The following is a 72,089-nucleotide window of genomic DNA, read 5'->3' on the forward strand; positions in this document are numbered from 1 at the left end:
GTGTTAGGTCTCAATATGTTTGTAGAAGGGGGGTTGAATACAAACAATACCGTTTAATCGAATAAAATGCGGAATAAAAAAGGTGAAACAAAATTCAAGTTAAATAAAACTATTATTAAACTTGAAAGGTGTTACAACAATGGTATCGTTTACAAGGGATTAATCTCAAATCAATTATTACAAATCTAGAATAAATTCGACATGAACTTTTTCTATTTTTGCAATAAAAAAATTAAATGCTAAATGCGATTTGAGATTAAGTTCTAGGGATTTCGATCCGCTAGTTAGTTACACAAGAACAAGAAAAGTATTTCTAGTGGATTGGATTTAACAATAAATACTAGAAATAAATGATCTGTGAAATTTGTAATAATTTCTCTGCAGGTTTCTTTTGTTCTGTGTTCTGCTGAATGATATATTCAATGCTCTACTTCTCTTGAAAAATAGCTGCTGTGTTTTATATTGAATTCTGTGATTTTAATTGGCAAGACAATCCATTTAGCTCAGCATGACAATCCTTTGAACTGGTAAGACTTTCGGTAGGACTATCAATTGAACTGATAGGACTTTCGGCAAGACAATCTAAATGAATTGGCATGACTTTCGGTATGACTATTGATTGTCATACCGATTGTCTTGCTAATACAAAAGAAAGTCTTGCTGAATTAATATAGAATATTAATTCAAAATCAATTCTGAAAATACATCATATTAATTCAGAATTAATTAATCAACTAATTCAATTAATCAATAAATTAATCTTTGCAGATATAATTTATTTTCTTAATTAAATTATACGACTTAATTAATTAATAGAGAACTAATACTACTGTTGAGCAGCAACCATTCTTCTGAAAATCTTCTGAAAATCACTGTCACTTATGAATCAATTCCACCACTTCAATGTTGATACTCGATGTACTGTCTGGTTCATGAGTGACTAACTTTCGTGACATTTCTTCATGCCTTGACCTTGATACTCTTGATTTTCTTCAGACTAAATCCTTGTAATTAATTGATACCCTGACGAGATCTCTGTCACTTGATTAAATCCACAATCTTGATTTATATCACTGAGGCTTGATCAATTTCTTGAGCTTCTTCCAGTGAATTAAGTCATCAAGTCTGTAGACGAACAATGTTACTTAATCCTTTGACATATGTTACTATGAGAGATCTCTGAGACGATAGAACCACTATTTACTTGTTACATCCTTATTTGAGTTGAGTTAAATCCTCGAATAAACAAATAGGCTATGACATATGCCTTTCAATCTCCCCCTATTTGTTTGTTAGACAATAACAACAAATACCTAGAGGATAACTCAACTAACAAATAAGAAAAAGATATAAACAGTAATGCAAAGTAAATAGCAAAAAAGTTCTGGATTATATTTAACATTTTCCAGATTCCAAAAGAAATTTACAAGTGAATACAAGATAGATGTTCCTTTAGCCTGAACAAATAACTACATTAGTCTATCTTGATTCATAAAGCTCTAATCATATTACATTGAGTTTTGAGCTAATTGAATTCAGTTATCTTCTCTTCCGACTTCACCTTCTTCCAAATCTTCAAGCAACTCCTTGTCAAAGACACGATCCTTTTCTGAAGTGAAGCTGTCTGCCCTGACTGGTTGAACTCCAACTGTCTTTAGCTTATTCTTGAGTTGATTGTACCTTTTAATATTCTTTTCACAATAAGCTTGAATCAGATCAGCTGCTTGAGTTTTCAACATGGATGAATATCCAGCAGTTCTTAAGTGATGTTCCATCCAGACCAGATGCTTAGCTGAGTAGTCTTTAAGGGATTGTGAATCGAGCTGGCAGATTTGAAGACAGTCAGACTTAAAGAATCTTACTTGATGAGGATTGTTGACCACTTGAGGACTAGCCCTGCTGGCAAACTCTTTGAGCCTTTCTCGAAGAACTTCATTCAATTTTGAGCTTCTTTTTACTTTGTTGAGAAGAACCCAAATCTCTGACAAAGAACGATTCTCAAACAGATGAAGTGACACCTTGAAAGATCCTTCGCTCTGACAATATACAAATATGCTCATCTCATTTAGGGATCTGTCAAAGGTAGCTGTGATCCTTGAGACTTCAGTCTTTATAGCATTCATGTACATGTCATTGTTTGGATTAGAGATCTCCAGCTTGTCCAGAAGATGTAGAAATTGCCTATCATTGTTTGTGCTCAGCTGAGGCATATCAAGTACTCTCCTAGCTTCATCCCATTTTTCACCAATCTTCAGTCTGACATCTCTTCTCCTTTCTTGAGCTTTAATGTCATGAAGACGTTGCTTTTGAAGAGCTTCTGTTCTTTGGATGTCTTTCCTCATGTCAATGATCTGGGATACCTTTTTTAGTTCAGCTTCTTTTCTTTTCATCTCTGACTGCTGCTGCTGAAACTCTTTCTCAAACAGAGGATCCACTGGAGCTTCTTCTTCCCATTCTCCAAAACCACTTACCTCCTCAGCTTCAAAGAAACCATCTTTATCTCCCAAGACTGGTTCAGTGGGAACGTCACATATATCAAAGTCATCCTGTTCTCCACTATAGTAGATATCATCAGGCTTCCCTGTGCCTCCAGCAGACGAATCTTTTTCTTTTCCCTTTTCACTTCTCCCTTTCTTCTCCCCCTTAGTTGAGGAATCCTCTACAGACTTTCCCTTAGATCCTCCATGACCTCCATCACCTCCCGAGCCTGAGCCTCCACCAGACGGCCCTTCAAAGAAAGTCCTTTGTTCTTCATTGGGACAGTGAGAATTTTTGATCATGAAGTACAAGTGCTTCATCCCTTCATTCAGATGTTCCATACCTGTCTCTATCTTCAGAAATCTGGAGGAATCCAGTGAATGATTCATTTCAACCAAATCTTCAAGAGAAGTCATTCTTGTATGTAGAGAGCAGAAGTTTGAAATGTCGTTAGCTGATAACGATGGTGATGCCTGGATTGAGTTTAGCTTTGGTACAACATATGTCTTCAAATCTGATATTTCAGTCCTGATGAGAGCCAACTGATTATTGACAGAGGTGGAAGAAGAAGATCGTTCAACCACTTGTGCTTTGAATGATTTAGCTTCAGCCTGACTTTTTGCAAGTTTTTCCTTGAGATCAGCAATTTGAGCTAACAGATTTTCAGTGTTTGTGTCTGTGTGTGCGCTCACCTGAATATCTCTCCTATTTGATTCACTCAACTCACGTGCTTGTGTATCTCTCAATATAATTGCTCGTGAGGAGTCTTCTTGATACTGATCTTCTGTACCTGCATTTAAAATCACCCTAGCCTCTTCAAGAGAGGTCAGTGGTGGTGCAATGGGAATTTGCGAGTCCCGATCCTCAGTCAAACCTATCATTTCATGTGAAATATATGTCTGAATTGCTTCAGGGATAGATTGACCGAGTTGCCCTCCACTTTCTCCAGATAAATCTGCGAGTGGAGAATCCCGTGAGGGAGCCAGAGGTGTTGGATCTGGGAGGGGAGAAAATGACTCTATTAAAGGTGGCTGAGAGTCAGATTTTCCCTCAGAAGCATGTGACTGCTCTTCTGCCGTAACTATGGCAGACAATGTAACCGACTCTATGTGCACTCCTCGCTCCGTGTCCTGAGTATCATCTACTGGTCTGTATGCTTCCATTGTGAGTAATGGAATTGTGCTTGACTTAGTACAGGATGCCATGGCCCTATGGCGAATTTCAATAGATTCATCCTGTTGAGAGAATGTTTCTAGTAACTGTTCAGTGGCCATTTCAAAGTCCATGTCCTGTTGGGAGGACAAGGATGGGCTTTCAGATGCCTCAGTAAATGTTCTCCTTTTCTTGGATGGAGGCAGAGCTGAGGGTTCATTCACATCCACTAACAAACTACTTCCTACTAACCTTCTAGGCAACATTTTAGACAGTGGGGGAGAGGTTGAGATATGTTGTGACTCTGTGTTTGGCTCTATGACCTGGGATTGAAGCTGTGGTTCTACAACTTCATGGTCAGTCCTATCAACCACTGGGGGTCTTTCAACAGAAGTAGGAATAGGTTGAGTTTGAGGAATTATTACCTGTAGAGGAAGAGCATCTGATGTTTGAGCCTGGGTGGTTTGAACCACTGGAGGTTGAGCTTGTTGTTCATGACCGGGAAGATTGAAGATAGGTAAAGGAATATAAGTGGCCATGAAAGCAGATATAAGTACTGGAACTTGCATGAATTTGAAGGTTGTGTCTTGGCGGGTGTCAATCTTTTTGCTTACTGGAGGGGGTTCGGTTACTGAGGAGTTAGCAAAAAGGGCTTTATGCTCAGGTGAGAGAATATGTTCTGCTATGAGCATGAGAAAACGAGCATAGTAACACGAGACCCTACGATTTGTAGAATGATCACGTAAAGCAGTAGTGAGACGTCTCAAGAGAATGGGTAAAAGTAGTTTGCCAAAATTGATCCTTTGATTGAAAACAACCGTAAGACCAATATACTGCAGAGTGGAAGTGATGTTGTGAAAGTAGGATTTAGTGCAGTTGGCAAACACTTTAGAAAGTGTATCGAAGAAAATGTCTCATTCAGAAACCAAATTGGATTTAGACAACTTGGTTAAATTAATCACCCCCTGATAGTGAATAGCATAGAAAAAGTTTGAAATATCATTTTCAGAGGGCAAATTACAGAAATTGTCCATAGGAAAATTTAACGCTCGATTGACGACTGTTTCATCAACTACATACTGTGTGTTTTCCACGGTGAATGAAAAAGATTTAAAATCATCGGCCGCAGTAGAGGTTGTGCAAATCAGTCTGAGCAGATCAATATTTAAAATCACATTTGATTTAATAGCAGAGCTAACAATCGAATGGTCATTTAAAAATCTAATCCATGGCTTAAATTTTTCTACATCACATTTATCTGGATTAAAATAACCAACAAGATTATGCGAAACAATTTGGAAATTAAGAGCCATTTAAAAATAATAATAAGACACACACTTTCAGAATTTTAAGAGTAATATTAAGAAAATTCGAATTAATTAAATTAATTTAATAATTTGAATTAAATCAATTATAATCGAAAAATTTAGAAAGAAATGTATCTCGTTAAAGTTCTTAACTCACAAAAGCAGATTTCAAAAACGCACAAGACACCAAACAAAATTAAATAGAAATACCCAAAATCAAACACACACAAACTGACTTTTTTTTTAACAAAAAATCGACAGCACTTCTGTATGAATATACGTGTATGTATATAACAGGAGTGATATTTTAGTTTGCTGAGTAAAAACTCGAGCAAGGAAGACAAAGAGAATAATGGCGGTTTTGATTTTGATCGAATAGAGAGAGAGAGAGAGAAAAAGACTGTTGGGATTTTGAAAGAGTACTGAGTGAATTAGAAAACAAAACAGAAACAAACATTAAGTAGACAACTGGTATGACAATTCGGGATAGTCTTACCGATTGTCATACCGATAGTCATACCAGGCAATATGAGAAGACAAAAACAAAAAAAACAAACAAAAAATAGAAATAATATATAACTGGTATGACAATCTGATAGTCATACCGATTGTCTTGCCAGTTATAAAATTAAACTGAATTAACAATAAACATGTATTTGTACTGGAATGACTTTCAGCAAGACAATTTCAATTGTCTTGCCGATTGTCATTCTAGTATAAAATAAATTAAGTATTTATAAATATACTGAATAATTAAAATAAAAACTGTTAATCTGGAATGACTTTCAGCAAGATAATTGTAATAGTCTTGCCGATTGTCATTTCAGTTAAAAACACATAAAAACACAGAATATAGAAAATATTACAATTACAGAAAACTGAAATGAATATGGCAGAAAATATTTACATAAATAAAATATTTCAGAGATAATAATATTTTCAGTCCAAAAATAAATTTCTTTTGAATTTTAGCAAGTAAAATTCATAGAAAAATATTTTTAGAGAAAATAAAATATTCTGAGACATTAAAATTAACAAGTTGAGTAAATAAATAAGATAAGATAATAAAAATTACATAGAAATAAGCAAGAAATTTTGGAAAATGATAAAATAAATTTGTAAATGAATTTTTCATTTATGAAAAATTCATTTGTAAATTCACTCAAGAACAGATTTCAGATATTCACAGGTTTAATCACTAAAGCTATTCAACATACCCAATTTACCAACTAATTTGGTAAATGTGGATTCATCAAGAGGTTTAGTGAAAATATCTGCTATTTGTTCTTCTGTTGGAACAAAAAATAGTTCAACAGTACCATTCATGACGTGCTCTCTAATAAAGTGACACCTGATGTCGATGTGATTTGTCCTCGAGTGCTGCACAGGGTTGTTGGTGATGGCTATTGCACTTGTATTGCCACATAAAATAGGAATTTTGTTCAATACAGAGCCATAGTCTCGTAGCTGGTTCCTAATCCACAAGATCTGAGCACAGCAGCTTCCAGCAGCAATATATTCAGCCTCGGCCGTTGAGTTGGAAACTGTTTGTTGTTTCTTGCTGTACCATGAGACTGGCCTGCTACCTAGGAATTGACAACTCCCTGAGGTGCTTTTCCTATCAACAACACTTCCTGCGTAATCTGAATCTGTATATCCAACAAGGTTAAACCCAGATTCTTTAGGGTACCAAATACCTAGATTTGGTGTTCCCTTAAGATATCTTAAGATTCGTTTAACAGCAACGAGATGAATATCTCTAGGATCCGTTTGGAACCTTACACATAAGCATGTCGCATACATAATATCTGGTCTACTTGCAGTAAGATAGAGTAACGAGCCAATCATACCTCTGTAGCTTGTGACATCTACCTTAATGGAGTTTTCACATGGTCCAAGCTTGACAGCTGTAGTTGACGGAGTCCTTGCTGATGCAGAATCCTCTAGATTGTACTTTTTGAGGAGTTCCTTGAGATACTTGGATTGACAAATAAAAGTTCCATCTAACCTTTGATTTACTTGTAATCCAAGAAAGAACTTTAGCTCTCCCATCATGCTAATTTCAAATTTGCTGTGCATTAACTTAGCAAATTTCTTATAGAGATTATCATTAGTAGACCCAAATATTATATCATCCACATAGACTTGGACTAATATAGTATCATTCTTATGATTTTTAAAAAATAGAGTTTTGTTTATGACACCTCTAATAAAGCTAATTTCAATAAGAAATTCAGAGAGAGTGTCATACCATTTTCTCGGAGACTGTTTGAGACCATAGATTGCCTTGAAAAGAAAGTAGACAAAATCCAAATGATCTGGATCTTCAGAACCAGGAGGTTGCTCTACATACACCTCTTCATCCAGCTTTCCATTCAGAAAGGCACTTTTAACATCCATTTGATAAACTTTAAAGTTTGAGAATGCTGCGAATGCCAGAAATATCCTGATGGCCTCAAGTCTAGCCACTGGAGCATAGGTTTCATCATAATCAATGCCTTCAGCTTGAGAATACCCTTTAGCTACCAGTCTTGCTTTGTTTCTTGTAACCACACCATCTTCATCTAGTTTATTCCTGAATACCCACCGAGTACCAACAACTCTCTTGTGTGTAGGTCTAGGTACCAGTTTCCAGACTTGTTGACTTTCAAACCGATTGAGTTCATCCTGCATAGCAATCACCCAATCTGGATCAGTCAGTGCTTCCTCAATCTTCTTAGGTTCCATCTCAGAAAGAAATCCTGAGAACAGACACTAATTTTGAGTAGCACGTCTAGTTCTGACTCCAACATCTGGATCACCGATAATCAACTCAAAAGGATGAGCTTTATTTAAGACAGTCTGTCTTGGAAGATTTGATCTTGATGATTCGCCTTGAAATTCATTGGGATGTTGTGGCCTACTAGTTGATCCTTCAGCATCTCCCTCTGAGTTGTTGCCATGTTGACTTGAAGATTCTCCGTCAGTAGCAGTGGTATCTCCATTGTTGCCAAAGTTTCCATCACCATTACCTTGAGTATCATCATGATTAACAGGTTCTTCACCAGCAACAACCTCAGGTTCTTGACCATGTTCTGATTCTGAATCTGACATATCATCAAACTTCAGTTTCTCAGAAGGATCTTCAGTTTGGATACTAGGGAGTTTAGTGTCATCAAATGTAACATTGACACTTTCAGTTACTTTGTGTTGATCAATGATATACACTCTGTATGATCTTCTTCCATATCCAACAAAAATACCCTCATATGCCTTTGCCTCGAATTTACCACGACGATCATCTCCATCCTTAAGCACGAAGCATCTGGAACCAAATGCATGAAAGTATTTAATAGAAGGTTTCTGTTCATTCAAAATCTCATAAGGAGTTTTCATGAAGTCTTTGTTGATTAGAGTTCGATTCTGAGTATAACATGCAGTATTGACAGCTTCAGCCCAAAAGTACATTGGAAGACCTGATTCACTTAACATCGTTCTTGCAGCTTCAATCAATGTACGATTCTTCCTTTCTACCACTCCATTTTGCTGAGGGGTTCTAGGAGCTGAAAATTGTTTGGTAATCCCTTTGTCTGTACAGAATCCGTTGAGAAGTGAATTCTTGAATTCTGTTCCATTATCTGACCTTATTGCTCTAACAGGGACATTAGAATCTAACTCAATCAAATTGATATGATCAATCACAACTTGTGGTGTTTCATCCTTAGAGTGAAGAAATAAAACCCACGTATACTTGGAATAGTCATCAACTATCACAAGACAGTAACAATTCTTTGACATCGAAAGGACATTAACTAGTCCAAATAAATTCATGTGTAATAATTGCAGAACACTAGTTATGGAGGATGTGTCAGTGCCTTTGTGACTTGCTTTCTTTGACTTTCCTTTTTGGCAAGCCTCACATAGTCCTTCTGGGGAGAACTCCAGCTGAGGCAGACCTCTGACCAATTCTCTTTTGACAAGAGAATTCATTGTTTTGAAATTGAGATGAGAAAGTCTCTTGTGCCATAGCCAACTCTCATCTGACGATGCCTTTGCATAGAAACAATTGACTTCAGGATTGCTTCCAGAGTTCATGTCAGCTATGAACAGATTTCCTTTCCGGATTCCCATCAAGGAGGGTTTTTCACTTTTCTTGTGCAGAATCTGACACTTCAGCTTGTCGAATAAAACATTGTAGCCGTTGTCACAGAACTGACTAATGCTAAGCAGATTATGTTCAAGTCCTTGCACAACATACACATTTTCAATGATAACATTTCCAGCTATCAAACAACCATATCCCTCAGTTAAACCTTTGCTGTTATCTCCAAAGGTAACCACTGGGCCAGCTTTCTCAACTACATTTGATAGGAGGGCTCTATCTCCGGTCATATGTCTTGACGATCCGCTGTCAAGAATCCACACTACCGGTTGTACCTGTTTAATGCCCTGCAATACAAATGGATTAGACCTTCTTCGGAACCCAAGCTTGGCTGGGTCCGGCATACTTGTAAAATTGGCCTTTATCAGGCAAAACAACATTCTTAACTTTAATATTCTCAACTTTCTCAATGACTGAACATTTGACCTTATAAACAGCCTTGACAAATTTCTGTTTAGGCTTAGGCACAAATTTCTCCTTTCTAGCTTTAGGAGGACTAGCAGTCTTAGACCTATCATGCTTCCTATTATTCACATGCTGACGAGGAGTAGTCTTATCATTAGAAACATGCTTACCATTAAAATAAGCATACATCAAATTAAAAGCACAAGACATACAATCAGGAACACCACATGCTTTATGAGAGGGATTAACAATAGGCAACTTATGCATGGTAGACATGGCATTTGTGTTATCCAACTCATGTGTGTCTGAGTTAGTCTCAGTTGCTTTCACAACTTTGACTGGAACCTTTGACACACTTGACTTGGAAACAGCTTTCTCATTAGCATGATCTTTAGCACGGATTTCTTCTTGAATAATAAATGAGGTCTCATCAAATGGTTCAGCAATTGATTCTTTATAGAGGGGTTCATCAACACCCTTAAGCACATGTGGTACTTCCCTGCCTTTAGCACAGACATGAGGAGGGGAGTTTATGCCTAATTTTCCAATAGCAACATTGTAATCATAACCTACTCCAGATGTTTGATTAACATCTTGCTTATTGTAAAATTCTTTGGACTTCGAACAAGAATTAAAGTAAGCTTTAACCTTAGCCTCAAGACCGGTGATCTTGTCTTTGAGAATAGTTTCAAGTTGTCTATAACAGTCAACTCTATTCTCTAGAAAAGATACTTGTTCTTTTAATTTATCTTGATTAATGTGCTCAAGTCTTAATTCATTGACCTCTTTCTCAAGGTCTTTGATTTGTTGATTTAACATTTCATTATCACGACGAGCACAATCTAAGGAACCTCCTAGATGATAAACTAATTCAGCATCAGTAAATTTTACCTCCTTTCTTGATGATGAGGTGTTTGCATCACTAGCCATGAGAGCAAGATTCCCAACTTCTTCATCTTCACTGTCAGTATCATCCCAGCTTCTTCCCTTTGCCAGGTAAGCCCTTTCAGATTTACTCTTCTAATTAAAATCATAAGAGTTCTTCCTAACTTGTTTTGGCTTTCTGCATTCTGTGGCAAAGTGTCCCAACTCATTGCATTTGAAGCATCGAATGGTGCTTCGATCAACCATCCATGTTTTGTACCCACCACTGCTGGTGTTAGAGGATGAAGATCCACCTTTCTGGAATCTGTTGTAGTTGGACTTGTACTTGAACTTGGGATTCCTCTTGAATCTGACATTTGAGAATCTCTTGACAATCAGGGCCATTGACTCATCCTCCAATTGCTCCAGTTCTTCCAAGGAATAAAAATCATCTCCTGATTGATTTGTAGTAGGAGGATCAAATTCTGCTACTATCACATTTTCTTCAACCTTGGAAGACTGTACCATTCTTTCTGACTGTTGAGATTGTTGTTGTTGTTGTGGTTGTTGTTGTTGTTCTTCAGCTACTAGAGCAGTAGACGTGCTGACCACTCTTCCTTTCCCGTAAACTTCCTTCTGCTGAATCTGCTCCAACTCATAAGTCTTTAACACACCATAGAGCCTTTCCAAAGAAATCTCACTCAGATCTCTTGCTTCTCTTATGACAGTGATTCTATGTTCGAGATGAGTTGGCAGTGTTAAAAGGAACTTTTTGTTGACCTCCCTGATGGAATAGTATTTACCATTAATGTTCAGGTTGTTGATCAATGCATTGTACCTCTCAAACACTTCAGTGATTCCTTCTCCTAGATTATATTTAAAGTATTCATACTCAGAGGTTAGGATTTCTAACTTGTTCTCCCTAACTTCCTCTGTGCCTTCATTAATAACCTCAATAGTTTCCCATATATGTTTGGAATCTTTAGAGTTCATCACATGTCTATTCATCAAGGGATCAAAGGAATCTACTAAAATTAATTGAAGGCTAGCATCCAGGGAGGCTTCTTCTTTTTCAGCAGGAGAAAAATCCTCAGGATCTTTCACATAAGTTCTTGCTTTGGTAATCACCACATCATTTTCTATTACCTCTGGTTCAATAACCATCGGAATTTTAGGACCCTTCTTTAACACTTCCAGATATTTGGAATTAGCAACATGTAAAAACAATAGCATCTTCTTCTTCCACATAACATAATTTTCTTTATCGAATAGTGGAATTTTAACGGTTCCAACTTTTTGTGTAGTCATTATGAATTTTTGAGTAAATAAAAATTCAAAGAGTGAAAGAATCACAGAAGTCTAGGATCTTGATTTGTTCGTTAATCAGAAGGCTCTGATACCAATTGTTAGGTCTCAATATGTTTGTAGAAGGGGGGTTGAATACAAACAATACCGTTTAATCGAATAAAATGCGGAATAAAAAAGGTGAAACAAAATTCAAGTTAAATAAAACTATTATTAAACTTGAAAGGTGTTACAACAATGGTATCGTATACAAGGGATTAATCTCAAATCAATTATTACAAATCTAGAATAAATTCGACATGAACTTTTTCTATTTTTGTAATAAAAAGATCAAATGCTAAATGCGATTTGAGATTAAGTTCTAGGGATTTCGATCCGCTAGTTAGTTACACAAGAACAAGAAAAGTATTTCTAGTGGATAGGATTTAACAATAAATAATAGAAATAAATGATCTGTGAAATTTGCAATAATTTCTCCGCAAGTTTCTTTTGTTATGTGTTCTGCTGAATGATATATTCAATGTTCTACTTCTCTTGAAAAACAGCTGCTGTGTTTTATATTGAATCCTGTGATTTTAATTGGCAAGACAATCCATTTAGCTCAGCATGACAATCCTTTGAACTGGTAAGACTTTCGGTAGGACTATCAATTGAACTGATAGGACTTTCGGCAAGACAATCTAAATGAACTGGCATGACTTTCGGTATGACTATTGATTTTCATACTGATTGTCTTGCTAATACAAAAGAAAGTCTTGCTGAATTAATATAGAATATTAATTCAAAATCAATTCTGAAAATACATAATATTAATTCAGAATTAATTAATCAATTAATTCAATTAATCAATAAATTAATCTTTGCAGATATAATTTATTTTCTTAATTAAATTATACGACTTAATTAATTAATAGAGAATTAATACTACTGTTGAGCAGCAACCATTCTTCTGAAAATCTTCTGAAAATCACTGTCACTTATGAATCAATTCCACCACTTCAATGTTGACACTCGATGTACTGTTTGGTTCATGAGTGACTAACTTTCATGACGTTTCTTCATGCCTTGACCTTGATACTCTTGATTTTCTTCAGACTAAATCCTTGTAATTAATTGATACCCTGACGAGATCTCTGTCACTTGATTAAATCCACAATCTTGATTTATATCACCGAGACTTGATCAATTTCTTGAGCTTCTTCCAGTGAATTAAGTCATCAAGTCTGTAGACGAACAATGTTACTTAATCCTTTGACATATGTTACTATGAGAGATCTCTCTGACGATAGAACCACTATTTACTTGTTACATCCTTATTTGAGTTAAGTTAAATCCTCGAATAAACAAATAGGCTATGACATATTCCTTTCAAGAAGGTCATAGAGAATAATTGAGTCATAATTTAAAGATCCAATTATATTCGATGAAGAGGCACAAGTGAAGTGTATTACAGATAATTAAAAAAGTAAAACAAAATAGAACCATAATTGTGAGGAACTTACATCTTCATTAAAGTCACTATCAAAAACATGTACAGCTTCTCCTTCTTCTTGATAGTTTATGTCTTCAGCTTCTTGAGGAGAATAAATATTTAAAAAAGACCAGTCTCAGTTATAAAGTATCTAGCTCTTTAAATAATCTCCCCACAAAAACAGATTGAGATGAACCTCCCCACAAAAATAGACTAGATTAATTATTGAAAGAAATAATAATTTTGGGTTAGGCCACAGTTACAAAGAAAGGACGTGACATTGATAAAAAAACACCTAAATAAGCACCTCAAAGTCAATACAAAGTTTAATTACAAAGAATAGCAAAACCTAACATAACACATTTCCATTTCCCTTGCGGCGTCAATGTCGGGTTCATTTCCGGTATCCCTTGACAACATTCGCTTGTACATTCGCTTGTACATGGAGGGAGAAGTGTGCGGTTGAGGCATCATCACGGTAGAGCTCCTACCCTAATGGTATCCCAACTAAGAGTTAGATCGATTCAAAATGGAAAAAACAGAATTTGAAGTAATTGAAATAGATATTAATTATCACAATTTGCAGTAATATTTAATAAATTTCACAGAAGGAATGTTACATAAACAAATTGTATTTCACAGAAGGAATGTTACCTCAACTAAAAAACACTAAAACCCTATTATTAACACTAAACACAATGGCTTCATTCATTATTTGAGCCTAAATTTCAAAATACAATGGCTTCGTGCATAACAGCTGCAGCTGCTGCTACAACAACAATATATGTTTGCTCTAACCCTAAAGCAGGTCTCAACATTTCCCCCAAATTTAATAAACAAACCCTTTCTGCTCTCGGCAAGTCCTTCCATTCTCTATCCGTTTCGTTTCGCTCCAGGCTCTGCTAAGATGCGCCTGTATACTAGAATACAATAATCGAGATAGGCGATTCATTAGGTGAGAGTTTAGGGATTTGAGTTGAGAAGATGAATGATTCAGTTTAATTGAGTCGATGAATGAGTAAGATCTGATTAAGATTATGGTGATGATCAATTGGAGAAGTGTATTTTTATATATAGAGAGAGAGAAATGGTTAGTGTAAGAAATGGTTTAGTGTATATCAAATGGGTTCAATTCCCACCAAAGCTAATTTCGCCATTCACTTTGTCCAAAATTTTCATTTGCTTTCTTGTCCAAATTTTAGTCGGCCAAATGTAAGAAGTCTAACAATTTTTTTAACTTTTTTATATTTTTTATAAATTATTATTATAATAATATGAAATTATACACATTAATATTATTATATAAAAATTTTAGAATTAATTTCTTCTTTCAATTTTAGAAATATTGCCTTATTTTAATTCTAAATATTACAATTTATTACAATAAATATTTTATTAATTACTTAAACATTCGTAATTATTAGAGGTTGTTATGTTATATAATAAATATTTTAGTGATTAAGTAAAATTTAATTACTAGTTTTGCTACTAATTTAAATATATTCATCTTAAATTTATTTAAAATTTTAAAATATTTATAAAATATAAATATTTTACTTATTTGGAGGACCGTGACTTTTGAAGAAAATTTTATTAAATATTAGTTTAAAATGAATTAGTTTTAACGAATTATTTTATTATGAAGTTAAAATTAAAATTTGTTTTTTAAGAGAAATAAAAGATTAGATATTTAATTTAGAGAAATAAAACCAAAAATAAAGTAATACATAAATTGAGAATATATATAACCACGGAGACATACACAACCTAATAACTTCCATAATGACGGAAAAACTTCAAATATCTCACAGGACTTCACAAATGAACAATAACACCTCCGATAATTCTTTTGAAACAATACAAACAAACAGGACATGCATCAATTCTTCAATAGCAACACAACACCAATACTAGGTACAAACTCAAAAAACACGTCAATGCACAACTTCTATGTATAATGTTGTACTTCAAAAAATCCACCACAATATATAATAGAACTACACATTTATGAAAAAATGATTCAGAAATAACAGATTTGTGACAAGTATTTTATAACACCATCATAGATCAAGAAACGCAGAAGAACGAGTGAATTGATTTGTGTAAATGGTAGTTTCAAAGAGAACAGGTATCAAACACATCGTGTGCAACAAAACAAGAATGAGATGAACATATAGAGTCGCAGGAGTATTACAAGAATCAGCAATACCACTACGCAAACATGGATAAGAAATTGCAACGAAGAACCAAAGCAAAATTCAACGCAAACATCATTATAACAGATCAATGAAGAATTGTTAATAAAATGGATAAATAGACTCAGATAAAATAAAACAAATAGAGATCAAAGCACACATCGAGTGAGAAGATGTGACAAACATTTAATGCGCACATATATAATTGTTTAGAAGAAGATGAAATAAGTAAAAATTGGAGAAAAAAACAAAAGAAACTAGGTTAAGCAATTAATCAAGCAGTTGATATACGAACTTAGCTTTGATATGTACGCCGTGAAACTTAATTCTGTTAACCAGCAAGCTGAAGCAGAATCGAGAAATGAAAACTCGAAACCATTGGAGATTAATCAGCGATCAGAGATAGAGATAACGATCCAAAATCACAACGCAAAGTTCGCAGTAGCACTACTTAAACAGAATAGATCGAAGTTCTGATAAAAAAACGAACAAGCAGAGTGAAATCAAGCGCAAATACGGAAGAATCGAGCTCGTGGCTCCAATACATGTTAGAATATGAAGATATGCAAAAAAGACTACAAAGATGTAAACTAAAGAAAATAAAGAACGCTGTATTTACAAAATGATTACATTGCGTAAAGTTAGTTAGTTACAAGAAATGAGTAATGAGTTCACATAGAGTACACAGAGCTAGTTAATTAATTCACATATTGACTAAAGTACCCTTAATATATCTAACATGCTCACAAGCGAGTTCCACAATAAGTAACCTAGATGTGTGTCCATAAATTTGAAGATGAATGAATGAGAAATAACTTAAAAAGAGTGGATGCTTGTTAAGCAAAAGTAATCAATGTCTCTCCTTACATAAATTCTCAAAATCACACCTTCTAAAAATCAAATCAAGTCAAAGAATGTGAAATCCGTCGTCAATGGAAATATTTACTAAAGAAAAAGATATATTATTAAGCATGTATATTCAAAATTATACATAGACTAAATTGATAAGCCATGAAAAAGATCAGATTACAAAGTGGGGTCTTGGTTAAGCCCCTGCAGCAGCTAGATCTGAATTGCATAGGCAATGATTATAAAAATATGAATTGAAAAAATCACCGAAAATCAGAATTTATATACATGCATAACTGATATAATGTTAATTTTAGAATTTAAAAGGCCTTGTTAAGCCTCGATTTTGTTTTCAAAAGAAAAAAGAGTAACTGCAAATAAGAAACTACATTTCAATTAAGCAGTATTGATTTCTTCATGTTCGCTAGTATTTCTTAGCTTCCATCCTTTTCATTCATACATGATATCAAATAAGTAGTGTAAAGCTTGATCGAATGAACAAAATCAAACAATATATATGCATAATAAATCATATATACACTTATATAAGCTGTAAAAGAATATGTAAAATCACAAAACTGTGAACGATGGATAATTATCAGAGATCTGTTATTTGATTCTGTGACTGGCTTTTTTCAAATATTTTACAGTCTAAGTAGAATTACATTCATACCCCTTTATAATATTTTATTTAAAAATTGAGCTATCTTAAGAAAGGTATTACTGGTAGATCAATGTAAAAAGTATTCAAATTTATAATATACATAGATTTGAACAGACGGGAAGGAAACTTGTAGAGTTGTGAATTGTGATGTGGCTAGATGGGGTATTGGGTAGTAGGCAGTTTGATTCCCTAATTTTACTCCTTAATGTTGGCATGTATATCATCAAAGTCGTTACTTGGGATGATATTTTTTGAACTAATGACAAATCTAAACCACTAATGAAAAGGTCATTTGAAATAGTTTTTATATCCTGCGTCTAGATTTTTTTGTAGTGTCATACAATTTTATTAGCAACATTTTTAGTTGTTTCGTTATTGATAAATATTCTGTAATGTATAACATATATCAAATATATGTTGAGTTTTTATCAATATGTATGATTTTCATGTAAAATATTAATCATGTACATAACATTTATAATATAGCTCATTAGTCAAATTATATATTTTTTATTTACCTCGTGTAATTTATATATACTGAATGAATAAAAGTAGAGTAGTCAATGTTTAACTGAAAAGGATTTAAACTAAAATTAAACTAAAAAGTAACATATATGTTTAATGCAGAGTTGAATAAACTAATAAGATATTTTATTAATAAAGTTAGTACTAATTTATAACAAAAATAGAATTTATACTATCATTAATATAAGTTGATTTTTGATGAAAAATATTATTTTTTTAGATTTAAGATCTATGTTGATGTTATATTATTACTAATGTATTAATTCATTAACTAAAGTTGACACGACCCAGTTTTAAATTTATTGTACAATGTTAATTTATAAGATGTGATTATTGTCAATATCATAATTTATCCATTCAAAATTGGCATAATTCAACAAGCTTTCAACACATTGAAAGAAAACAAAGATTATGTTATTTCTAGAGAACTAACAATGAGATTTACAGAAGGGGGGTTGAATGTAAATCTCAAAACTTTTTCAAGTTTTGAGCAGTTTATAAGACTGTGTGTTCAAGATGAACAAGTGTGTGAATTGCTTTAAGCTGATACAGACAGATATATATTCAAACACAAATGTAAAGAACACAATAAACCTTTAAAAACTTTTCTGGTGGATTTGTTGTTCCACCAGAGATGGTATTTCAGAAATTCTGTGATCTAAGAATTTGATCACAGCTGCATCCTAGTACAAACTAGATAATTTTTCTCTCAAGATTTTTCTAAACAGCTCTGGAAAAATTCTTATCTAATTACTAGCTACTACTTGGTTTATATATTACCAAGTTTACAAGTGAAGACAAGGATATAATAAAATAATAAAGTAAGATCTCCACTTGTTTCTTCTCCAGTTCACTCCAGTACTTTGTTGACTTAATGTCTCTTTATACTAGAGTAGAACGGATGCTTTTTCTGATGTTCCTGAAATTAGGCTGCCACATTTCAGTTATCTCTGTTCACCCACGTGCCTCTGTTTGTAGGTACAACTACCACTTATCAACGGTTAATCAACAGAACATCCGTTGAAGCTTTCATCCGTTGATGCACTCATCCGTTGAAGGATGTTATCCGTTGAAGCTTTAGAGACATCCGTTGAAGCTTAGCTTCTCATCCGTTGAAGGTCTTTAAGTCATCCGTTGATACCACTTCATTTATACAAAATTACAAGGCATGAAATATTTACAATTGGCCTTCCTATCTGCATATCTTCTAGTAGTCAACATGACTCATAGTTTCTCTCAACTTCTAAGAATTACATCTTAAATACAGAGACTGAAATATGCTACAACACTAGACTTATTTCTAAGTAAAGCTACACCATCAACGGATAGCCAAAGTGGTCTTATCCGTTGAGGCTACAGACACTGAATTTCTACTTAAGTGTTTTGTTAAACATATCATCAAACTAATGCACATATATTCCTAACAATCTCCCCCTATTTATGTCTATAAGAATTGTAGGCATAAATTCAGGGTTAACTTGATGATAACAAAACACTTAATAGATATATGAATTGAAACTAAGTAGAAATTTGAAAATGCTGCAAAAATGTATGTACTAGGAGGAAATTGAAGATTTACAGTATTTCCAAGGATACTCCTTTAGCCTGAGCATATCATCTTTTTCTTCTTTGTTCCCTGGTTTTCTTTCCTAGCCCTTTGTCATTTTCCTCAATTTGGAGTTGGAGTTGTCTGAAGAATTTAGCTTCATCTTCAACACTGATATCCAACTTAGATTGCATTTCCTTGAGAGTTTCATTGCTGGCAATCTTGAGTTGGTCTTCAAGTCTGAAAAATCTTCTGACTCCTTTATCATCTCTAAATTCCATCAACCAATGAGGTGATTTGTGAATTGTAATTCCCCTTTCTTGAATGAGTAAAGTCCTGGGTAAAGCATTGGGCTCCCTCCAAGTTTTCCTTATATTGGCAATCTTGTTGAGAATTTCAGTCTTGGCAGTTCTGGTAAAGCCAGAATCCTTTTGTATAGCTGAAAAGACTCTAATCAAGGTAGAGTAGCCTTCATTCAGAATCCTGTGGAGAGGCCATGTTCTTTCCCCAGCTCCTTTGTATCTAAACACTAATCTCTCTGGTAGCTGTCTGTAAGCAGCTATTCCTCTTACATCCTCCAGCTCATCCAGATAGAGTTCAATGTCTGAAATTTCTTTTATGTCACAGATGTGAACATAATCATCTTTAGAAATGGATGGCTTAGGCTTAGGCTTTTGTTTTTGAGTGAATTTCTTAGAGGTTATGGGAGGTGTAGATTTGGGTTTTCTTTTCTGTTTCTTTGGTAGTGGAAGAGTGGTTAGAAAGGTAGGCAATTTGATGGTGTCCCAATCAATAGGTTCCTCTTTTGGAATGATTGGTTCACCATGGATGTTTATAGTGGGATTAACAACAAGAGGTTCAGGTATGGAAGGTAGTGGTTTAGATATAGATTTGGTTACTTCAGTATTATCTTCACTCCTTCTATGTGCCTTGGCCTTTCTTCTGTTTCCCTTCTGCCATTCCTCTCTTTCTTCCATACTCTCACCAAATATACTCCCAAAAACCTCATCTAGGTTTGCAATCTTGTCTTCACCCCTGACTTCAATTCCTTTCTCTTCTTCAACTTGACTTGACTTTAGCTGTTGTTCAAGCTTTGCTTGTGCTCTTTTGTCAGCCTTTAGTTGCTTGACTTCTTCCTTCTTGGCTATTGAGAATTTGGGATGTCCTTGCATCACACATATGTTCTTTCCCTCTCTAGAGATAATAGCCCTATTTCTCCTTACAGCCTCATCCATGGTCTCTTTGAGATAAGCAATACTCCTACCTAAAAGCTTGTTCTCATCAGCTTTTGGAGGAGGAAAGTCCACTTCTTTTAAAGGATTCTTTGTAGAGTCCTTATTGGATCTTTTATTGGGCTTGAGAATTATAGCTTGTAGTTCTTTGGAAGAAGCTTCTCCATCCTTATGTCTCCCTACTGGCTTGAGCTCCATGTTGATTGGTTCAATCTTTGTGCTATATTTCACAGATGTTGATTTATCTTGTGTAGAGCCAAACAACAGTTGCAACCTTTCATCAATTCTCCTCCTTTGCTCTTTCACTTGAATTTCAGCTGCTGCTAGCTGAATCAAATCAATTCCATCAGGCTTTCCTTTCATTTGAATGATTGGAGAAGTAGTGATGGCAGGAACTAGCACTTTAGATATTTTGATTTTTGTAGATGGCTCTCCTTCCCCTTCCCTTTTACTCTCCCCCTTTTTGTTATCATCAAGGAGAGGGGTCAAGCCTTGTGCTTTTGCCAGCTGCATTAGGAGACTGGTTTGAGATTGTTGGTTGTGAAGAATGGTGGCCACAGAATCTTCAATAACTTGAACTCTGTCTTCCAACTTGGCCAGCCTTTTCTCAGTAACTGATTCCTTTTTCAATCTCAAAACCAAGTCCTGCAATGTACCATAGGGCATGACTGAATCCAATTTTTCAGAACTGTAGGATTTCAAGTCAGCAATATCCTTCCTGAGATCATCCATACTCAGATTCTGCTTTACTTGCTGCAACTTCATGAGATGCAGTGAGTCCAGGTGAGCTTGAAGGATAGCCTTGATACTTGCATGTGAAGTGTTCTGAATGGCCTGTTGAATAGTGTTGATTTGTTTGACTAAGGAGACATGGAATTCCCCTGATCTATACTCCTTTGTCAAAGCCCATTCAGGTAGATTTGGAATTGAACTAGGGCCTTCATCTCCCCCTAAGTTCATGCTTCCATCAAAAGAAACAGAGTCATCATCATCAGAATTTACTCCAAATTCCTCAGATGGCTCACCAGCTGTAGAAGGCATTTTGGTAATATCAGCTTTATCCCTTTGAAGAGATTCTGTTGTGTGTACTAGATGTAGTGTCTTTTCTGCCTCCTCGTTGCCCTGAGCAGCCAACATTTGATAGGCTGACACAGGATGAGTAAAAGTGTCAGCATCCAAGGAAATGTTATCAATTACAGCTTTGTAATGTTGCTGAAATTGTCTTTCCTTTTCAGCATCATCCACAATCATTGACTCACTAGCAATGGCTGGTTCCACCCTTATATCTACTGTACCTGCCTTTCTCTCTTTTTCTCTATTTTCTTGCATCAGGGGCTCCCCCTGGCTCACACAACTCACTCCCTCACCTTCACCTACTAAGGTGGTACTCCTCTCACTTACTTTTGCCATGCTGGAAGAAATAGCATGCATTTTTGAGCTCTCAATATCTCCTTTTGCCTGGGAGCAACCCAGCCTCTCACTCAAATTTTTACTCCCTTCCCTCAATCCTAAGAGTGATTGCATAGTATTCATGTCTTCTACACTTGGAATTGATTCAGTTATGTGTGGAGAGACTATCAACGGATGTGGAATATCCGTTGAAGGTGAAACTGATGTTATCAACGGATAACTGCTGTTAAGCTTATCCGTTGAAGAGCAACCACTTGTCAACGGATGAGTGATATCCGTTGAAGAAGGAAAAGAAGTTGAAATTGAAAGTGATATAACTGTTGAATCTGTGTAGATTGATTTGAGATGTGGTGACACAGATCCTTCAATTATATCTGAAAGAATTTGCGGGTGATCCAACAAATCATCTAAGAGATGATGATCACCTGTATTTGAGTGGGGCTCCTCCCTGAGTTGTAAAGAGGGAGAATCAGGAATTGATGGGAATAACATATCCACATCCAGAGATGGTGATGAAGTGTTTGGTGATTGATGTGTGATTATTGTGAGAGAATGGGGCTGTGACTCCACATTTATTGGAGCCACATCAAACTGAGTTTGAGAAGGCATAGATACAGATGGATGTATCTGTGCAGTGTGTGCACCCTGTGTAGATGATTGGGTTCTAGCCTTCTTTCTTCTAATAAAAGCTTTTGTTGGTGAGTGTTTGGCTTCAGTGTCCCTCCCTCGTTTGTTCTGTGTTCCTGGTTGGGAACTATTTTCAATAGTAACATCCTTTTGGGAGGATGCAACTAGGGATGTGCTAGTTACCTTTTCAACCACCACAGCTTTTTGAGAAACTGTGGCTTGGCTAGCTTGGGAAGCACTTAACTCTCCTTCCTTATCCTGGGGGTTTCTTTGATGTTCACCCCTCCCCTCACCACTCACACCCTGTTCACTCCCCTCAGGGTTAATGGTTGGTGTTACAACTGTTGTCTTTTGAGAAACAACAGAGGTGGTTTTCTTTGTCTTTGATTTTGAAAGTTTAGTTTTGGTGACCTTGGTAGAAATCTGTTGGGGCATTGTCACAGATTTCATGGCCACACTAGAAGATAAAGAAATAGAGGGGTTGGAAGAAGTAGGAGTTGTAGAAGCAATTACCTCACCTACCTGAGGTGCATTCATGATTGGTAAATATACCAATGGCACACTGCTGTTGAGATCCATTCTCAATAAATCTGCAAGAACTCTTTTCTCTTGTGCCCAGCACTTGAGTTTATTATTCTCATTGATTATGACCAAACCTTCAGCAACATGGTTAGCCAATAACATAAAGAATCTAGCATAATAGATGTTATTAGGTCTATTAGCTTTGTTACCTAATCTAGTACCCAATTCTAGCATCACATAGTTGCTAAAGTTAAAATACCTATCAGAAACAAGCATATAGAGCATATTAACAAGAGATGAAGTTATGGCATCAAAATTACTAATTTTCCCAGAGAAAACCTTTATAAAGGCATCCCCAAGAAAACTCCATTCTTTCCTAAGGCCTTTTCTTCTAATACTCCCTAAACTAGCAGAGTTAAGAGAATAACCTATGGAATCTAACATGCTGGATACATCATTATCAGTGTGTGGTGTCATGGCATTGTTCTCAGGTAATTTAAAACATGCTTGTAAATCATCATAGTTAATACAGTGATTTTTACCTTTGAGAGTGAAGGAGATAGTCATATCTATGGAGTTGAACTCAGCAGTTGTCCAAATCTCCTCAACTACTTCACAGTAAATCGTTGGGGCTTCCAGCATTGCATAGCTAAGTTTACAGTTTTTGATGAAGTCCATCATTTTGTGATAGTCTGAATGGGCTTCATTCTTTTCTACCAAAGCTATGAAATTGTTCTTCTCATAGATGAACCCAGATTGAGACATAATTTTCACGACTGGTGCCATTGTTGTGAGTAGAAATTGCAGAGAATAACTTGAAGGTTTTGCAGAGAGAAAATGGTAAATGCTTGAAATTTTAAGAAAGCGTAAAGTAAAAATGAAAAATCAGAAGGGCTTATATGCTTTCAAAAAAAAATTAGTAAAAGATTAATCAATAAGTATATGTTAGTTAATTTCAGCCGTTTAAGAATAAACTGTAAGTATTCTAACAACTACCTTTAAAACCAATACATACAGATGTATGTATGAGTATTAACGGTTAAGAAAATAGAATCAACGGCTGTGAAACACCTGAATCGACTGATGTGACATTTCAACGGATAAGGCAAATTGTCATCCGTTGAAAGGTACTTCAGTTTTATCCGTTGACGGATAAAAATTCCAGAAATGTATTTGTCTTTCAACGGATAATTAATATCCGTTGATAGAGCAATTTTGACTTTCAACGGATAGGAAACATCCGTTGATGGTATAAACTTTGTTAAAAGTCAAATTTGTTCTAGCAACTAATATATTTCAGGCTTCAATTCAAATTGCAATAAGGGCATGAATTTTAAGAGTAATTAAGCATACCTAGCTCACTTACTAATCTTGTGAATGTTGATTCATCAAGTGGCTTGGTAAATATGTCTGCAATTTGTTGTTCACTTGGAACAAAATGTAGTTCCACTGTACCATTCATGACATGCTCCCTAATGAAGTGGTACTTGATATCAATGTGCTTGGTTCTTGAGTGCTGTACAGGATTCTCTGTTATGGCTATGGCACTTGTGTTGTCACAAAAGATAGGAATTCTATCAACATGAAGTCCATAGTCAAGGAGTTGATTTCTCATCCATAACACTTGAGAGCAGCAACTTCCAGCAGCAATGTATTCAGCCTCAGCTGTAGAAGTAGAGACTGAATTTTGCTTTTTGCTAAACCATGATACAAGCTTGTTTCCCAGGAATTGGCAGGAGCCTGTTGTACTTTTCCTGTCTATTTTGCAACCTGCATAGTCTGCATCTGAATAACCAATTAGATCAAAGCCAGATTCTCTAGGATACTAAATACCTAAATTTGGTGTACCCTTGAGATATCTGAAAATCCTTTTGATAGCTATTAAGTGAGACTCCCTAGGATCAGCTTGAAATCTAGCACACAGACATGTAGCAAACATTATATCTGGTCTGCTAGCAGTTAAATATAAAAGTGAACCAACCATGCATCTATAACTTGTAATGTCCACAGACCTTTCAGTCTTATTTAATTCAAGTTTGGTGGCAGTGGCCATGGGAGTTTTTGCAGATGAACATTCCATTAAGTCAAACTTCTTTAAAAGATCATGAATATATTTAGTTTGACTAATGAAAATTCCATTACTAACTTGTTTAATTTGTAAACCAAGAAAATAGGTTAGTTCTCCCATAAGGCTCATTTCATAATTACTTTGCATTAGCTTAGCAAACTTTTTACAAAGTTTATCATCTTTAGAACCAAATATTATGTCATCTACATAAATTTGAACAAGTATACTAGAGCCATTAACATTTCTAAAGAAGAGAGTTTTATCAACAGTACCTCTAGTGAAGTGATTCTCCAAAAGAAATTTTGATAAGGTTTCATACCAGGCTCTAGGTGCTTGCTTCAGTCCATAGAGTGCTTTCAACAGATAATACACATAGTCTGGAAAATTTGGATCTTCAAATCCTGGAGGTTGACTTACATAGACTTCTTCCTCTAATTTCCCATTTAGAAATGCACTCTTGACATCCATTTGATAGACTTTGAAATTGGCATGAGCTGCATAGGCTAGAAAAATTCTGATGGCTTCAAGTCTTGCAACAGGAGCATATGTCTCATCAAAATCTATTCCCTCTTGCTGAGAATAGCCTTTAGCAACCAATCTGGCTTTATTCCTTATGATAATGCCATTTTCATCCATCTTGTTTCTGAATACCCATTTTGTGTCAATAGGACTCTTGTTCTTTGGTTTGGGTACCAGCTTCCAAACTTGGTTTCTCTCAAATTGGTTTAGCTCTTCCTGCATAGCTAATATCCAATCTGGATCCAATAAGGCTTCTTCCACTTTCTTAGGTTCCTCCTGAGATAGAAAACTACTATACAGACATTCATCTTGAGTAGCTCTTCTTGTTTGCACTTTAGATGATGCATCACCAATGATCAGTTCAAAGGGATGATTCTTGGTCCATTTCCTTTGAAGTGGAAGATGTGCTCTAGATGAGGTGGCCTCAGTATTGTCATGATGTGAGACAGAGTGTTGACTAGTTGAAACTCCCCCTGAGTTGTTGGTCCTTTGCAGGGAACTTGGAGTTCTATCAACTGATGATGTAAATCGATTATCCGTTGATAAACTATGATCAACGGATGCTTCATTTAGTACTTCAACGGATGATACACCATGTCTTTCAACGGATACTGCATTGCCTCTATCAACGGATGTAGAATTCTGACTTTCAACGGATGCAGTATTTTGTGCATTATCCAAGGGCATGTTTTGAATCCCTTTTGAAGTGTTATCTCCATCAGTCTCCTCTTCACTATCATCACAATATATCTCAATGTTGTCAAATTTGAGTCTCTCATATTGTCCTTCATCTGTTAGTCCATCAATCTTTTTATCATCAAACACAACATGCACAGATTCCATAACAATGTTGGTTCTTAGATTGTAGACCCTATAAGATTTTCCAGCTGAATAACCAACAAATATCCCTTCATCAGCCTTTGCATCAAACTTCCCTTTATGGTCAGATTGATTCCTTAGTATAAAGCATTTACATCCAAAGACATGAAGAAAGTTTAGAGTTGGTTTTCTTCTCTTGAACAACTGATAAGGAGTCATGCCTTTAGCTTGATTGATCAAAGAGATATTTTGAGTGAAACAGGCACAATTAACAGCTTCAGCCCAGAAATATGTTGGTAACTTTGATTCTTCAAGCATTGTTCTGGCAGCCTCAATTAAAGATCTGTTCTTTCTTTCAACTACCCCATTTTGCTGAGGTGTTCTTGGAGCTGAGAACTCATGCATGATTCCATTTTCTTCACAGAACAGCCTCATTGATAAATTCTTGAACTCAGTTCCATTGTCACTCCTGATATTCCTAACCTTCAGGTCAGGATGATTATTGACTTGCCTGATGTGATTGATAATGATTTCACTTGCTTCATTCTTTGATCCAAGAAAATAGACCCATGAAAACTTTGAGAAATCATCTACAATCACTAAGCAATATCTTTTTCTTGCAATTGACAATACATTGACTGGTCCAAACAAATCCATATGTAGCAGCTGTAATGGTTCATCAATTGTTGTTTCAAGCTTCTTTTTGAATGATGCTTTCCTTTGTTTGCCTTTCTGACAAGCATCACACAAACCATCCCTTGAGAATTCAACAAGAGGAATTCCTCTTACTAGGTCCTTTTTGACTAGATCATTCATTGTCTTGAAATTCAAATGGGATAGCTTCTTGTGCCATAGCCAACTCTCAACTGAACTTGCTTTGCTGAAGAGACAAGTAATAGATTCTGCATTTGCAGAGTTGAAGTCAGCTAAGTACACATTTCCTTTTCTAACTCCAGTTAGAACCACTTTGTTGTCTTTCTTACTAGTGACAACACAGGCTTCAGAATTGAAGGAAACTGTATTCCCTTTATCACATAGTTGACTGATGCTCAGTAAGTTATGTTTGAGACCATCAACTAATGCAACTTCATCAATGATGACATTCCTTGTTGAAATCAAGCCATATCCCATAGTAAACCCTTTGCTGTCATCTCCAAAGGTTATGCTAGGGCCAGCTCTTTCCTTAAACTCTGTGAGCAGGGAGAAATCTCCTGTCATGTGTCTTGAACAGCCACTGTCCAAGTACCATAGATTCCTTCTATTTCCCTGCACACCATAAAATCAATCAATTTGATTTTGGTACCCAAGTTTCCTTGGGTCCATTCTTGTTAGCCTTTCTCCTAGACTTCATTCCTCCTGCATCTCTAGACTTAGGTAACTTTGAGTCAACCTTGGTCTTGGATGTAGTTGGTTGAGGTGTAGGGTTAGTCACAGAATCATTTAGCACATTTGGAATATGATAAGGCATGGATTGTGCATACATGTTATTCCACATAGGCATATTGTATGGCATTTGAGGCATACTAAATGCAGCAAGATAAGGATTGTTAAAATATGGCATGTTTGCAAAATGTGCATAAGGATTCTGTTGAGACATAGTAGGCATAGCATGTAGAGATGATGCAGACATGTTAGGCATGGAAGAGGGTACAGTTATGGGGGTTTTCTTAATAGATTTGCAATTAGCAGATAGATGATTAACACTACTACAATGCACACAGCTTTTTCTAGGAGCATACCTATCAGGTGTGTAATTGTTATGTTTGTTAACACCTACCTTCCCATTTCTGTTAGATTTTCTTTTAGTTTCCTTTTTATCCTCAACCATCTTGAGCCTATTATTTAACTGTTCTAAGGTCATGTGCCCTATATTCACCTTACTGACATCTTTGGATGTTCTTGCTTCTTCTTTAACAAAGTTCTTGGAAGTTGAACCAAACTTTTTGTTGAGTTTCTTTAGATTTTCACTATTAGAAACATCTGCCTGTTTTAATTGAGGAACCTTCAACGGATGCTCATTTTCTTCCTTCAACGGATAACCTTCATCATCCGTTGATTCCACATCCGTTGACAGCCCATCAATTAATTCCAGTTTCTTTTTGTTTTTATCCCAGGCAGTTTCACAGAATGATTCAATTCCTTGGACCTTGGCAATTTGAGCACTAACATCCCTAGATGTTTTCCAGGCTTTAATCACCTCTTGCTCTCTCTTTAATTGATTAGAAAGTATTTCTACTTTCTTAATAGATTCAGCTAGTTCATTCTCAACAGATATACAATGCAGCTTGGTTTTCTCTAGGTCAATCAACTTATCTTCTAACATAGCATTTCTATTACTTAAAAACAGATTGTTCTCTTTAATCCTACTATTTTCTTTAGCAAGAGATTTAAGAGACACACGCAAATGATACAATTCAGTAGACATGTCATTAAAAGCATCATTGCACTCTTCTTTAGTAAGTTGTGTTACATCAGTAGTGATTACCTGAGTTGTTACCTGATTGCTTGATGAACTAACTTCATTTTCCTCAGAATCAGCCATGAGAGCTAAGTTGACATACTCCACATCTTCATTCTCTTCCTCTCCATCAGCTGCCCAATCTTTTTCTTGAGTAATGAAAGCCCTTTCCTTTTGCTTGAGCAGATCAAAATATTTCTTCTTGTAATCTACTTGGTCAAATTTCTTCTTTTCAGAGGTTGGCTTTCTGCACTCACTTGCAAAGTGTCCACTTATACCACAATTGAAACACTTGAACTTTGATTTGTCCACCATGTTCTTATGAGGTTTAGTGGCTCTAGTGTTTTTCTTAAACTTCATCTTTGCAAATCTCCTGGACAGAAATGCAAGATGCTCATCAACACTATCAGAGTCATCTTGACTGGAGTTGTCTTCATTCTCAGCAACTTGCTCTTTTCCTTTGCTTGATTCCTGATATCTTGTACCATCTTTGGAGTTTGATGTAGATCTCACAGTTTCTTGTCTGCATTCCCTCTCATTTTCAGCTACCAATGCAACTGAACTTCCTTTCTTTCTCCCCTTCTCCAATACCTCATCCTGTTCCAACTCTAGTTCATAAGTCTTCAAGATTCCATATAATCTTTCAAGAGTGAAGTCCTTATAATCCTGAGAGTTTCTTAAGGAGACAGTCATGGGTTTCCATTCCTTTGGCAAGGATCTTAAGAATTTAAGATTTGAATCCTTCACCTGGTACACTCTACCATACAGCTTCAATCCATTCAACAGCTTTTGGAATCTGTTAAATGTATCATTTAAAGATTCATTTTCTTCAAAATGAAAATACTCATACTGTTGAATGAGAAGCTGCATCTTGTTCTCTTTTACTTGTTCTGTACCTTCACACAGCAGCTGAACTGTGTCCCAAACCTCTTTGGCAGTTGAGCAATTTATCACATTATCAAACATATCCTTGTCAAGACCATTAAACAAAATGTTCATAGCCTTCTTATCCTTATGGACTTCTTCTGTGTCTTCCATTGTCCATTCTGCTCTAGGTTTTGGAATGGATTGACCAACAGCAATTGTGGCCGTAGCAACTGTGGCTACTTTGTGGGGAATGTGAGGACCATTCTCAATACAGTTTACATAACCTTCATCTTGGGAGAGTAGATGAAGGTGCATTTTCACCTTCCAGTGGTGATAACTGTCTCTGTCAAGAACTGGGATTTTTACTCCAATATCCTTCTTACTCATTTTTGTTAGATTCCAAGATCTTTAAACTCTTTGTTTGTCAAGAGCCTGCTCTGATACCAATTGTTATTTCTAGAGAACTAACAATGAGATTTATAGAAGGGGGGTTGAATGTAAATCTCAAAACTTTTTCAAGTTTTGAGCAGTTTATAAGACTGTGTGTTCAAGATGAACAAGTGTGTGAATTGCTTTAAGCTGATACAGACAGATATATATTCAAACACAAATGTAAAGAACACAATAAACCTTTAAAAACTTTTCTGGTGGATTTGTTGTTCCACCAGAGATGGTATTTCAGAAATTCTGTGATCTAAGAATTTGATCACAGCTGCATCCTAGTACAAACTAGATAATTTTTCTCTCAAGATTTTTCTAAACAGCTCTGGAAAAATTCTTATCTAATTACTAGCTACTACTTGGTTTATATATTACCAAGTTTACAAGTGAAGACAAGGATATAATAAAATAATAAAGTAAGATCTCCACTTGTTTCTTCTCCAGTTCACTCCAGTACTTTGTTGACTTAATGTCTCTTTATACTAGAGTAGAACGGCTGCTTTTTCTGATGTTCCTGAAATTAGGCTGCCACATTTCAGTTATCTCTGTTCACCCACGTGCCTCTGTTTGTAGGTACAACTACCACTTATCAACGGTTAATCAACAGAACATCCGTTGAAGCTTTCATCCGTTGATGCACTCATCCGTTGAAGGATGTTATCCGTTGAAGCTTTAGAGACATCCGTTGAAGCTTAGCTTCTCATCCGTTGAAGGTCTTTAAGTCATCCGTTGATACCACTTCATTTATACAAAATTACAAGGCATGAAATATTTACAATTGGCCTTCCTATCTGCATATCTTCTAGTAGTCAACATGACTCATAGTTTCTCTCAACTTCTAAGAATTACATCTTAAATACAGAGACTGAAATATGCTACAACACTAGACTTATTTCTAAGTAAAGCTACACCATCAACGGATAGCCAAAGTGGTCTTATCCGTTGAGGCTACAGACACTGAATTTCTACTTAAGTGTTTTGTTAAACATATCATCAAACTAATGCACATATATTCCTAACAGATTAACTGATCATTCTCATTTTCACAACATAAAATACTTCTGTTATTCTCTTCAAGTGTAACAACATTAACATTGAATCTTCTAAATTTAGTAAAGATAAAATCATATGTTCGTGTGTATATATGTAAATTATTGTTTGTTATATTTTTGAGTAGATTATGCTACCTCGACGGATGTTTCTCATCCGTTAAACATCACTGCACCACTTCAATTTTCAACAATAATTATAAGTGCAAATGATCTAGTAGTTGTACAATCACTCTTAGGATTGAGGGAAGGGAGTAAACAGAGTGAGAGGCTGAGTTGCTCTCAGGCAAAAGGAGAGGAAAAGAGTGAAAATATACAAGCTATTTCTTCCATCTTGGAAAAAGTGAGTGAGTGGAGTCCCACCTTAGTAGGTGAAAGTGAGGGTGTGAGGGTGGGAAGCCAAGGTAGCCCTTGATGCAAAAATAGAGAGATAATGAGAGAAAAACAGGTACTAAAGAATGGGAAGAGCCCATTGTTAGTGAGTTAAGGGATGTCAATGAGGCTAAAAAGAAACAGTTATTACAGCAAGAATATCAAGTTGTCTTAGACTCTGTTTCTTATGAAGCTGAGGCATTTACTCACCCTGTTTCAGCTTATCAAGTTTTGGCTGAACAGGACAATGTGGCTGCTGAAAGAATATTCAACTTAGTGCACACTACTGCCTCTATGCAACGGGCCAAGGATGCCATCACAGCCATGCCACCCACAGTTGGTGATGATGTTGATTATGAAACTGGTGGTTCTGGGGATATATTTGGGGATGAAGATTATGATTAAGGAGAATTCATGGATATAGGGGGAAAAGTAGGCCCTAGCTCAAGGTCAAACATTTCATCTTGGGTGTTTTCCAAAGCATGTGATGAGCACCATTTCAAATACACTCTTTCTCACATCATTCAACAAACTCAGAAAGCCCCTCAAACTACTACAAATGCCAACACCAAGAGACTTCTACAAGCACAATTGAACTCTCTCCAGCTACATCAAATTCAATCTCTCAAACAAAATCTAGATGTCACTGAGCTGAACACAGAAATTGATCAAGTCAAGAAGGATGTTACTGAGAGATTGGAGGCTAAGTTTCATAACACAACCATACTAGACATCAATAGACAACTTAGGAAAAATTTTGATCTAGCCAGCAAGGTGGACTCCTTAGATAAAAGGCTCAAAACCTGGAAACATCAATTACTAAAATCCATCTATATCAAGCCCAACAAACTCTGCTACTTCAGAAACTGGTGACTGCATAAACTTCAACCTCCACTAAACTTGATGCTAACAAAAAGGGGGAGAAAGACTCAATTGTTTCAGTTAGCCAGGGGGAGTCAACAAGTGAGGGGGAGAAAGTGCTAAATATACAAGTTAGCAAGGTGATTGTTCCAGCAATTGCTTTCACTAAGCCAACAGCCTTGGCCAGTGTGGTCTTTCAACCAAAAAGGTGAGGCTTAAATAACAACAAAAGCAAGTTGCTTTAGAAGCCAAGAACCTAGCCACGAAGCCTGCAACCACATAAGTTACATTGCCTGCTGTGATAGCTAAAAATCTGGATGAATGAAAGAAGGAAGAACCAAAGCAGACAAAGAGGAAGTTTAGATACAAAATCCATGCAAAGAGGAAGATAGATTTCAATAAAGATAAAGAAGACTACATGCCAACCCAATCTACAAGTTCAAGTCAATCAGCTATATCTACTGTGAGGGAGGCTGAATTCATGGTTGATCCTAACATCACCTTTCATGGTGAACATATTGTTCTTAAGGATGAATCTATAGATTGGGACAACTTGCCTCTTCCTGATCTAAATCTTCCAATCTTTGCCAAACAAAGGAAGACAAAGGAAAGAGTAGTTAAAATAGTCAAGCCTGTCAAGCTTCAATCCAAGCAAGTGGCCAGACCCAATCCTAATGTCAACAAGGGAGATCAACTCTGGATATGTGACATCAAAGAATTTTTAGAAATAAACCTCTATCTGGATGAGCTAGAAGAAGTCAGATCTATTGATGCCTACAAACACCTTCTATAGAGACTAGTATTCAGGTACAAGGGTGGTAAAGAGATTACATGGCCACTTCACAGAATTCTCAATGAAGGTTATTCCACTTTGGTGACCATCTTCTCTACAATCAAGAAAAAAATTGGATTTAATATAGTTGCCAAGAAAATGGTACTAAACAAGATTGAGGAGATAAGGAATAGCTGGAGAGGATCAAAAGCACTCCCAAGAGTATTGACAATTCCTTTCACTGGAGATAGGGTGCATTTGAGGCCATACTGAATTATGGAGTTCAAGGATGAAAAATACATTAGAAGATTCTTCAGATTGGAAGAACAACTAATGATTGCAAGCAATGAAACTCTCAAGGAGATGTAAGAAAAGTTGGATCTAACAAATGAGGATGAATCAGAATTTTTCAAACAACTCCAATATCAGATTAAAGAGAATGATGTGAAGCTGGGAAAGAAGTCAAGGCCATCAAGGAAATGATATAAATTTGCTTATTCTAGAGGAGCACCTTGAAAATGATCTGTAAGACACTTTACAAATCTTTCTTTGTGAGATTTTTCAATAAACTGCAGCACTTGTAAATTTTAATCTACTTTATCTCATTCTGTATTCATAGAGTGTTTTGTTATCATCAAGTTTTTCTTAATTTATGGCTACAATTCCAGTAGACATAAATTGAGGGAGATTGTTAGAAATATGTTGTGTACTTGATGATAACTTGAACAAAACACTTAGTAGATTTCATTTAAGTAAAATTGTAGCTTTCAACGGATGATCAATTTAACATCCGTTGAAAGAGTAGTGATATGGATAGAAAATACATCCTAAAGACACATTAAATGTTACATTAATTACACTTAGGCTTCTTGTCCGAAAAGTCCAACACAGAACTATCTCGTCCAAGCTTCATAGCAGGCCTGTCTAGTCCGAAGCTTCGTAACAGGCCCATGACGGCCAAACAGCCAAGGCCTACCAGCGGAGATCGTCCAAGTCCACGAACACGAGCTGATCACGGACTAGACCCAATACGGCTGGAAGAGCAGAGACATTTGTTCTAAACGGACTAAAAGTCCTACACAGAAGGTTCTGGAACTCCTTCCTAAATAGGAATCCTAATCACCATCTAAGTTGGAGAGTTGTCCACCAAGTCTCCCAACAGAAGTCTAACCCTAGGCTCAACTCTATATAAAGGGCTCTACCCCTCAACCTAGAACTACATTTTTGGCTTGATTCTTTACAACACAGAGATACGTAGGCATCTTGCAGGGATCGATAGTCCTGAACGCAAGAGCAACTATAAAAGCTCAAAGCTCACCAACCCTAGCATTAAATACTAAAGTACTCAGGTTTTTATTCCACAACATTTGGTGCCGTCTGTGGGAAACTTACAACAACCATGGTGAACACACGAAGCAGAAACAATAGTGGGACATACACTCTTGTCCCATCGTGAACAATCACATCAATGGTGAACATACCACCACACTCAACTTATGCCTCCACCTAAGGAGGAACCCTAGTAGGGGAAACTGAGGCTCAGCCACAAGGGACGAATCCCCTGGCTCCTCAAGGGACGAATCCCCAACTTCAGCAGCTACATGCACCTATGAACTCTCAACCCCTTGGGTATGAGTACTCAACAATTTTGACTACTAACCCCAATTACGGGATGCTTCTATACCCCGAAGTTAGAGGGAGTGGACACTATGGTAGGAGTGAAGCACAATGGTAGACCCCAATATATATGTGGCTTGCCTTCTATGCTAGAGGATCAAGAATTCTCTGGACCATATACAGAAAGAGACTCTGAGTCATCGGATGATGATGTTGCTCCAAGAAGGAAGCGTGCTGGCAAAGAGCCGATGGCTGACACTGAACAATGCCCCAGGAGCACTCAAGGGATGAATCCCCAAAATGTTCAAGGGAGGATCAGGGCTCATGAAGCAGAGATCCAAAGGCTGAAACGATACCTGGAGACACATCTGGCCCCAAGACCCCCACTCGCTCCAAGGTGGAGAAATCCTCCTCCAATCATAGACCTGGATGGTTCAATACCAAGAAGGACAGTTGCCCCAAGGGCTGATCCAAGTGATCTTATGCCCCTAGGAGATCCTGATGATCCAAACCCACCATTCACTGATGAGATAATGAATGCTCACATCTCAAGGAAGTTCAAGATGCCCACCATCAAAGCATATGATGGTACTGGCAACCCCGCTAATCATGTTAGGATGTTCTCTAACGCCCTGTTGTCACATCCCGTGAATGGCGCTATTAAGTGTCGGGCCTTCCCTCAAACCCTATCAGGCATGGCTCAAAGGTGGTACAACCCTCTGCCCCCAAACTCTATTGGATCCTTTAAGGACTTGAGTCAAGCTTTTATTAAGCAGTTCATAAGTGGTAGAGTGCACGAGAAGAGTCTAGCATCTCTCATGGGTATAGTCCAAGGAGCAAAGGAGTCCCTGAGAGAGTATCTGAATCGATTTATGAAGGAGGATTTGAAGGTGGAGGAGACGAGTTCTTTAAGATGTCCTTGGCTAAGCGTCCTCTCGAAAGCATGCTGTAACTCCAGGATAGAGCCTTGAAATATATTAAGGTGGAGGAGAGTATGAAGAAGATAGCTGTGAACAATGAACCTACTGGGAACAAGAAGCGGAATACGGATCAGGAGTACGATGCCAAGAACAAGTATCCACGAATTGGCAAAAACTCTGACTCCTCCTCTTCTAAGAAGAATCAACAACCAAGGTTCGCTGAATATGCAAGGTTGAATGCTCCCAGGAGCCAAATCCTTATGGAAACTGAAAAGGACAAAGACTTCAAATGACCGAAGCCACTAAGGGGAGATCCCAAAAAAAAGACAAGAGTCGATACTACAGATTTCACAAAGATGTTGGTCATGACACCGACGATTGTAGGAAACTCAAGGATGAGATTGATTATCTGATCTGAAGGGGAAAGTTTGGACGTTTCACCAAGGGTGAAGAGGCTGGAGGCTAAAAGAGAGATAATGATCGAAGAGATAACGATCAAAGGGGTAACGACAGAGATCGCAACCCGCAGCCTCGAGGGCCAGTAATCAATATGATCTCAGGATGACCTACAACAGCTGGTACTACAAGGAACTCCCAAAAAGCTTATGCAAGAGAAGTGATGAGCATAGTTGGGGAGCCATCTAAGCGTTCCAAGTAAGAAATGACGCTTGAATTTGGTGACCCAGACCTTGAAGGTTTGAAATTTCCTCAGGATGATCCTCTGGTTATCACTCCGATAATTGGAAATTGTCCTGTTATTAGGGTCTTAGTGGACAGTGGAGCTTCCGTGGACATTCTGTTTCATGACACATTCATAAGGATGGGCTACAATGATTCTCAGCTAACTCTATTCAACGCACCCATCTACGGGTTTAACCATGTAGAATGCAAAGTCGAAGGAGAAATACAACTTCCCGTAACTATCGGGGAAGAGCCCAGGGAAGCCACGCGGATGTTGAACTTTCAGGTTGTCAAGGCAGCCTCTACTTACAATGCTATCATGAGTAGAACAGGGATCCATGCTTTTAAGGCTGCGCCCTCAACCTACCACATGGTACCGAAGTTCCTAATTAGAAATAGTGTTGGAGAAGCAAGGGGAGATCAGAAGATAGCCCGCAGTTGCTATGTTGCAGCACTTAGGCCTGATGGAACAGGGGGGGAAGGTCCTCCCCATAGAAGACATGGATGTCTGAGAAAATGGCGAACTACGAGGGAAGCCAGCCGAGGACCTGGTCCCAATTCCTTTAAACCCTTTAGACCCGGAGAAGGTCACGTACATTGGGGCATCTCTGGACAAGCCCTTGAAGGGCCGAACGACAACTTTCCTCCAAGAAAACAATGATGTATTTTCTTGGACAGCAGCTGATATGCCTGGGATTGACCCGAACCTTATAACTCATAAGTTGAATGTTGATCCAACTCGGAAGACTGTAAAGGAAAAGAAGAGAACTTATTCCCCTGATACGCTGGAAGCCATTAAGCAAGAGGTCGAGAAGCTTTTAGAAGCTAGATTTATTAAGGAAGTGCAATTCCCTGAATGGTTGGCCAACCCCGTAATGGTTAAGAAGGCCAATGGAAAGTGGAGAATATGCATTGACTTCACTGACTTGAATGATGCTTGTCCCAAGGACTGTTACCCCTATCAAAGATTGATACCCTGATCGATGCCACTGCTGGACACGAGATACTAAGCTTCAGTGGTTACAATCAGATTTGAATGCATAAGGATGACACCCCAAAGGTTTCTTTCATAACTGACTTTGGTGTATTCTGTTATCTTGTTATGGCTTTTGGACTTAGGAATGCAGGAGCTACTTACCAAAGACTGGTAAACAAGATATTTTCCCATCTAATTGGGAAGACCATGGAGGTCTATATTGATGACATGTTAGTCAAAATCCTAAGCAAGGCTGATCATATTAGTCACCTCAGAGAGGCATTTAAAGTGCTGAGGCACCACAAGATGATGTTAAACCCAGGTAAGTGTGCTTTTGGCGTTAGGTCTGGAAATTTTTTGGGTCATATGGTCTCTAAGAGGGGAATAGAGGCCAACCCCAACAAGATCAAAGCCATCCTAGACATGGAGCCACCACACTCCATCAAGGATGTTCAGAAGCTGATGGGAAGAATCGTAGCTCTAGGGAGGTTCATCTCCAAGTCAGGAGACAAATGCCTGCCCTTTTTCAAAACCCTTAAGAATGTGAAGAACTTTGAATGGACAGCTGAGAGCCAAGACGCCTTTGAACAGCTGAATAAGTACATGAATGAAGCCCCGTTTTTGGCTAAACCAAGTCCGGAGGACACTCTTTATTTGTACCTCGCGGTATATGAACAAGCCGTGAGTGCAGTCCTCGTGAAGGAAGAGCAGAAGCTCCAGAAGCTTGTATATTATGTAAGCAAGGTGCTCCATGGAGTAGAATGGAATTACTCCACCACAGAGAAGTTCGCATTTTCTCTCATCACAGCCTCGAGGAAGTTGAGACCATACTTCCAGGCTCACAAGATTGAAGTCCTGACGAACCAACCTTTGAGGAACATTCTTTACAGCCCGAAGGCCAGTGGAAGGCTCATCAAGTGGGTGATTGAGTTAGGAGAATTTGATATCAAATACAAGCCTCGAACGGTCATCAAAGTTTAGGCTTTAGCAGACTTCATGGTTGAATGCACCATTAACGACCAAGAAGTCAGGGGGGCAAGAGATAGTAACCCCAGAAGGAGGAGAGAATGAGAAGGATGAAGAAATAACCTTGAAAGAGTATTGGGTTCGCCATTTTGACGGAGCGTCCAAAATAAAATATAGTGGTGCAGGCCTAGTCTTGCAAAGCCCTGATGGGTTTATGATTAAATATGCTTTGGAGTTGGACTTCCCGACCACGAACAACGAAGCGGAATATGAAGCATTAATAGCTGGCTTAGGCTTTGCTAGAGCCGTGAGGGCCAAAAACCTGAAGGTCTACGGAGACTCAAGACTTGTAGTTGCTCAAATTAATGGGGAGTTTGAGGCCAAGGATGATACTGTGGCCAAGTACCTGAGAGTCGTAAAGGGAATACTGACTCAGTTTGATGAATGGTACGTAGAACATATTCCGAGAGAGGAGACCACTACGGTGGATGCCTTGTCTCAGTTCGCCTCATCTGAAATTGAGAATTATCCGAGAACTATTTACTTCCAGGTCTTGAAGACCCATACTGTTCATGTCATAAATCTGATAGCACCGGTTGGTGTGGCAAGCTGTCGGATAGACCCGATCAAGACCCACTTTGAAACTGGGTGGCTCCCCGACAATGCCCAGGAGGCACGCAAGCTGTCAGTTAGAGCATTGAGATATTCATTAATTGAAGGCCTTCTTTACAAAAGATCCTTTGTTATTCCGTACTTGAAGTGCTTAAGACCTCTTGAAGCAGAGGAGGCACTTAAAGAAGCCCATTAAGGGATTTATGGACAACACTTGGGGGGGCAGGGCCCTTGCTCACAAGATAACTCGGTTGGGATTCTACTAACCAACTATGCTAACCGATGAAAAGGCTTATGTGAAGAAATGTGACAGATGCCATAGGCACACTCCAATAGTACGACAGCCCCAGAGAGGCTTACATCGATCAACACACCCATCCCTTTCGCAATGTGGGGAATGGACATACTTGGACCATTTCCTGTAGCATATGGACAAAGGAAGTTCAGTGTGGTAGTCATAGACTACTTTACAAAGGGATTGAGGCTAAGGCACTAGCCAAGATAACCACCAAGCAAATTGCCCAATTCCTCTGGGAGAATGTGATATGCTGATATGGAATCCCACGCATCCTTCTCACGGATTATGGGAAACAATTTTATAATGCAGAGTTCAGAGAGTACTGCGACGATAACAGCATAGAACTTCGCTTCACCTCGATTGCACATCCTTAGGCAAACGGGCAAGCGGAAGTTGCTAACAGAATCATCCTTGATGGAATTAAAAAGAGGGTTGAACGCTCGAGAAACACTTGGCTGGATGATTGCTGCCTATATTATGGGCATATCGTACCACCTGCAAAGTGACAACTGAAGCTACCCTATTCATGATGGCTTACGGAGCCGAGGCAGTGGTGCCCCTTCAAATCACACATGGATCCCCTAGGATCGAAGATTATGAATCGAAAACCAATGAAGAAATCATGAGGCTCGCTCTTGATCCCATTGATGAGGTCAGAGATGAGTCCAGCGCCCGCAATGGAGAGCATCAATGAAGAGCCTCCCTCTATTTTAATTAAAACTTTAAAGAAAGGTTCTTTTTACCAAGGAGGCTTGATCCTAAGAAAGATTGAGGCTTCAGGAGTTGAAGAGAAAGAAAAGCTGACCCCTAACTGGGAAAGACCGTATAAGGTCAAGAAAACATGAGGACGAGGATCCTACAAGTCGGAAACCCTGAGCGGTGACAAAGTGCCTCATACCTGGCGTGTTTCGAAGCTGAAGGTTTAATACGTTTAGGACATGAAAGACATGTTCCTAGTACTTAGTAGTAAATGGATAAATAAGGTCGACCAGTGTACGAGCATCCAATGAATAAAATTCTCGAAGGACCAAAGTACCGAAAATAAAAGACGAATATGAAATCAAACTACAAATGCATGAGATCCTGAAGGATCAGAAATCAAGTCATGATGAACAATTAGGTTACACACTTAAGATGTTCAAGTTCATGAAGGACCACAAATAGATAAAAGCCACACACGACAAACAAAGCCATGCAAGGCCTAAACACTGAAGGACAATCTATAGTCCAAAATCAGATAATTGGCCAATAATGGCAACTCAGAAGTAACCTAAAGGCTAGGAAAGCCCCACAAATTTACCATATCCAGGTAAGAGCTATGAACATAGCCAATGGACATATTAACGGAGCGCGCCTCATCATCATGGGTGTCCATCATTTTGAATAAGTCTTCCGACTGTTGATAAACGCTAAGAGAGCTCTAGAATCCCAGTCCTGAAACTTTCTCTCAAGTTTCTTCATCAATGCCTCCAAGGCCATGTGCTCACTCCTTCATTTTGCACTCTTAGTGAAAGAAGTTGCGAAGTAGGCGTTGGCCTAATAAGAAAAAAGATATTAGAAAGCTAACTTCACGAAATGTATATGGTCGACTAAAGTCTATATTACAAACTCCGGCCTACCAAAGAAGGCTGATCAGTCTCAAGAGAAAGCCTTTGACCAACTGGAGATCCCTCGGAAAGGGCTCCAGTAGACCGGCCTCCAAGGGATGCCTTAAGCCAGCCAGACTCCTCCTTTAATTTGAAGTATCGAAAGTTCTAAAAAGAAGAGATGTACCAAATACAAGGCATGAGCCCCGCACATCCCCGCCTCAGGAAGTTGTTCGCCTAATTGGAACAAATTTAACCAATGGAAAAATTGGAGGGGTTAGTCCAACTTTAACAAGCTTCCTTTGAATTATGAGGACCCATCAAGAACACGAACATGATAGTTTATGTTCGAGGCCCATCGAGACATGTTGTCCAAGAACGCAAAAATGTTTCCCCTTGACCGACCAAAGAAGGCCGAGTAGCCATTTATGAAGATCTTTGACCATCTAAAGGGTCCTTGGATGAGGTCCCCACCCGACAAGGCACTCCCTTGAATAAAAAAGGGAGAAGTCTAATCCACAAATTGATATTGAGAAGATTGAAGTTCAAGAACTTCCACGAAATAAGATCCCGAAAGGCCAAGAAGCTCTAGACATTAAGGTTATGGCCGACCAGGGTCTCAAGGGCCTGGTCTCTATGGCCGACCAAGAGTCCTTGAAGCTGACTCCTCCACATGGAGGGGTTAGGCCGACTAGGACGTCCTCGAAGGAACATCTACAAATGACCAAAACTAATAGGGATGGCCCCTAAGAGAAGGTTCCAAGAAAACCATAAACTAGAGCCAAGTGATGCTCCTGGTGAAGACAAGAACTTCCACGGAAACAAGTTTTGTAAAGAATAGAACGTTCACGAGAACAAGTTTCATGAAGAGTAACGCTCACGAAGGAGAGATTCTGGCCAACCAAGAGTCAGTGACTCCTAGTCCTCCACAAGGAATGATTAGGCCGACTAGAACCCTCACGGAGGGAAATAAGTTTCATGAAGAGTAAGACGCTCACGGAGGTGAGATTCTGGCCTACCAAGAGTCAGTAACGCCTAGTCCTCCACAAGGAAGGATTAGGCCGACTAGAACCCTCATGGAGGGAAATAAGTTTCGTGAAGAGTAGAATGTTCATGAGAACAAGTACATAATGCTCACTAGAAAAAGGGCCAAACGTTCAAAAAGAGCAGAATTGGTCGACCAGGCCACATGAAGGCCTTATAGCAGACAGGAACCCATGTAGGGTTGATCCAGACCCTCCTAAAGGTTTTTTGGTGGAACTCCTGTGAAATTCCTTGAGAATTCTTGAAAAATTAGGCGCCCAACGAGAACAAATTTCATGAAGATTAGAACGTCCATGAGAACAAGTTTCACGAAGGCTAAAGAGTCCATGAGAATAAATTTCGTGAAGACTAGGACATCCACGAAAACAAGTTTCATGGAGAATAGAACGTTCACAAGAAAACGATCAGAAAAGCCTGGCTGAGGCTAAACATAAGTCGTTAGTCTTAACTAAGGGACGATTATGTTAATCACCATGATAAGAAAAACTAGTGAAGATTAAGACAAGTGTGACGACTGAGAATTTTGCGGTATAATTAAGTGAATAAAGTGAGATTTATGTGAAGTGATTATAATTATGTGATTAAGTGTTGATTAATTGTCTTTACTATATATTAGAATCTAGGAGCGTAAATAGAAGTGTTCCAATTTAAAGAGTCAGCTTAGGAGTTAAGCTGTGTTGTCGGGCCTTCAGGTAGAACGGAACCCGTCCTAAAAAGGGGGTAAGATATTTAAAATGTGAACTATGTGTTATTATGTGAAATGAAATGTTTAAGTAAAATATTGTGTCCTAGTGACGTGTTGGTCGATAATGAGAAGCGTAATTGAAATGCTGAGCGGCGGGCCGTCATGATGAACGTGACCCGGTACGCATAGAAAATAATAAAGTTTAAAGAAGGACAAATTTTCTGAGCAGACATAAGTTGTGATGTGTTTGTATATGTGTTTTCTTGTCCATGTGCATGATTACGTGATCTGTTGACATTTATATGAATTTAAGGGAATTATTTGATTTAAATAAGGATTATATTACCTTCGCGCATTTTTATAAAATTATCTGAGTAAGATAAAGGCATGAGATTTGTTCTGTTATCGTCACAATATTCCTAGAGACTTTCTAAAAATGATAGACGGATTTATTTCATAATCGTTGTTTTTAAAATGATTTGTATGTGATTAAATGCTATTATTAGCACAAACTTGTAAAAATCGTATAAAATTAACCGTACGCTCAAAAGTCTATTGTGTGTAATGGTTGGAAAGTTAATTTCGAGATCTACATTTTAAAATTTTCAATCGCTATAATTTTCAACTTTTTGAGAGAGATGTATTTATTATTCCACCAATATACTATGGGAGTAAAAAGAGAAAGGAAAATCAATTTAAAAAGGGAATTAGTAGATTACTAAATTGCCCTTGTCCTTATCATTTATAAAATCATTTCTCCCCCTTCCTTTTCTTTCTTTCTCCCGTGAACACTTTTCTCTCTTTCTCTCTCTTTCTTCCTCACTCTCTCTCGGTTACTCTCTCTCTCTCTCTCTCTCGGCTCTCTTCTCTCTCTCGGTATACCTCTTGTTCCTTTGATAAATCTCACTAATTCTTCCCAAAATCTCTTGATAAACACATATATGTAGGTAGAAGAGTGTGCATGTATGTATATCCACTTGCATGTAGAGGTGTATGCTCAATGTGTGTGTGTTTACCCGAGAGCTTCTCGGTTCTTGTTGTTCTTGTTGATATCATCTTATTTAAGCATGATTCTTTGCAAACGATTGGTATATGAGATGTGCATGTTAGTTGTTTTGAGGAATTAATGGAAAAAACGAAGGTTTCGTGGTTGGACACCCTCGAATGAGGGCACCAGCGTGAAGCCACCGCCACCGGTGATGAACTCCGGTAAACTGGTGGTGAGTGATGATGCTATAACTGAGCTCTAGCATACTTAAATCTTATCTTTGGTGATTGCATGTAGTGATTTGTTTAGAACCCGAATGGGTTTTTGATTTCTAAAAGTTAATGAGTTGATTATTGTTGATTTAAATGGTTGTAGATGTTTATTCTTGGATGTCGATGATGGATTAGAATGATTAATGATTTAAGGATTGAGAAAACCGTTTGCATGTGTTATTTCTTGAAAAACCCGAATAGAATCTTGATTTTTAGAATATCAAAATGATTTTTAGTAATGGAAATGACTTGTTGATGTTTATCCTTGGAAATTATTGGATAATTAGAGTGTTTGATAGATAAATTACTTAAATGGTTGCATGCATGTCTTGATTGTTGGAAATTCGAATAAGGGTTTGTGTTCCTTTTGAGATTTAAGTATGTTGATTGATAAAAATGATTTTTATGATTGTTTTAAAGATATTTGGACTTGTATAGTTGATTGGATGCTTGAAAAATCAAAATTGAGGATTGCATGTTGAAGATTTTGGTTCGACATTGTACTAATAAAAGGGAAAATTGATTTTTGTGACTTGATCTTGGTATAATCTAAGTTTAACTAGGAAGAAATAAGATTGCATGTTGATTTAAAAGAGGAACTGATGATGCATGTCATTGTTTGGTTGTCGAATTATGATTTGTGGTTAAGGCCGAATGGATTATAGCATTTAAAAAGGTCATATTCTAATTTAAGTGCTTGAATGGATCATGAAGATTAATTAGGGATTGTATGTGAGATTTTTGCCTAATTTGCTGTGTTTGGTTCGAATTTAAGTATAAAAGAAAGGGAATGATTGATTTGTGTTATATGTGGTTGCCGTGTTGGTTTAAAGATAACTTTAGGGTCGTTATTATAAGTTTTGTCGTTCGTTTATTCATATAAGGATTTCAAGTATAAAGAGTTATGTGTACTAATATAAAGTATGATTTGACTTCGAGTTGAGATAAGGATGTTTATAAGTCAAATGTCGAGTTTATATAAAGGTGTAAAGGTTAAGAATAAAGTATATGATGTGTGATGTGCTATGTGCTTATGTGTATAAGATAAACTCGTATATTTGAGTCAAGGGTATAATCGAGCCATTGTAATGAGTGATCATTCCGGGAACGAGAGTTAAGAAACTGATTAAGGTTGTGGTTTTTATTGTAGATTCGGAGCGTGAGGGCATTCAAGCTACGAAAGGAAAGGGTATACTAGGTGGCAGTAGTTCAACCTTCAGGAAAGCGAATTTAGGCAAGTAACTCTCATTACTTGTGAAAATGGTTATAGAGAGGTTATTGTTCATACCATGTAGAGTATGGAACTGTTAATGACTTGAGATACTCTGTCTTTGATCTTGATAAACTGTTATTGATAAGCTTATTGATTCAACCCTTTGGTAACCTGTCTTTTCTGTTCAAGTTATTTGTTAAGCCATGAACTGTTATAAACTCTATAATTACCTTTACGAACCCTTTGTAATGATACCTATTTCTTGATCACCATATTGATCCTTGAAATAGATATTGATCCTTCTAATTTAAGTATCTTGTTATCCCTGATTCAAAAGCCTTAGAGTTGTTCCTTGCTTGTCTTTGAATCATTTCCTTAACTTTGTTTTCTTGAAATTTGACTTAAGAATGAGTTTCGACTCGAAAGAGTCTGAATGATTTCATATTCTTGGTAATGATAAAATGAATTTAGAAAAACCTACTTTTTCCAACTCAAGGTTTTCCAAATGAATTCCTGATGGATTGGATTGGGATGTAAGAGGCTAGTGGGACTAGTCCAGTCATGGTAAGAGGCTAGCGGGGCTAGTCCAATTTAAGGCTGAAATTATGCCGATTGGTACCTTAAAGACCGGATGGAGGTCGGTACGGGCTGATCACCTGTATTATAATGAAATGAAAAGATAAAGTGATCCAATCAAGGGTTCTATATTGATTATTTAAAATGGAACTAAAACATCCTGTTCAGTAATTGGTTCTTGAAAAATAGAAATGGTTTATATTGCTTTGAAAAGAGTTGATTGTGATATTGTGAAGCTTAAAGCTCTTGAACCCTGATTTTAATCTGTTGATCATATAATTGGTTTCATATAGTGAAATATTGTTGCTTTCCTTTCCGAAAGATCTGTTCTGATCCTTTGACGATTTGTGATGAATGTCGGCTTTCACCCTGCTTCGAGCCTTGTTCCTCGAAAGCCCCACATTTTTCCTTCACAACCCTTCCTTAACCCAAAAGATGGAAATCTACCACCTAGAAAAAATAAAGTAGAATGCCCTGAGATTGGTAAAGTAAATTGTGGATTTCATATCATAGAACTGCTTTATAGTTACTTGCTGAGTTTTATACTCTTATGTTTTGTTTTAATCTAACCAGAGTAGTTAAGCAAGAAGATGACCAGGCTTAGGCGCACTGCTCGTAAGAGCGTACCTGGTGGTCCCTATCGTATTGAGGGCTTCCGGTTTCCAGAGCAGGTAGTGGTATTTCTGAGTGAGCAAGCTCTTAGAAGGAAAATTGTAAAGATACAATGGGTTATCTGTCGGTTCCAAGCCGGGATCGACTATGTATATTTAAAATTATTTTGGGGTTGTAAGTTATATTTTATGATTGGTAGTTGTAATCTTGTCTCATACTTTATCCTGTTTGATCCTGTTGGTAGCTAATCAGGGTTTATGCTTATTTACTTATTAGATTAAAGGTGTGTGGGTCCTTATTTCCTAACCCCGAGATTGAGGGCGTCACAACAAGATTAGCTTTTCAGCTGAACTCAAGAATATGAGAACAGAGCATTCTCCTCCTAACAGATCAGACTATCCTGCAGGAGACTCTCAAGGTCCATTAGGAACCACTCCCGGCCGACCATCCCACACATGGGGGCATATAGCCGACCAGGAGCCTCCGTATCAGAGCCATGACGGCCACAATTTCCATGCGGAGTAGCTCCGGCCGACCAGGCAACAAATTGAGGCCTTTTGGCCTACCAGGAGCCTCCGTATCAGAGCCATGACGGCCAGAATTTTCATGCGGGGAAGCTCCAGCCGACCAGGCAACAAGTGGAGGCCTTTAGGCCTACTAGGAGCCTTCGTATCAGAGCCATGACGGCCACAACTTCCATGCGGGGAAACTCCGGCCGACCAGGCAACAAATGGAGGCCTTTTGGCCTACCAGGAGCCTCCGTATTAGAGCCATGACGGCCACAACTTCCATGCGGGGAAGCTCCGACTGACCAGGCAACAAAAGGAGGCTTTTTGTCCTACCAGAAGCCTCCGTATCAGAGCCATGACGGCCACAACTTCCATGTGGGAAAGCTCCGGCCGACTAGGCAATAAATGGAGGCATTTTGGCCTACCAGGAGCCTCCGTATCAGTGCCATGACGGCCACAACTTCCATGCGGTGAAGCTCCAGCTGACCAGGCAACAAATGGAGGCCTTTTGTCCTACTAGGAGCCTCCGTATCACAGCCATAACGGCCACAACTTCCATATGGGGAAGCTCCGGCCAACAAGGAAATAAATTAAGGCCTTTTGGCCTACCATGAGCCTTCGTATCAAAGCCATGACAGCCACAATTTCCATGCGGGGAAGCTCCGGCCAACCAGGAAATAAGTTGAGACCTTTTGGCCTACCAAGAGCCTCCGTGTCAGAGCCGTGACGGCCACAACTTCCATGCGGGGAAGCCCCGACCGACCAGCCCACAAGTTGGGGCCTTTTGGACTACCAGGAGCAGGAGGGTCTCCTCCAAAGTTGCCTAGCGGCCCACAATTGGGGGCATGAGGCCGAGCAGAGCCTTCTACCCCAGGAGATTCTACTCAACCCTGATGACCCCCTTCGAAAATTTCGAATTTTTTTTAAATTTTCAGGATTTTAAGATTAAGCCCAGATTAGGGACGATTAGTGAAATTAAACCCCGATTAAGGCTGATTAATGTATATTAGGCGTAATTAACCTAAATTAGGGATAATTAGTGATTTATATGATGAAATTAGCCCAGATTAGGGCCATTTAACCCATTTTCTCTTATAATTAGTGTGAATTAAGGATAATTAATGTCTTATGCATACTGATTAGTCTTAATTAGCCTCCGATTAGGGCAGACTAGCCTTGATTAAGGCCAAATAGTGCATTATAGCTTAAAATTAGGCTATTTTAAGCCTAATTAGCAACTTGTACATGGAAATTAGCCCCGATTAGGGTTGATTAGCCCCGATTAGGGCCAATTAGCAGCTTTCACTCTATAATTAACCTTGACGAAGGTTAAGGGGTGATAAACGCTCGCTTTATAGTCCCGATTAGGACCATTTAGTGTTGAACACCATTCAAATAGCGCCTATGAGGGCCTTAAGTGTGTATGCTCGCACTAATAAGCTGTTGTAAACGTGTAGGTCACTCCACACTTTACGATAATGCGGCGATAACCATTAAGGGCCGATACCCATGAAGGGCCGATATCCATGAAGGGTCGATACCCGAGAAGGGCCAAAAGTACCCCGAGTCGCGAATAGACCATTATAACTTCCACGAAAACTCGAGCAGTATTCACGGACGTTTGGGGCAAATGATATGGAAATAAAATACATCTTAAGGACACATTAAATGTCACATTAATTACACTTGGGCTTCTTGTCCAAAAAGTCCAACACAGACCTATCTGGTCCAAGCTTCATAGCAGGCCTGTCTGGTCCGAAGCTTCGTAACAGGCCCATGACGGCCCAAACAGCCAAGGCCTGCCAGCGGAGGTCGTCCAAGTCCAAGAACACGAGCTGATCATGGACTAGACCCAATACGGCTGGAAGAGCATAGACATGTGTTCTAAACGGACTAAAAGTCCTACACAGAAGGTTCTGGAACTCCGTCCTCAATTGGACTCCTAATCACCATCTAAGTTGGAGACTTGTCCACCAAGTCTCCTAACAGAAGTCTAACCCTAGACTCAACTCTATATAAAGGGCTCTATCACTCAACCTAGAGCTAAGTTTTTGGCTTGATTCTCTACAACACAGAGATACGTAGGCATCTTGCAAGGATCGATAGTCCCGAACACAAGAGCAGCCATTAAAGCTCGAAGCTCACCAACCCTAGAATTAAATACTAAAGTACTCATGTTTTTATTCCACAACAAGTAGTTTATGTAACAATAAGATTAGTAGCACATTTCTTTATACTTAAGTAACTTAGTGAACTAGATGTTGTAGAATTTTCAAGTCATATTGACTACTAGATTGATATGCAAGATAGGATGGTTAATTGTAAATATTAGATGCCTTGTAATCTTGTATAAATGAAATGTAGTCAAATGTCAAGAAGACAGTCTAAACGGATGATTCATAAAGTTTTAACGGATGATCAACATAAGTCTCGACGGATGATTCATAAAGTTTCAACGGATGATCAATCTGAGTTTCAACGGATGATCAGATTCAAAAGAGCAGTTGATAGTGACTTGACAGTCACATGCATTGGTTGTATGCAAATGGAATATGGCAGCCTAATTCAGGTTTTAGAGAACAAAGAAGCATTTCCACTTTCATGCTAAACTGGAGATATTCAAAGATGCTGGAAAGAGAAGTGTAGCAGCATGAAATTAGACTAGAAATAATTTGTCTTATTATCTTGTCTTTTTATCATGTAACTTGGTGATATATAAACCAAGGGGTGGCAAGTTGAATAGTATCCAAGTGAGTAAGCATTTACTAGAGAAATAGATAAGGCAAGATCTGTAAAGAATTTCTCTATTCTTGTTGTATAACTTGTAAACAGCTATGTACACTTTTGTAACACAGAGTTCTCTACTTAATATATATCTCTTGTGGAAAAGTTCAATCCACCAGAAAGTTTTTAAGTAATTGTATTTAAATACTTTGTGTTTTGATTTCTACACTACTTTCATTCCGCACAATTGCTAAATCAAACACAGTTATTTATTTGTAGAAGAATTGTTCTTGAAATCTAAAAAGTAGCCAGAATTACATTCACCCCCCCTTCTGTACTTCTTTGTTAGATTGTTAGGGAATAACACATTGTTATAGGTAGCTGTTGTGCACAAATTCTTCGGATGAAGAATCGGTTACTGGATTATGGGTTAGAGTATTCTAAAATTTTTATATATTGTGATAATAAAAGTGTTATTGTAATGAGAGAAAATCCAGTACATCATTCAATGATAAAACACATCATCATAAGGTACCATTTCATTAAGGAACATGTGATGAAAGGTACAGTAGAATTGCACTTTGTGCCTACAAATCAGCAATTAACAGATATCTTCACCAAACCACCCTGTGAAGCTACATTTACAAGATTGGTGAATGAATTGGGAATGATATCATGACAATTCTCAAATAATGATGAAAAAGTTGTGCTTTGAAACATGCATAAGAGTTCAGAGTTTGGTATCTTTTTCTATGTATCAGTATTTCTTAAATTCTGATAATCTTGTTAAACACTGATACCATGTATTGATGCTATTTATCACTTGAAATTTATATAGAGTATTAAACCATGATAGTTTACTCTCTACACTAGTTGCATGATAAACTCTGATGATATGACTAAGTACTGTTGTCAGTCAAACAAGTGCATTGACTGATAAACTCTGACAATAGTAATCTAATACTTATAATGGTCAAACTCTGATTGACTATTAAATACCGATGATTTTTAAATTATTACAAAAAATATCTAAGTCAGTATTTTAATTAAAATAATAATTGTGACTTAGTGGGTGATTTGATGCAAATGATTAAAAGTGTGTAGTTTATGGCGTGGGTTCAGGAAAAATGTTTCAGTAATTACAGAACATTATTTTGTGTAACCGTGCACATCTTTACTGCTCCAAATAATCTATTCCATGATTATTTTACTGAGCAATAACATCTTGCCACGTGTCCCACTAATGTGAATCATTTGTCAGTAATAGAGTACAGAGTTATACAACATCAACTTTTGATTTTAAAATTATCACTTTATCTCTAATCAAACTCTTTTCACTCTCTTACCTCTTCTTCTCTTTCATTTAAACTCTGATACCCTAATCAGTTTTAAGCTTTTTCTCACATAGTTCAAGATGACTTCATCAGTTGCAAGCAAAGATTTCTTCTATAATAGAGCCAAATTTGTGACTAATAACTATGCTGATTTTCTTGAGCAAGCTGGTGTAAATCCTGATTTTCACATTTCTTAGGATTTGTTAGATACGAGTAAAGTACGATATTCTCTAACAAATCCTACAGTCATTTTTGGTACTCAAGTTCTTGCTTTTTGGAAAACTGGGGTGTTTTATGATTGTGGCCCAAATATTGGAACTCCCATCATTACTTTCGAGTACAATGGGGAGACAAAGGTTGTCACTCCTGAAACTGTTTGGAATGTTCTTCATATTCTAGCCCATACCAATTATCCAGGCTCAGTGGCTGCTGGGAAAATGAGGATATTTCTCACGCAAATTCGGTATGACAATGAGTTGAAAAATTTGGGACAATTAAAAAGGCATGGGCTAAGAAATGAGTGGAATTTTTTCTTTGATACTATCACAAGGGCATTTAATAACAAATGCACCAATTTTGATGCTTTACACATGATGTCTCAATAAATTGGGTATTCTCTAATTCATTCTAGAAACTATGATTTTGGTAGAATTCTATTATGTTTCATAGGTGATAGGATAAAAGCTGATCCTAATACTGTCTATTATGCTAGATTTAGTCAGCTAGTCTCTAAATACTGCTTCCCAAATATTTCTATTTCTGATAATAAGATCATATCAGTTTTTAAACTGACAAAAAAAGTTTTTTTTGATCTCATCAACAAAGATAAAGAAAGATATGATCTTTCAGTCCTTAAACTTCCAAGGATTCCTGAGATCTATGGTCTACAAAATATTCAAATTGCTACATGCTATAACTGATGGGAACCCCCTGTAGCTAACCCTAGCTCAAACAGAACCTCAAACACAAGCCACCTTAGGTGTCTCCCAAAAGGCACCTGTTGTAAAAAGAAAGAGGCTCGCAAAGTGTGACGCTCATCAAGCATCAAGACTAAGGGCTTCTCACAAACCACTAGCTAGGAACACTGATGCAGTATATGGTAGATCTAAAGCACATGTTTCTCATTCTTGAAAACCTACAAAATTTGCTAAGAGAAAGCTTGTGCTAGATGAGTCAGAATCTGATGATGAGGACAATGCTCTATTGTCATCCAAAATTCAGAAAATAAATATTGATTCTAATCAAGCTCCAGTTGTATTTCCTATTTACAAGGCACATCAAAGACTGATGATGTAAATGCCGATTCTTCAAGCCCTGGACCAAAGAAAAGGAAAATGGTCAAATCTTACTTTTCTAAGCACACATTGAAGATTGAGTAGGATATAGCTGAGGAAGGACAAACTACGACCATTCAAACAATCTCTAGGAGTCATAGGGATGGAAATACTGTGTAATAACCCCAATTTTTGGAATTTTTGAAACACTGATGAATAGTAACTTTTTGCTGATGATGCTGATTAAGGAAAATTATCAAAACACGCTATATAGGAGTACTGTTATGGAAATTCTAAGATCGTATTAGTATTTCATAAAGTAAATGAGTGTATGTAAAGATCGTCAGAATCAAAATTCGAACACTTTGATTTTTCCCGAAAATCCACCAGATACCGAAAGAATTGAGTATAAGGTAACATGATTAAAAGGATTTAAATTCAAGGATTATAATAGAGGATCATAAAAGGAATATAAAATATTGACAAAGGTTTAAGAGAACCCAAGTAATAAGATCTCGGATATGATCCCTCAAACGACGAACGAAAACGAAAGATAAGCGAACCGTATAACAGATCAGCGGTTATTAGCCAAGTAATTAAGGGATTAATCAAAAAGGAAGTAGATGATGATGTCATCATATGACACAAGCTTGCTTACATAAGAATGACAAAGGAGTTTTGTTTGTTGGGTGATTTTGGGCCATATAAAATTAACCATGGTAAAAAAGGTTAAAACAAATTTCAAGACAAAAAGAAGAATCAACCAAGCAAATAACATAAATCAAAAAGAGAAGAGTTGACCTTACAAGAAGAAGCTCTCGGCCAAAACAAACTCAGCAACTTCAAACTGCCATATCTCCTTCAATACTCACTCAAATGTTGTGTTCTATATCTCGTTGGAAAGATATTGAGATGGCCTACAACTCTTGTTCACAAGTCTCGTCCAAATAAGAATGGTAAGACCCTCATTTGTACAGTTCTGTCAATCGGACTTTTAGAAACTTCAAAGCCTAACTTTGTGTTCTTGATTTCTTTGGAAAGATCAAGCTTGTAAGAGGCTCCCTAAGGCTTCCTAGCAACTTAACACCTCCCAAGGAAGGTATAAACTTCAAACCCTAGCCTTTACTTTGATTATTAGTGAGTTTGATGGTTGGTTTTCTAAATGAGAAGCATGATATTTGATTATTAGTAGTTTGATACGAATTTGGAGTGATTTGGTGAATGAATCTTGTTATAGTTAATAGAACTTGATTGTGGTTGGTTGACATGAAGAATCTGGAGAATCAGGACTGGTATAGTATTATTTAGTTGAGGTTTTGATGTGGTAATAATTGTGGGTTGTTTGGTGAGGTTTTGGTGTAGTGAGAAACTTGGAAAACTCGTAAGCATAGCCGTCGTAATGCCCGTTTTCCTTGGACCAATCTGTCACTTTGCCATGTTTAGCTAGATCATGTCGTAAGCTTCATTTTGATATGTGGTTCGCTTGGTTCCGATGTGCAGTTTTGGAGAAACGACCGTTTTAAGTAACGGCGTTTCGCGATCGAACCTTTACCCCTCTCTTTACTTGGAGACCTTGTTTAAGGCCCTTAAAAGACTAATTGAATTACGAAACAATTATGTAAGGTGGGTTAGGAAGTTGGTAGAGTATTCGCGAAAGAGTCGTCTTAAAATTCATAACGGTTAATTTATTAAAATTGGTGGAGCCGATGGTACGCAAGCAATTAACGCAAATCGTTAAGTGCGTAAGCGACCGTTAGAGTATGAGGGAGTTTTGACTAGTTTCTTAAGCGACCGTGGTCTAATTTCGGCTTATGTTGTTGTTCATAGGTTATCGGACCCACTCTAAGCTTAAGTCTACCTGGAACCCTCAGGCAAGTTTTCTACCCGTTATACTGTTGTTGTGATATAAATATATTGATGCATTATCTTGAGATAAGTGCATGGTTGTTATTAGCAAGTCTTGAGATATATTGTAGCATGTTGATATGATATATATATATATATGCATGCCTATTTCGTAATCTTGATATCTCATTGTTGATTCAATTGATTATAAACTGCATAATACCTATGCTCGAGATAAGCCGTACTTGCGTATACCCTTAATATAGGGGACCAAGAGTTGAACATCTTTCTAAACCGGGAGGCGATGTTCCCGAGTATATTATATATATATATATATATATAGTTTTCAAAACTATTAATCGAATAAGTTTTATTCGATAGTTTTATTTTATTTAATGAATATTATTTTGAATATTCATTCGAGGACTTATGACTCCACTTATTTTATTTAATGAATATTATTTTGAATATTCATTCGAGGACTTATGACTCCGCTTATTTTATTTAAAGAATTTTATTTTGAATATTCATTCGAGGACTTATGATTCCTGCTTATTTTATTAAATAATATTCTTTATTTTGCTAAAGAATAATGTTACGATAATTGCCAAGTATTCAGAAATAATTGGTACTATCAAATCATTCTTACTTTAAATATTTCCAGAGATTATTTTCAAACTTTATCAAAACTATTGTTGGAAGGTTAGAGCGGATCCCAAAACTCGTTTTCTAATTTAAGATCTTCCTTTCGAAGGGGATTTAAATACTCGTTAAAAAATTTGAGGGATCCGGCTTCGTGATGTATTTTTATATTCGCAACAAGGTTGCTGTTTTGATAAATGAGTTTTTGATTACTTACCCAACACTCGGGAAGTAAAATTCTTTGAATAAGTTAATCCATTAACAGGCATCGCCTGGGAAATATCGGTGAATTTTCCTTTCCAACTAGATACGACTTCTTGGTGGAACCATATCAACAAGTTTCTACTTGGGGAAAAGGGGGACAAGCTGTACGTTTCAGAGTCATGGATTTCATCTGAACTAGGAGTGGTGTAAGTGGTCGAGTGGCGCCGGCCCGTCATTATTATATTGGCCCAAATGGCCCAGAAGTTCCGCTAAGACGGTACATTCCTTAGGAGTCCAGTGTTCGGTTGACAAGTAAATCCGACTGTTCTCCTTTACATGTAGAAAATGGTGGGGTTGCACTACTGCGACTGATCATCGTGAGTGGTCTTCCTGGCGCGGTAAACTCCTGTAATGAGTTCATCATCCAGTTGGATATTTCTGCAACACTACCCAGAGCACTTCGATAGAAAGGCTACGGTTGGGCGATTGTCGAGTGTTGGCAGGGTCGAGTTTTCAAAATGATTTTTTCATCAAATGAAGTATCTCGTAACTTCATTTCATTTTGATGATATTTCATAGATTGATTCTATACAAGTTTTGTCTTGTAACTTCATCTGTGGGATGAACTATTTATACCTTGAACGGTGGTAGTTCAAGTAGTATTCGAAAAGAGATATAAGTACATTGGAGTATCTTGTAACTTCATCTTTTCAACTTATATCTAGTAAATGATTATCTTATGCATGACAAAGATTTTCAGAAAAATGTTGAGACAAGGTTAATTATATGAGATCACCTTGCAACGATATTTTATACAGTCATAAACTGGAACTCTGTTTATATTATACATGTCAGAGGATTTCAACGATTTGAGAAGTATATATGTATATATATACTGAATATTTTGCGACTTCGTCGCATTAAGATATCAAACTTGGTTCATTTCTTCTTGACCAAGACTTTCATGAGTACTATGAGAATGCTCATATATTATTAATTATTATACATGTTATTTCGGTGGGATGGTTGCTCACCCTTGCTTTCTTCTTTCAACACACAATAACAGATAGACAAGATGAACATGATCAAGCTCCCAATTCGTGAGCGGTTAGGAAACGTTCCACAGTTTCCTGTAGGCGTTGATGCCGTTGTAGCTGAGGTAGGAACTACTAATAGGCTAGGCTTTCAACTTTGTTGTGCCAGACTTATGTATATTTATAAATTGTAATAATGGAAAGGAATATGTAAATTTATTCAGAAACCCTTTTGAGGTGTAATGGCGTATAATTGTAGAATAAAATGACTTGTGTTATTTTTGGATATTCATCTCTGAGATTATAACTTGTGGTGTGTGTGTATATTATGGGGTCACAGTACGCAGTAGTTGGTTGATTATTAAGATTAAGTATTATTAAGGGAAATGGAACTCGTGACAACCCGGATCCCCGACCCCGGAATTGGGGGTGTTACGGAAATGGTATCAGAGCCAAGCGTTATAAACCCCATAGATGATGTGACGTTAAAATAATAAGTTCACTAATAATAAGAACTCTTGCCATGTTCATAGTTGGACTACCTAACGTAGTACTGACAGTTAAAACCCTTATGGGAACCCTTATAAATATCGTGATAGAAGTGTAGTTCTTTATCGTATATGGTAGCGGGAATCCGAACCCTGAGGTTGAGGAGCAACAACGCGATGATGTTTTATTACTTATTGGAGATCAGATTGTGGATCCGATAGAGCGTCCTAACGCGGGACCGGATGATGTTCATATTGAGGATGTAGCGATTGAGGATGTTGTCCTAGAAGGGATTGTTGCTGAGAAGAATCCCGTGGAGGATCCTGATAAGAATGAATAAAGGACCACTGAGGAATTGATGACCATGGCTAGGGCGACTACCAGAGGTAGGATTGGCCGGTCATTACCGGAGGTTCGTTCAAGTTTGTAAAGATAGTAGCACCTTCAACGCGGCTTACTCGTAAGACTGAGAAGTTCGAATGGAGAGAGAAATGCGAGAACATCTTTTAAGAACTAAAGCAAAGGTTGGTGACAGCCCCTATGTTGGCGTTGCCGGATGGAAAAGGAGATTTTGTGATGTGTAATGATGCTTCGCACAAGGAATTAGGGTGCTTCTTATACAGCACAACAAGGTAATCGCGTACGCGTCAAAACAATTAAGGGAATATAAAATTCGATATCCCCACCCATGAGCTTGGGCTTGTCGCAATAGTTTTGCCCTAAAGATTGGAGGAGCTATTTGTATGGAGAGAACTGTGAGATTTACACAAGCCATAAGTGCTCTAGCGCATTTTCACGCAGAAAGAGCTCAACATGCGCCAAAGGAGGTGGTTAGAGCTAATCAAGGATTATGATTATGAGATTCTTTATCATCCAGGGAAAGCCAAAATGGTGGCTAATGCCCTTAGTATAAAAGAGAGACTCAAGAAGAAACTGTCTTTGGGAGAGTTGATAAAAGGTTTTGAGAAAATGAAAATAGAAGTGAAGGTAACCGGAGCCGGTACCGAAAAGCTGTTTGAGATTGCAATACAGCCCGAATTATTGGAAAAGATCATATTGTGCCAAGAAAAAGTGATGAATGAAGGCAGAGATCCAACAAATAGAGAAGAGATTAATACCGAGAAAGATGATAAGGGAATAATGAGGTATTCATACAGAATTTGGGTTCCAAACGTTCAAGAGCTTAAGGACGAGATCTTAGATGAAAGCCATAGTTCGAGGAATAAGATTTAGAGCAAACCCTGAATGTGATAGTCAGGAAGGTCGCCATCAAGAAAGAAAGAACCCATAACATAATGAAATGGAAAACAAGGATTTTAACGTATAAGATAACTTTGATTATGGGAGAATACTAAGAAAATAGAAGTCGAGCAAGATAGGGAGAACCGGGATGGTACTCCTATGGGACAATTCATGGACCTGCCTAAACAAAAATTATACTCTTATTCCCAAACACCGCCCTGAGGAAACAATACGGTGGGAAATTCTTTCAGGACCTTTAAGTCACTAAGCTCTTAGAGTTCCAAGGAACAAGCTGACCTAGCCGAGGCAAGAGCCTGGCCAAAGGAAATAGAGGAATGATTTTATATTCTAAATGATTGATGAAGTGCAAAAGACTGTTTTTGTCACTTACCGTCCTAAGAGAGAGGCCACCCGCTGGTGAAAGGCGAATAAAGACACGGGGCCAGAGGTTATAATAAACCGATTAAAGTTCAGTCAATTTTTTTCGGGAAAGTACTTTCCAAGGTTATAGAGATAGTGTAAAAGCTTTAGAGCCAGAACAAAGGCGGACGAGTATGATGAGTTATGAATCTAAGTTGTAAAAGTTGGCAAGATTCGTCCTGAGGACACGAATCCTTGAATGACTTGATGTTTGAAGTAAATGATTAGTGGGTTCATGAAATGATTGTAAGAGAATGGGAAAAAAACTGAAGTGGAAAAGAATATAAAGGCAATAGATTTTGAGGAATGATAAGGGAGTTGGGTATAAGGAAACCCTAAAGACTCGTAGCAATAGAAATAGAAAAGTATGTAATCATCAGGATGAGGGTGATTCACCATGTGTTAAAGTTGATGGTTGAAGGCATAAGAGATACGTATAATTGATCCCCTTTTAAGTTGAGAGGATTCGATGAAACTTTGAGATAGATCGATGGATTAATAAGGAAACACGAATGGACTGAGGAGACATGATAACAAGAAATTAGGAAAATGGGATGAAGGAAGTGACCTTCAAGAATGTGAAGTGTATGTAAGACCTGTGACTTGATACCCAAAAAGGGAGACACCAAGTATAGAAGATATCTCAACATTGAGATGACTGTTGAGATAAACAACAAAAATAAATGAGGATTTAGTAAAAAGAAGTTCATATTGAATACGACCAATATCTTCCAGAACGTCCCTGCTATCATTACCAAATCGAGCAAGAAAAGTGAATAACCATTGTTATCTTTTGGAGGCCATATGGATTTACCTCATTTTGAATAAGGATGTTATTGTGAAATTAGGCATAGACTATCGAGGTGAGAATGATTGAATAAGATACCCTATCAGGGATATATGACTTGAAGTATCTATGGAATGATGCAAGTACCTTTTAAAGGTGGAATTAAGGATAGAACCTCGATAACTTGAGATGAACCATGGGGGGAATGCATAAAGGTTGGCATTTCACCCTTAATAGGGACATGATGAGTTTGGATTGTACGGAATGAAGGATTTAAGGATAACCTTGGAGGTTTTACAAGGAGAAAGGTAGTATTCAAAGTTCTCAAGCATAGAAATTTTGATAAAGAAAATATGACGTAATTATAATAATGCCAGGTGGGGCACGTGTTGAACCATAAGAAAGTATAGATCGATCCAGTGAGGGTCGAGATTGGTGAAAACAAAAAGGACCCAAGATAAGAGACGTCCTAAGTATGATCGAGAGTCAGTCGTGGCAATGTTCACATCTAAAGACCGAGGCAATAATTTATGAAAAAATGGTGATTTTTTTTCACCAAAGCTTAAGGAAGAACATTTTCACACAAGCAGTGATTGGAAATGAGGTAGAAAATTTAATTAGAGATCGTTCAAAAGACATTGATTATAAGGAAATATTACTATCAGGAAAGGCCAATGAGGTAGCCGACACTCTAACTGTAAAAGAGAAATTATAGGCGCTCGTGCCAGAGGAATACAATAATGATGGTTAAATCCGTGAAGGTGGTATTATGGTGTGAAAGATTGACATTCCTTCTGATGATTGTGCGATACTCAACCATAATAGCAGTCTGGTAAAGATTTAATTCATGTTATAGCTATGAGCGGGCTACCTATCTTAGAAGGTACTATCTTGAGAATAAGCCAGGACCATGTTTCAAAAAGGACTTAACAAACCTTTGAGTTAATTCTTCTATTGAAGGCATATGATTAAGAATGGTATTAAGCTGCTATCATTGCTTTGATTGAAACTCTTCTGTAGTTTTATCTGCTTCATGTCATGAATGTACGTCAGGATCTGGAGTGTTCTTCATGAATCATGAATGGTGATTATGTTAACTCCTTAAAAGATTTTTATACGGCAGATATGGACTCCGTATGATTTAGATATTAAGATTCCGAGGAAAACAAATGACTACCGTAGGTCCGTGGTGGATTATAGTAATGCATCAACGATTCTATGAATATTTAGACGATGACAACTGTGAGAGTTGTAATGTAATGAGCGTTGAGATTGAGTACAACTAATCGGGTCGTGGTGATGTATAAGTTTACTAATGATAGACCGACTAAGCCGAACATTCACCTATGATATATTTATTCCTTCTTATCGATAAAGAGTAGTATTACCCATATGAAGAAGGTTGTGCTATAGAAATGGATTCTAGTAACGATGAGGTCTAGAATGAAATCCGAGATTCGATTTTCGTTGTCGAGGTAGTTTCAAGGGTGATTGTGTATAAGCTAGAGCAAGAACATGGGTCCATAGAATGATGGACAGAATAGAAAAAATATTTAGGCATGTGAAATACGATGCTATAATACTTGATGTTGATATATATACCTATATGTTTTGTTCTCCTATGATAAACCTCTATAGTTCAGAGGTAGATTCCAAGCCAGATATTTTGTGGCAATATATTTTTTATATATAAGATTCTCTTCAATTCATTCTTTTCTCTCCTTTTTATTTCATATAAGCTGAGAAGAACAACCCTTCCAGAAGGGGAGGTATTTCCGAATGACTATCTATCTGTGTGATAGAAGCCTAGTAGGATACCATCTATTGTTTAATTGCTTGTCAAGTACTAAAGGCTGGCCACCTTCTGTACTAACTATGCGATGTAACAAATGTTCATGATCATAGTGATCTCTCAATAAATTCTTTTACTTCTATATGAAGGACCAAGCTTTCGAAAATGGAGGCAGCTAGAGATGAAGTGGTACCAGTGCGGTGGTATTCCGATTCTAACGCGTTCGTGATACTAAGGTTGACGCGATTATTAAAAGGTTATAGAATGCTAACGAGCAAAAGTGTAATCAGTATAAAATTTGGTATGGAAGATAGTAACGCTTACGAACAAGAAAAGAAGGAGTATTGAGAAGCAAAAGCTATAGTGCTAGAAGTTATGATGAGAGTCTGTGCAATAGACTTCAAAGAATTTGGAAAGATCATTTATCGTGGATTGAGTTTTCTTACGACAATAGATCATATGTCATTATCAAGATGTCGCCTTATGAGATCCTTGAGGGAAGACAATGTCGATCTCCCTTATGTTAGGATGAAGTTGTAGAGCGCAAGATGCTCGGACCAGCAGTAGTTCAAAGGACCAGGGATATAATAGATCTAATTAGAGGACGGCTGGTAGTAGCCCAAGATGGACATAAGAGGTATGCTGATTTGACTCAAAAGGACAAAGAGTATGGAATAGGGGACCTAGTATTGCTAAAGGTATCCCCTTGGAAAGGATTGTTGAGGTTTGGAAAGAAAGGAAAGCTATGTCCATAATTTGTTGGACCCTTGGATATATTAAGACGTATTGGGAAATTATCAAATGAACTAGCCCTACCCCGAGCCTGTAGCAAATTCATAACGTGTTCCACGTATCAATATTAAGGAAGCATAATCCGAATGTTGGACATATAGGAGAATACGAGCGCATGGACATGCAACCAGACTTGACCTATATGGAGCAACCAGTAAGGGTTATGGATTGAAAGGAGCAAGTGCTTAGGAACAGGGTTATCAGACTAGTCAGAGTTTTGTGGTAAAACCACAATATGGAAAAAAATTTGACTTGAGGGTTAGAAAGCACAATGCTAGAAAAGCATCCCCAACTGTTTTCTATCTGATTCCGAGACGGAATCCTTTTAAGGAGGGGAGACTGTAATAACCCCAATTTTTGGAATTTTTGAAACACTGATGAATAGTAACTTTTTGCTGATGATGTTGATTAAGGAAAATTATCAGACCACGCTATATAGGATTACTGTTATGGAAATTCTAAGATCATATTAGTATTCCATGAAGTAAAATGAGTGTATGTAAAGATCGTCAGAATCAAAATTCGAACACTTTGATTTTTCCCGAAAATCCACTAGATACCGAAAGAATTGAGTATAAGGTAACATAATTAAAAGGATTTAAATTCAAGGATTATAAGAGAGGATCATAAAAGGAATATAAAATATTGAAAAAGGTTTAAGGGAACCCAAGTAATAAGATCTCGGATATGATCCCTCAAACGACGAACGAAAATGAAAGATAAGCGAACCGTATAATAGATCAGCGGTCATTGGCCAAGTAATTAAGGGATTAATCAAAAAGGTAGTGGATGATGATGTCATCACATGACATAAGCTTGCTTGCATAAGCATTACAAAGGAGTTTTGTTTGCTGGGTGATTTTGGGCCATACAAAATTAACCATGGTAAAAAAGGTTAAAACAAATTTCAAGACAAAAAGAAGAATCAACCAAGCAAATAACATAAATCAAAAAAAGAAAAGTTGACCTTGCAAGAAGAAGCTCTCGGCCAAAACAAACTCAGCAACTTCAAACTACCATATCTCCTTCCATACTCACTCAAATGTTGTTTTCTATAGCTCGTTGGAAAGGTATTGAGATGGCCTACAACTCTGGTTCACAAGTCTAGTCCAAATAAGCATGGTAAGACCCTCATTTGTACAGTTCTTTCAATCATACTTTTAGAAACTTCAAATCCTAACTTTGTGTTCTTGATTTCTTTGGAAAGATCAAGCTTGTAGGAGGCTCCCTAAGGCTTCCTAGCAACTTAACACCTCCCAAGGAAGGTATAAACTTCAAACCCTAGCCTTTACTTTGATTATTAGTGAGTTTGATGGTTGGTTTTCTAAATGAGAAGCATGATCTTTGATTATTAGTAGTTTGATATGAATTTGGAGTGATTTGGTGAATGAATATTGTTATAGTTAATAGAACTTGATTGTGGTTGGTTGAGATGAAGAATCTAGAGAATAAGGACTGGTATAGTATTATTTAGTTGAGGTATTGATGTGTTAATAATTGTGGGTTGTTTGGTGAGGTTTTGGTGTACTGAGAAACTTGGAAAACTCGTAAGCATAGCTGTCATAATGCCCGTTTTCCTTAGACTGTTGTACATGAATCTCGGACCAGATAACTCACTAACCAATCTGTAACTTTGCCATGTTTAGGTAGATCGTGTCGTAACATTCATTTTGATATGTGGTTCGCTTGGTTCCGATGTGCGGTTTTGGAGAAACGACCGTTTTAAGTAACGGCGTTTCGCGAATGAACCTTTACCCCTTGCTTTAGTTGGAGACCTTGTTTAAGGCCCTTAAAAGGCTAATTGAATTACGAAACAATTATGTAAGGTAGGTTAGGAAGTTGGTAGAGTATTCGCGAAAGAGTCACCTTAAAATTCGTAACGGTTAATTTATTAAAATTGGTGGAGCCGAGGGTATGCAAGCGATAAACACAAATCGTTAAGTGTGTAAGCGACCGTTAGGGTATGAGTGAGTTTTGACTAGTTTCTTTAGCGACCGTGGTCTAATTCTGGCTTATGTTGTTGTTCATAGGTTACCGGACCCAATCTAAGCTTAAGTCTACCCGGAACCCTCAGGCAAGTTTTCTACCCGTTATACTGTTGTTGTGATGTAAATATATTGATATATTATCTTGAGATAAGTGCATGGTTGTTATTAGCAAGTCTTGCGATATATTGTAGCATGTTGATATGATATATATATATATATATATATATATGCATGCCTATTTCGTAATCTTGATATCTCATTGTTGATTCAATTGATTATAAACTGCATAATACCTATGCTCGAGATAAACAGTACTTGCGTATACCCTTAATATAGGGTACCCAGAGTTGAACATCTTTCTAAACCGGGAGGCGATGCTCCCGGGTATATTATATATATATATATAGTTTTCAAAACTATTAATCGAATAAGTTTTATTCGATAGTTTTATTTTATTTAATGAATATTATTTTGAATATTCATTCGAGGACTTATGACTCCACTTATTTTATTAATGAATATTATTTTACATATTCATTCGAGGACTTATGACTCCGCTTATTTTATTTAATGAAAATTATTTTGAATATTCATTCGAGAACTTATGATTCCGCTTATTTTATTAAATAATATTCTTTATTTTCCTAAAGAATAATGTTTCGATAATTGCCAAGTATTCGGAAATAATTGGTACTATTAAATCATTCTTACTTTAAATATTTCCAGAGATTATTTTCAAACTTTATCAAAACTATTGTTGGAAGGTTAGAGCGGATCCCAAAACTCGTTTTCAAATTTAAGATCTTTCTTTCGAAGGGGATTTAAATACTCGCTCAAAAATCTGAGGGATCCGGCTCCGTGATGTATTTTTATATTCGCAACAAGGTTGTTGTTTTGATAAATGAGTTTTTGATTACTTATCCAACACTCGGGAAGTAAAATTCTTGGAATAAGTTAATCCATTAACCGGCATCGCCTGGGAAATATCAGTGAGTTTTCCTTTCCAACTAGATACGACTTCTTGGTGGAACCATATCAACAAGTTTCTACTTGGGGAAAAGGGGGACGAGCTGTACGTTTCAGAGTCATGGATTTCATCTAAACTAGGAGTGGTGTAAGTGGTCGAGTGGCGCCGACCCGTCATTATTAAATTGGACCAAATGGCCCAGAAGTTCCGCTAAGACGGTCCATTCCTTAGGAGTCCAGTGTTCGGTTGACAAGTAAATCCGACTGTTCTCCTTTACATGTAGAAAATGGTGGGGTTGCACTACTGCGACTGATCATCGTGAGTGGTCTTCCTGGCGCGGTAAACTCCCGTAATGAGTTCATCATCCAGTTGGATATTTCTGCAACACTACCCAGAGCACTTCGATAGAAAGGCTACGGTTGGGCGATTATCGAGTGTTGGCAGGGTCGAGTTTTCAAAATGATTTTTTCATCAAATGAAGTATCTCGTAACTTCATTTCATTTTGATGATATTTCAGAGATTGATTCTATACAAGTTTTTTCTTGTAACTTCATCTGTGGGATGAACTATTTATACCTTGAACGGTGGTAGTTCAAGTAGTATTCGAAAAGAGATATAAGTACATTGGAGTATCTTGTAACTTCATCTTTTCAACTTATATCTAGTAAATGATTATCTTATGCATGACAAAGATTTTCAGAAAAATGTTGAGACAAGGTTAGATATATGAGATCACCTTGCAACGATATTTTATACAGTTATAAACTGGAACTCTGTTTATCTTATACATGTCAGAGGATTTCAACTATTTGAGAAGTATATATGTATATATATATATACTGAATATTTTGCGACTTCGTCGCATTAAGATATCAAACTTGGTTTATTTCTTCTTGACCAAGACTTTCATGAGTACTATGAGAATGCTCATATATTATTAATTATTATACATATTATTTCGGTGGGATGGTTGCTCACCCTTGCTTTCTTCTTTCATCACACAACAACAGATAGACAAGATGAACATGATCAAGCTCCCAATTCGTGAGCGGTTAGGAAACGTTCCACAGTTTTCTGTAGGCGTTGATGCCGTTGTAGCTGAGGTAGGAACTACCAATAGGCTAGGCTTTCAACTTTGTTGTGCCATACTTATGTATATTTATGAATTGTAATAATGGAAAGGAATTTGTAAATTTATTCAGAAACCCTTTTGATGTGTAATGGCTTATAATTATGGAATAAAATGACTTGTGTTATTTTTCGATATTAATCTCTGAGACTATAACTTGTGGTGTGTGTGTATATTGTGGGGTCACAGTACGCAGTAGTTGGTTGATTATTAAGATTAAGTATTATTAAGGGAAATGGAACTCGTGATAACCCGGATCCCCGACCCCGGATTTGTGGGTGTTACGTACTGCAACTGTTCCAGTCTCAATTTCTGACTCACCATTAAAAGTTGATTCTAGGGTGAGGGAAATATTTGCTACTATGAGTAAGTGCAAAGGATAATGGATGATATCCAACAGAGAGAAGCTCAAGAAACTAAAGTTGAAAGGGATCTATCCACAAGGATCTTCATTGAGCATGGGCCAAGCCCACAAGAACCTTCATCTCCAATTGGTGAAGCAGCTGAAAAGGGCTCAGTCTTACAAGAACCTACACCTCAAAATCGTGTAGTAGATATGGTTGATCATGATCCTCTTGAAAGCAAATATATCCAAGGTTAAAGAATTCTTTAAATCTATTGAGTCTCATTCTATAAAAGAAAAAGCTGGTGTGCATCTAAGTTAAGCATAGAAGGATGATACTGATGATGAGGAGAGGCGTACATAAGAACCTAGATTTCAAAGTGATCTAGCAGCTCCAACATCTTCAGCCACACAAGAACCACTACCTCAACATGGTAGTGCATGATTAACTTCTGATGTTGTTTTGGCTCTAGATGAAGAAGGAAGAGTACATCCCACACCTACATCGACTGAAGTTCTTTCAGTTCTTCCATTGGATGCACTGCCTCTACCAGATGCTGAATCTTCTAACACACAAGTCCCCTCATGTTTTTCGTTCAAACACATTTGTAATCCCAATTGTTGATGTGGCTGAAGTTGCAGAATAGTCAATTCCTTCATCACCTCAACACTCAACCGGAACAAAAATCTTAGAAATATATATTGATGCTCCAGTTCCCATGGCCACTATTCATGGAGATGATGAACTGAACTTAAATACTGATGCCATGAAATTTCTAAGGGAGTTGGTTCTCACATTGCCCATTTGACAAATTTAAACTCTGATGCTGAAGACGAAGTAGCTCAGAAGTTACAAGAACCAAGAACTGATGATGGAGCAGACACTAATGAAGATGATTTTGTTGATAAAGATCGTGTTGATTTCTCTAAGATCAATATAGCTTTAGATCCTGAAAAAGATCTAGATGAAATCATATTTCCTGAAGATATGCCTGAAAAGGAGACGCAAAGGCTGATCAATGCAAGAGTTGCTGAAAAGTCTAAAGCCTATGAAGATGAAGAAACGACCTCCAAGTGGAAGGACTACACCTATCGTGTTTGTTGAATCTCAGATAAAAAATCTATCCTTGCTTTCCCATCTTAAAGCTTCAACTCTAATGATCAAGTTTTTTCATTCCACACAAGCCAAAGCTCAAACTCAATTGGATGCTCTTAAAGATGCCTTTCATTAATCTAAAACCAAGAGTGAGTGTGAAGTACAGAAGCAGTTGAAGCCCATCATCGCCAGACAAGATAGAATAGAGGCCAATAAGGTCAAGCTGGAAGCAACTCAAACTAAAATGTCTGGGAAATTGGATGAGGTACATCAATCTATGAAGTTAATTGCCTTTCTCCTGCTTGGTGATGATGCCAAAAAAGAGGAGATAATTTCTAATTCTAAATGCAAACATCTCCAGTTAAAAGTTGATGATAGGGATGATGCTCTTGATGGTGGAAATAAGGGTGGCAAAGCACTTGGGAGTTACAAGGGAGGTGAAACTAGAGCCTCTAGTAGTACTTCTAAGTCCACTATCCAAAGAAGAAGTGGAGGTGGAAGAATTGTAGGAGATGGGAGGAAGAAAACTATAAGTGTTACAAAAGATTTGACTATTGTGACAATCACTGAAAGACAAACTCTGACTGTCACAATTTTTGATGAAGACCATGGTAGTCTGAAGGTATAAGCTTGTACTGAGGCTAGTCAGTTTTTACAAACTCTGAAATATAAAGGAAGAAATGAAACTCTACACTAGAAATATCCAAAACTTCTAGCTTATGATGCTAAAGTAGCTAGAAGGATGTTTGAAAGAGAATGCCCAGATATTAATATTGAGCAGATCAGATAACTATAAGAAAATTTCAAACTGATAAAAGTTGATACCACAAACTCTGATGTTGTCTCACCATATGATGATGTTCTGCGGAGGAAAAGACCAACAAAAGGAATTGTAATCAAAGAAGTCAGCCAAACTGCAGATGCTGAAAGCCCTGTTCTAAGGTCCCAAGCCATTCTAAATGCTGGTATTCCAAATGCTGAGAGGAAATAAGGGGAAAGAAAAAGTTGGTGAATGTTCAAAGCTTGCACTGGAAAACTTAAACTCTGATTCCGAAATCTTAATCCCTGACAAAGCTCATGTTGCAAACAATCTAGTAAAAGATGATGAATGTGTCAAATCAACCTCTTAAAAAGCTCAAGCTAAAGAAACTGTCACTGAATTAAAAGCTGATGTCACTATCAAGTTAACCTGTGATATAACTCACACTACTAGAAAAAGTAGAATAGACATCACCTCTTAGACATCGGTTGCTCCTGAAACCGATGTAAAAGGTTTTTTAGACATCTTTTTTAATCAACTGATGCCTTTTGTTAATAGAAACATCGATTTTTTTAGCCCAACCAATGTTGTAAGTTTGTTTTAAAAAAAATGATTCAGCGCGCCTCCCCCATTTCCCCCCTTAGCCAAATATTTCATTCCTATCTAAAAATCCCCCGATTTTTACTTGAATTTTTTTAAGTATCCAAATCTCCCCCTCCCTTATCTAAAAACATAAAACAAAAATAAAAAGTATTCTCTTGTAAAATTCATTATCTCTCTACTGCGTTTTCTCTATCTCTTCTCTCTCTACTCTCGTGACTGAAGAACTCGACTCAATTCTATCGACTAGAGAGCTCTCCTCTCTCCGATCTCTCGATCTAATACCTCCCTCCCCGAACCAATTCTCCCTAACACCGTTCTCCTTTCTTCAGAGGTTGAAAAAGTCTTAAAGAATAAGATTGTCAAATAAAATTTTGGAAATTCGAGATAAGAGGTATAAAAGTTCAGAAGTAGAGGCGTAAAGATGTCAAAACTACAAGTACAAGTTGAAAGTGGCCAGAGCTTGAATTGGTAAGTTTTAAACACCAAGTTTCAAATTGGGACTTTTAATTAGAAACCCTAATTTTTTAATTAGTGGAGGATTTGATTTTAATTAGTTATAAATAGTTAATGGAGTTGATTAATTATTCGAATGGAGCTTGTTAATTAGTTGAGACTTTATTTATGTGTGTGTTACATATGATGTGTTTATGTGTAAATATATATACCGAGTATACGAGGCTTTGTCGAGGCTTTATTTATGCCTGTGTTTATATTTTTTTTGTTTAAGTTAAAATATATGTTAAACATTTGTGTTTCTTTGTTTAATTAAGATATTTCATACTCTACAATTTTTTACGAATTTTTTTTTTCTTTCCATCTTTAGGTATAATGCATATCTTTTTTGCAATTTCCATGTTGGGAAGTGGCATATTAGTTTGATATATTATGGTATCACATATATGTGTTCTCATGTTTTTACGTTTATGTTCGATTACTGAATGCCTCTTTCCTCTTAAGAAGTGAGTTGTAATTTCTCTGGGTACTCTCATGAAGATTGTTAAATCAGAGATATGTTCTCATCTTTTTACATTTATGTTTGATTACTAAATTCTGTTTTCCTCATAAGAAGAGGTTGTATTTCTGGGTATTATCAGTATGATTGTTACATTAAAGAATGGGAATGAGATTAAGAGCAGATATGTGAGGGAGCATAGAGACTGGTATTTCAGGTGCAGTAAGAGTTAAGTGTCACACTTGATTTTGAAGGCTGGTTGATGATGTTCTTTTAAAATAGCTCAGTGATTCAGATCAGAACAGTGATTCCAAGTTTCTTCCTTGAAGTCTGCATATTAGAGGAAGATATAGCATTAGTTTCTTCCTGCATATAAATTGCAAGGACATGTGATTTAAGCAACTCAAAATTGACAAAAACCTGAGTTGTCAATCATAGGTGCCTTCCACTTTCCTTTGTAAGCAGGATTCTTAATTTTCTGCACAGTAAAATAAGTAATAAAAATTGAGATCATACTTTCTAATGATAATTTATACCATCTCATGTAAAATCAATAGACTCGAGGCTCTGATATTAATATTAACTTGGGTTGTTGTCAGGTATCCAAACCAGTAAAGACTATAGATTTTATGCTATATCAGCTGAGTTTCCCGAATTCAGCAACAAAGAACAAACATTAGTTTTCCAGTTTTTGGTCAAGCATGAACAGAAACTTGACTATGGTGGTGGATATATGAAGTTGGTTAGTGGTCAAGTCGATCAAAATAAATTTGGCGGCGATACCCCATACAGATGAAGCTTTTATTTCAATATTTTTTACTTGCTTAATATTTATTGTAGATGAATGTTGCTGGTTTACTGATCATGTGTAATATGTTTCTCAATGTAGTATCATGTTTGAACCTGATATGTGTGGATATAGCACCAAGAAAGTTCATGATATCCTTACGTACAATGACATAAACCACTTGATTAAAAAGGATGTTCCTTGTGAAACTGACCAGCTGTCTCATATGTACACCTTCATCCTTCGTCCTATTGCTACCTACAACATTCTCATTGATAATATGGAAAAATAGACCGGAAGTTTGTACTCTGACTGGGATCTTCTTCCACCAAAGGAAATCAAGGATCCCGAGGCAAAAAAAGAAATTTCTTAAGCATTAAACTATGTATGTTCAATTTTAAATTTAACATCAGTACTCTTGAATATAATACTGAACTTCCCACTCATAATAATGACAGCATGAAGATTGGGATGACAAAGAATTTATCCCTGATCATGAGGATAGGAAACCAGAGGTACAGGCTCTCATTCTCTTTAATATTGAAACTCTATGATCATTTAAATTTGATGTGCGTATACCTCAATCAGCATTTTGTTAAACTTGATACATGTCTTATTAAACAGGATGACGATGACATTTCTAAGGAGATACAAGATGATGATGCCAAGAAGGTAACATATTATGATTCTTCAGTTTCTCTTTTGGCACAATTTATGTCCTTTAGCAGATTTTAACTGTTTGACTTTATGTTTATAACTTCAGCCAGAGGACTGGGATGATGAGGAAGATGGTGAGTGGACACCCCCAACTATCCCAAAACCTGAATACAAGGGTCCATGGACACCCAAGGTCTGTTGATTTTACATGAGATGGTATAAATTCTCATTAAAAAGTATGATCTCAATTTTTATTAACTTGTTTTACTTTGCAGAAAATTAAGAGTCCTGCCTACAAAGGAAAGTGGAAGGCACCTATGATTGACAACCCAGGTTTCTGTCAATTTTGAGTTGCTTAAATCACATGTCCTTGTAATTTTTATGCAGGAAGAAACTAATGCTATATCTTACTCTAATATGCAGACTTCAAGGATGACCCATAAATCTATGTTTTAAAATAGCTCAGTTATTCGGATCATATCATATCAAAACATAACACATTACTATTATGTGTAACTTGAAATCTACTAATATAAAGAGCATTTAAATGTCTTACAATTCCAAGTTTCCCAATTTTGACAAGTCAAACACATGCGATCTATATATAGTGACTACTTTGGCATCACTGTTGCCGGCTATCCAGGTCTCAATTTTCTTTGTGTCGTGTTGTTATGAATCCCGAATCCATATATTAAACTAGCATATGGATGTTTCCTGTGAAACCCTCTTTCCTTTATGTTTAAAGTATTGACACAATTCTAGACCAAGTTATTATAATAATTATATACAATGTTGGATAACTATGATTCGTACATGGCTGTGTTAGATGATCGACAAAGATTTATGCCTACCTTTGAAGACATGCAAAGTGGAACGCCCCTTGCTTATCCTGCTAGTGAAAGATCAAGTATCAGAGGTAAGTTCTCCGCTTACTTGCTGCATTTAGTATTATATTTCTTTGGCATTGTATTCAAACTTATGATGGGTAAATATTTTTCCAGGATTTTGTATTCTTGGAATCTATTAAATGGAAAGTAGTAAGAGTTGATGAGAGAGAGGTTGTCACGATATGCTGCGTGTGAGGGCAAATCAAGCTCTTCCAAGTTTTTGGAGTTTTGGGTTCCTTCTATAATATCCAATGCGCAGTTTGAGCAGTACTGTGATACTCTTCTACTAGAATAGATGGATGGATATGTGTAGTATTTGATGTTTGGATTAGATGTATCTGTTGTACAGGATATTTGAATATTGGTTAGATTTATAGATAACTGGTATTTTACAACAATTGGTTTTGGTAGTTCATTAATTTGGAAATTTTTTGGTATCTATATTTTTAAAATATGCATTAATAAAACATGTACATACATCATTACAATGGAAAATGATGTATGTCAAAGTTTAATACATAAGATTTAGTTGAACATTGACATCAGTAATACCGATTAAAACCGATGTTAAATACTACAACAAAAAAATCTTAAAACATAAAACCGATGTTATTAAGCTTTATAGACATCGGTTTGTCAGCAATAGATATCGGTTTGAAATAAATAATTGATGTCAGAAGTTATATTTACATCGGTTTATCTATAAAACCATTGTTACTGGTATTAGTAACATCAATTTAATGGGTAAATGGTAATATTTTGCTTATCTCGCATATGTTTAAATTGATAAAAATATCATATTATGATAATATATGAAGATTAGATACGCATTAGAAATTTAACATCTTTAAAAACTGATATTGTAC

The 72,089-nt window shown here is 37.0% G+C and overlaps 2 protein-coding genes and 1 pseudogene across 2 annotated transcripts; all 3 read left to right on the plus strand.

Annotated features, from left to right (window-relative positions):
* The first annotated feature begins 36,117 nt into the window (after positions 1 to 36,117).
* On the plus strand, positions 36,118 to 37,117 carry LOC141660589 (uncharacterized). Its single transcript, XM_074467579.1, has 2 exons — positions 36,118 to 36,619; positions 36,714 to 37,117. Exons 1-2 carry the CDS (start codon positions 36,118 to 36,120, stop codon positions 37,115 to 37,117), a joined length of 906 nt encoding a protein of 301 aa, XP_074323680.1.
* Positions 37,118 to 38,293: 1,176 nt separating this feature from the next.
* On the plus strand, positions 38,294 to 38,887 carry LOC141660590 (uncharacterized). The gene has a single exon (XM_074467580.1). The coding sequence runs from the start codon at positions 38,294 to 38,296 to the stop codon at positions 38,885 to 38,887; it is 594 nt and encodes a 197-aa protein (XP_074323681.1).
* Positions 38,888 to 66,821: 27,934 nt separating this feature from the next.
* Positions 66,822 to 70,786, plus strand: LOC141660591 (calreticulin-like; annotated as a pseudogene).
* Positions 70,787 to 72,089: the final 1,303 nt, after the last annotated feature.

Source organism: Apium graveolens, chromosome 5 (assembly GCF_009905375.1).
Source record: "Apium graveolens cultivar Ventura chromosome 5, ASM990537v1, whole genome shotgun sequence".
In the NCBI taxonomy this organism is placed as follows: domain Eukaryota; kingdom Viridiplantae; phylum Streptophyta; class Magnoliopsida; order Apiales; family Apiaceae; genus Apium; species Apium graveolens.

What these genes read in the sequence shown, in the direction of transcription:
- LOC141660589 (XM_074467579.1), top strand. Translation starts at nt 36,118, where the DNA reads ATGACGCTTGAATTTGGTGACCCAGACCTTGAAGGTTTGAAATTTCCT. An exon ending in TGATGGAACAGGGGGGGAAG is followed by an intron (nt 36,620 to 36,713) that starts GTCCTCCCCATA and finishes TAAACCCTTTAG; the next exon opens with ACCCGGAGAAGGTCACGTAC.
- LOC141660590 (XM_074467580.1), top strand. Translation starts at nt 38,294, where the DNA reads ATGATTAAATATGCTTTGGAGTTGGACTTCCCGACCACGAACAACGAA.